This window comes from Anomaloglossus baeobatrachus, unplaced genomic scaffold (genome assembly GCF_048569485.1).
Source record: "Anomaloglossus baeobatrachus isolate aAnoBae1 unplaced genomic scaffold, aAnoBae1.hap1 Scaffold_458, whole genome shotgun sequence".
Classification (NCBI taxonomy): Eukaryota; Metazoa; Chordata; class Amphibia; order Anura; family Aromobatidae; genus Anomaloglossus; species Anomaloglossus baeobatrachus.
In genome coordinates this window covers 77,626-149,714 of record NW_027443919.1, presented here as the reverse complement: position 1 = coordinate 149,714, position 72,089 = coordinate 77,626, and the positions used below count along the sequence as shown (strand labels likewise).

Below are 72,089 nucleotides of genomic sequence, written 5' to 3'. Positions count from 1 at the left end.
ACGGCCCTTAAACTGGCAACATAGTTTGCTAGTATAATGACTTAGTAACAATGAGTTTGAGTGTGCAATGCAGAGGTGGTGCACATAGGTTTGCACCAGTGGGACACTAATGGAAGTCCAACAGCCACTTTTAGGATGCCACTAAGTTTCCTCAGTGTTTGGTATTATAATGGCTTTGTAACAAGGAGCTTGAGTGTGCAATGCAGAGGTGCTGCAAATATCTTTGCACTAGTGGGACACTCATGGAAGTCCAACAGCCACTTTTAGGATGCCACTAAGTTTACTCAGTGTTTGCTAGTATAATGGCTTAGTAACAATGAGTTTGAGTGTGCAATGCAGAGGTGCTGCACATAGATTTGCACCAGTGGGACACTAATGAAGTCCAACAGCCACTTTTAGGATGCCACTAAGTTTACTCAGTGTTTGCTAGTATAATGGCTTTGTAACAATGAGCTTGAGTGTGCAATGCAGAGGTGCTTCAAATATCTTTGCACCAGTGGGACACTAATGGAAGTGCAACAGCCACTTTTAGGATGCCACTAAGTTTACTCAGTGTTTGCTAGTATAATGGCTTAGTAACAATGAGCTTGAGTGTGCAAAGGGCAGGAGGGTACAGTGGCAGGGTTGTGGGTCTGGGTAGAGGAAAGGAAGCCTCCCTTTCTATCCCTCCTAATGGGGAAATGCAGCGAGGAAATCCCTGACCTTAGCTACACAGACGCTGTCATCTTGTGTAGCTGTTAAAATCTGTTTTCACGTAACCTGACTGTCACCTATGGCTCTGACCCTGCCGGTATTAGCCCTTAAAAGGACTAATAGAAATTTCTATCCCTATTCTGTATAGCGCTGTGTATAGAGCGTACACAGCAGTATCGAAGACAGGAGCTACGCCAGCGGTGACTGACACCAAGACGCAGAAGGCAGATAATGGCGTGCTGGAGGAAAATGTCCGTTTTTATAATGCATGGACATGTGACATGGACATCCTATCACACATGCCGTTGCTTCTCTGGCTAAAAGTCCACTTAGCTGTGTGTGTCTGGGATTGGCTGACATTCTGGCCCGCCCCACTACACGCGCGCGCTTAGGGAAGGAAGACAAGGAAAAAAAAACCATTATCCAAACAGCAGTGATCTGAATGCGCTGTTCCCGCACACTATACGCTGAAATTTCATAATAGTGTGAGTCACAAAGTGACTTACACTATTACAGCGGAAAGCCAGCTAGTAATTAGCTTGTCTTTTTGCTGCTAAAACCGTTCTCGAACGTATCTAGAACTATCGAGCTTTAGCAAAAAGCTCGAGTTCTAGTTCGATCTAGAACAGCCCCCAAAATCACTCGAGCCGCGAACTGGAGAACCTCGAACCGCGAACCGCGCTCAACTCTAGTCACTAGGCTAAATCGGCGTCCTAGTAAATAATAGCGCAGGGTTTCCAGGGCCCACTTCACAGCTAAGGCTTGTCGCTCAACCACACTGTATTTTTTTTCTGCCTCCTTAAGTTTTCTGCTTAGTTGGCCCACCAGAGGCATGTGTTTGAACAATAAACTCCCGTTTAAAGTTTGGGGTAACCAACACTGGTTGGTCACATAAAGCCTTTTTCAACCCTTGAAAGACGTTCTCTGCTTCTGCGTTCCACTTTATTGAGACAGAGGTTGACCCCTTGGTAAGATCTGTGAGTGTGGCTGCGATAGTAGCAAAATTTTTGATGAACTGCTGGTAATAGCCAATGATGCTCAAAAAGGCTCTGACCTGTCTTTTGGTGACCGGTTGTGGCCAATTCTGAATGGCGTCCACTTTTTTAGCCTTAGGTTTTATAACTCCCCTACCAATGATGTATCCCAGATAGCGAGCTTCTTCCAACCCCAATGTACACTTCTTGGGATTGGCAGTCAACCTGGCAGCCCTTAGAGAGTCCAAGACAGCTTGTACCTTTTGGCAAATGAGTTTCCCAGTTATCACTAAAGATAATGATATCGTCCAAATATGCGGATGCATACTGGACAGGGGGCTTTAGGATGATATCCATTAGTCGTTGGAAGGTGGCTGGGGCTCCATGCAACCCAAATGGCATATCCCGGTACTGGAACAGTCCCTGTGGCGTAACAAAGGCAGTTTTCTCTTTGGCCGAGTTAGTGAGGGGAATCTGCCAATAACCTTTTGTTAAGTCAATAGTGGATATGTATCTGGCTGAACCTAGTCTCTCTATAAGTTCATCAACTCTTGGCATGGGGTAGGCATCGAATTTCGATACCTCATTTAACTTGCGAAAATCATTACAAAACCAGATAGACCCATCGGGCTTGGGCACCAGTACGATAGGACTAGCCCACTCACTCCGGGACTCCGCAATAACCCCGAGCGCCAGCATTTTCTTTACTTCCTGGGCAATGGAATTCGATATGGTTTTAACCGTACTCGTGTCTGAGGGTCGGTGACAATCTCATGTTTAATTAGGTGAGTACGGCCGGGTAGTTCTGTAAAAATATCTGCGTTTTATCTGTATGAACGCCTTGGTTTCTTGTATTTGGGTCTTGGATAGCGTGTCTGCAATAGCCACCTCTGGTGGTACTATCTGGGGGTCACTTACCTCAGATGTTGATGCCACTCGAGGCCCACTATCAAGGGTAGTCTCTGCTACCAGACTCTCTCTGTCCCACCAGGAACTTAAGCAAGTTTATGTGGTAGATTTGTTGGGGTTTTCTCTTGTCTGGTTGGTGTACCTTATAATTCACTTCACTTATTTTTTACAGCACCTCGTATGCCCCCTGCCATTTTGCAAGAAATTATTTTCTACAGTAGGTACCAACACTAACACCCTCTCCCCAGGTTGAAAAACTCGTGTTTTAGCCGCCCGGTTGTACACCCTGCTTTGGGCGCGTTGGGCGCGCTCCAAACATTCTTTGACTATTGGCATAACTGCCGCAATTCTGTCCTGCATGATTGTTATATGTTCAACTACACTGCGGTAAGGAGTCACCTCTTGCTCTCAAGTCTCCTTGGCAATATCCAACAGTCCTCTGGGACACCGCCCATAGACCAATTCAAAAGGTGAAAAGCCTGTGGAGGATTGGGGTACCTCTCGTATGGCGAACAAGAGATATAGCAGGAGAGCATCCCAATCCCTTACGTCCTTATCCACCACCCTTTTCAACATCCTCTTTAGGGTTTTATTAAAGCGCTCGACCAGACCGTCAGTTTGAGGGTGATACACTGAGGTACGCAGGTGGGAGATTTTTAGTAATTTACATAGTTCTTTGAGTATAGGAGACATAAAGGGGGTCCCCTGATCCATAAGTATCTCTTTTGGAATGCCTGTGCGAGAAAACATGTTAAAAGCTCCTTTGAAATTGCTTTTGCATTGGCATTCCGTAAGGGTACAGCCTCCGGATAACGGGTGGCGTAATCCAGTACCACCAAAATGTATTGATGACCCCTGGCAGATTTAACTATTGGACTGACTAAATCCATTGCTATCCTCTCAAAGAAAAAAAAAGGGGAACCAGCACAATCTGAAATTGGCATGCATCATATAAAAAGTGAAAATTCACAAATTTATTCCAACTGTACTATAATAAAAAAATGAGATTTTTAGCAAATAATTGATCAATTTTTTGAGCCACCCCTGCCAACGTCACGGCAAATCTCAATAGGGGGGTCCTACTCTACATTCTGTATTTCATGTGCCATGCGGCCTCCTAGATAAAGTTAAAAGCAGAACCATAATGGAGCACACATACCTGCAACCTGTATATAGCCGCTTCCATGTTGCAAAAAAGGCACTTGTGGATAGAGACCAGCCCAGGTCCCAGCATGTGGAGCAAGCTCTACACATACCAGGACTATATCACAACTGATCCTCCCAGTGCCAAACAGCAACCATTGATAAAGGCGGACCAGATCCAAGAATGGTGCTTAATTAGCATTGCCTGTGGAAAGGGGTGAGGTAACTGAGTCTGAACAGCTACCAACAGGAGGAATATATTGCAAACCAAAATCAGGCGTGCATGGTATGGTGTTGGTCAGACACCAGATTTGTAGCATAACTACGGTCAAAACAGAGAAAAAAAAGGGGAACCAGCACGATCTGAAATTGGCATGCATCATATAAAAAGTGAAAATTCACAAATTTATTCCAACTGTACTATAATAAAAAAATGAGATTTTTAGCAAATAATTGATCAATTTTTTGAGCCACCCCTGCCAACGTCACGGCAAATCTCAATAGGGGGGTCCTACTCTACATTCTGTATTTCATGTGCCATGCGGCCTCCTAGATAAAGTTAAAAGCAGAACCATAATGGAGCACACATACCTGCAACCTGTATATAGCCGCTTCCATGTTGCAAAAAAGGCACTTGTGGATAGAGACCAGCCCAGGTCCCAGCATGTGGAGCAAGCTCTACACATACCAGGACTATATCACAACTGATCCTCCCAGTGCCAAACAGCAACCATTGATAAAGGCGGACCAGATCCAAGAATGGTGCTTAATTAGCATTGCCTGTGGAAAGGGGTGAGGTAACTGAGTCTGAACAGCTACCAACAGGAGGAATATATTGCAAACCAAAATCAGGCGTGCATGGTATGGTGTTGGTCAGACACCAGATTTGTAGCATAACTACGGTCAAAACAGAGAAAAAAAAGGGGAACCAGCACGATCTGAAATTGGCATGCATCATATAAAAAGTGAAAATTCACAAATTTATTCCAACTGTACTATAATAAAAAAAATGAGATTTTTAGCAAATAATTGATCAATTTTTTGAGCCACCCCTGCCAACGTCACGGCAAATCTCAATAGGGGGGTCCTACTCTACATTCTGTATTTCATGTGCCATGCGGCCTCCTAGATAAAGTTAAAAGCAGAACCATAATGGAGCACACATACCTGCAACCTGTATATAGCCGCTTCCATGTTGCAAAAAAGGCACTTGTGGATAGAGACCAGCCCAGGTCCCAGCATGTGGAGCAAGCTCTACACATACCAGGACTATATCACAACTGATCCTCCCAGTGCCAAACAGCAACCATTGATAAAGGCGGACCAGATCCAAGAATGGTGCTTAATTAGCATTGCCTGTGGAAAGGGGTGAGGTAACTGAGTCTGAACAGCTACAAACAGGAGGAATATATTGCAAACCAAAATCAGGCGTGCATGGTATGGTGTTGGTCAGACACCAGATTTGTAGCATAACTACGGTCAAAACAGAGAAAAAAAAGAGAAAAAAAAGAGAAAAAAAAGGGGAACCAGCACGATCTGAAATTGGCATGCATCATATAAAAAGTGAAAATTCACAAATTTATTCCAACTGTACTATAATAAAAAAATGAGATTTTTAGCAAATAATTGATCAATTTTTTGAGCCACCCCTGCCAACGTCACGGCAAATCTCAATAGGGGGGTCCTACTCTACATTCTGTATTTCATGTGCCATGCGGCCTCCTAGATAAAGTTAAAAGCAGAACCATAATGGAGCACACATACCTGCAACCTGTATATAGCCGCTTCCATGTTGCAAAAAAGGCACTTGTGGATAGAGACCAGCCCAGGTCCCAGCATGTGGAGCAAGCTCTACACATACCAGGACTATATCACAACTGATCCTCCCAGTGCCAAACAGCAACCATTGATAAAGGCGGACCAGATCCAAGAATGGTGCTTAATTAGCATTGCCTGTGGAAAGGGGTGAGGTAACTGAGTCTGAACAGCTACCAACAGGAGGAATATATTGCAAACCAAAATCAGGCGTGCATGGTATGGTGTTGGTCAGACACCAGATTTGTAGCATAACTACGGTCAAAACAGAGAAAATTTTGCAACATAGAAGCGGTTATATACAGGTTACAGGTATGTGTGCTCTATTATGGTTCTGCTTTTAACTTTATCTAGGAGGCCGCATGGCACATGAAATACAGAATGTAGAGTAGGACCCCCCTATTGAGATTTGCCGTGACGTTGGCAGGGGTGGCTCAAAAAATTGATCAATTATTTGCTAAAAATCTCATTTTTTTTATTGTAGTACAGTTGGAATAAATCTGTGAATTTTCACTTTTTATATGATGCATGCCAATTTCAGATCGTGCTGGCTCCCCTCTCTCTCTGTTTGGTCGTAGTTATGCTACAAATTCTGGTGGCCGGTCACCACCATGCCATGCACGCCTGATTTTGGTTTGCTATGTATTCCTCCTGTTGGTAGCTGTTCAGATTCAGTTACCTCACCCCTTTCCACAGGCAATGCTAATTAAGCACCATCTTGGATCTGGTCCGCCTTTATCAATGGTTGCTGTTTGGCACTGGGAGGATCAGTTCTGATATAGTCCTGGTATGGTGTAGAGCTTGCTCCACATGCTGGGACCTGGGCTGGTCTCTATCCACAAGTGCCTTTTTTGCAACATAGAAGCGGTTATATACAGGTTACAGGTATGTGTGCTCTATTATGGTTCTGCTTTTAACTTTATCTAGGAGGCCGCATGGCACATGAAATACAGAATGTAGAGTAGGACCCCCCTATTGAGATTTGCCGTGACGTTGGCAGGGGTGGCTCAAAAAATTGATCAATTATTTGCTAAAAATCTCATTTTTTTATTGTAGTACAGTTGGAATAAATCTGTGAATTTTCACTTTTTATATGATGCATGCCAATTTCAGATCGTGCTGGCTCCCCTCTCTCTCTGTTTGGTCGTAGTTATGCTACAAATTCTGGTGGCCGGTCACCACCATGCCATGCACGCCTGATTTTGGTTTGCTATGTATTCCTCCTGTTGGTAGCTGTTCAGATTCAGTTACCTCACCCCTTTCCACAGGCAATGCTAATTAAGCACCATCTTGGATCTGGTCCGCCTTTATCAATGGTTGCTGTTTGGCACTGGGAGGATCAGTTCTGATATAGTCCTGGTATGGTGTAGAGCTTGCTCCACATGCTGGGACCTGGGCTGGTCTCTATCCACAAGTGCCTTTTTTGCAACATAGAAGCGGTTATATACAGGTTACAGGTATGTGTGCTCTATTATGGTTCTGCTTTTAACTTTATCTAGGAGGCCGCATGGCACATGAAATACAGAATGTAGAGTAGGACCCCCCTATTGAGATTTGCCGTGACGTTGGCAGGGGTGGCTCAAAAAATTGATCAATTATTTGCTAAAAATCTCATTTTTTTATTGTAGTACAGTTGGAATAAATCTGTGAATTTTCACTTTTTATATGATGCATGCCAATTTCAGATCGTGCTGGCTCCCCTCTATCCTCTCAAAGGGCACCTCTATTATTGGCAAGGGTACAAAGGGGCTTCTAAAATGTGTCATAGGTGCAGTCAACTGGCATGTAGGACAGGACTGACAGTACTGAGTTACATCTCCCACCTGACCCAGCCAAAAGAAACGTTGCAGAATACGGTATTTTGTCTTTTCTCCAGCCAGGTGGCCCCCCCAAGGATGTTTATGTGCCAGGTCTAAAACCACCTGACGAAAAGATTTTGGTACCACTAGCTGTTCCACCACCACTCCTCGCATCTTTTCAATGTGGTACAGCATGCCCTGTTGCACTGCCACATGTGGAAACTCATTTTGAGCCCCTGGGTTTCCCTGGGTTTCCCTCAGAGACCTTCACATTTTCCCATGCCCTTGTTAAAGTAGGATCTTGGTGTTGAGCGGTCCCGAAATTATCACGGGCCACCTCAAGACCTGGCATCTCTATACCATCCTCTAGCGTGTCCGCCTCGCCTGCAAACACAGCCAGAGGAGAGTGTACAGATTCTGGAGCTACCCCTGTGCTGGGTCCCCCATCATCTTGCTCCAGTGGCTCAGGGGCAAGCCCCAGGGTATCGTTCACCAGTTTTTCTTCAACCGGGGTGTTCACGCAATTTTTAATGTTGCACAAGTCCCAGAATAAGGGAAAGTCTCTCCCCAGGATTACACTATGCAACATAGTCTTTACGATCACCGCCTGATGTCTTTTGGCCCCCAAGAGTGTGGCAAGAGTTACCCAGGCTGTGGGGTAGTTTTTTAGCCTCGCCATGTATGGAACTAATGCCCACAGTTGAATCTGTTATTGCTCCAGGGTCCACCAAGCTAGCATGTACCAAGGTTACTTGACTGTCAGAGTCTAAGATGGCATTCACACTATAGCCGTTGACCTCAATGCAACACACATGTTTTTCATTTCCCGTGAGGATCTCCACAGCACAGACTAAACATATAATGACAGACACCTTGTAGTGTTACAGTCCATCGGCTCTGTAGTTAATGGGCAGTTAGCAGCTACGTGGCTGAGCCCACGACATCACCAACACTGAATAGGCCCTTGTTTCCCAGTTGGGGACCTCAGTCTGGGCCTGTTGAGTTGCTGAGAAATTACACCGCTAACATAGTCCTTTGTGGACCTGCTACCCCTAGTTGCAACATTCTCTTCTTTTGAAAAGGAGTAGTTTTAGCAGGACTTTCAGGCGATTTCCTAGAACCCCAGCAAAGCGAAAGCATCCCCTGGAGTAGGCTTTCAGAAGTGCTGTAACGCTCGACCATTTTCACCAACTGGTCAGCGCTAGTTGGGTCACCCTGTCCGACCCACCTTTGGATCTTAGCCGGTAAGGATCGCAGGTACTTGTCTAGGACAACACGTTCCACCATCTGTGTGGGCGCCAAAGTTTCTGGTTGCAGCCATTTATTCACCAGATGGATGAGGTCATGCATTTGTGAACGAGCTGGGTGATGTGCCACAAAAGTCCATAGATGTACCCTCTGTGCCCGTACATATGTGTTTACTCCCAGCCTTGCCAGGATTTCACCTTTTAGTTTAATATAGTCCATAGCATCAGCTCCACTTAGATCATAATATGCTTTTTGCGGATCTCCGATCAGGAATGGAGCGACCACTTCAGCCCATTTGTCCACCGGTAGGCGCTCACGTTCTGCAATACGTTCAAACACTGCCAGACATGCTTCCACATCATCATCAGTAGTCATTTTAAGTAAAGTCTTTTGTACGGCTTTCTGCGCACTGGCAGAGCCTTGTGCACAGTCCTCCGCGTCTCGCGGCTGCCGAACCAAGGACTTTTTTATTGCATTTAACTGCTCTTGTTGCATTTGGTGCTGCTACTCCAGCGCCTTCTGGAGGTAAGTATTGGTCTGTTGTTGGTTAATTTTGGCCTGCACCAACTGATTCAGCAGCTCCTCCATATTGCTGGTCTCTTGGCTCTTCAGCAGCACAGGAGCTTTCAGCCACAGCCATGACATTAACAAGAGCCAATGCCCATAGAATGGTTTATCTGTAGTTACAGTCCAATAGCCACTAATGCCCGCATTCTCCACCATTTGTGAGACAGGGGATATAGCTCAGCTGGGATCTTTGCTTTGGTCCAAGAAAGTGGCTATGGATTCATAGATGACAGCGGCAGACTGGCAGGTTCCATACAGATACGGCCACTGCAATGTTTTATTGTGTACACTTATCTCTCAGTGTTACACATGCAAAAACAGGAAAATAAATGTTTAAGGCCGTCTGGCCACTAACTAACAACAGAATGGTAACTACAAAATAAACCTATGTAACAAACAAAACAGTATTCTCTTACTGTGTCGGTTCCTCAGCACAGCAAGCGGAGGTATGGAGTCTCAGCACCAGCAGCCATGAGCCTGTACTGCTCTCCTCAGCAGTCTCCTTGTTCTGAATGCCTCCTGATTATTTCAGCTGATCCAGTGAGGAATCAAAACCTGGATTGAATGTGGAGAAGGGAGCAACCAGTCCCACTGCCATTCCTACTGATTAGTCCAGGAAAAACCGAAACCAAAATTACACTGAAATAAACAGGCTTCAGTGACTAACTTATTGCTGAGCCAGATATAACTTTCCGAGCTTTTCCCAGCCCATTTGCATGGGCTGACTGCTCCACAGTCAGTACATGGAGACATATGAAATGAACCGATGGGAAACATACCTGTTCTCTAGTACTTCTCCCCTCGGTATCTCACAATCTATATATATATCTATATATATATATATATATATATATATAGTTCCGGAATTGCGTCAGTGCAGACCTTCATTGGACCTGTGGGCTGACTAATAAAGTGTGCTTGTGCATTCAAAATTCATCGGTATGGACCTGCATGTTCACAAATGCTGGTATCCGCATCATTAATTATTATTATTATTATTTATTATTATAGCGACATTTATTCCATGGTGCTTTACAAGTGAGAGAGGGTATTTGTACAACAATCATTAACAGTACAAGACAGACTGGTATAGGAGGAGAGAGGACCCTGCCCGCGAGGGCTCACAGTCTACAGGGAATGGGTGATGGTACAATAGGTGAGGACAGAGCTGGTTGCGCAGTGGTGTACTGGACTGAGGGCTATTGTAGGTTGTAGGCTTGTTGGAAGAGGTACGTCTTGAGGTTCCTCTTGAAGCTTTCCACGGTAGTGGAGAGTCTGATGTGCTGAGGTAGAGCGTTCCAGAGTATGGGGGATGCACAGGAGAAATCTTGTACGCGATTGTGGGAAGAGGAGATAAGAGAGGAGCAGAGAAGGAGATCTTGTAAGGATCTGAGGTTGCGTGCAGGTAGGTACCGGGAGACTAGGTCACAGAAGTAGGGAGGAGACCGGTTGTGCATGGCTTTGTATGTCATGGTTAATGTTTTGAACTGAAGTCGTTGGGCGATGGGAAGCCAGTGAAGGGATTGGCAGAGTGGCGAGGCTGGGGAGTAGCGAGGGGAGAGGTGGATTAAGCGGGCCGCAGAGTTTAGGATAAATTGGAGGGGTGCAAGAGTGTTGGAAGGGAGGCCAATAAATTAATGGGACCATACCCAAGGACTCAACACTTGAATCTCACATATAATAGTGAGAAAATGATAGTAAAATTTTGTAGTAAATATTATATCTCATCACTATAGAAACAGGACTAAATGCAGATCTATGTACTAACAGCCATTATAAGACCACTCAGGTAACTCAGGTTCAAAACATCAAACGTAAATGCCAAATCCTCTCAATCGTTATATATCTATATATGTAATTGCCTTATTCTGTCTGTCTGTCTGTCTGTCTGTCTGTCTGTCTGTCTATCTGTCTGTCTGTCATGCTCCGAAATTGTGTCCTTACGGTGACACAAAGCTGATTGGCCGCTGGGCTCGCCATGGCCCCGCCCCCCCACACGGATTGGCCGCTTGCCCAGGCTGCGCCCCCACACGGATTGGCCAGCCGCTCGCCCAGGCTCCGCCCCCCCCCACAGATTGGCCTCTCGCCCCGGCACCCTGCAGGCATTGGCAATTCGGCCACGCCACGCCCCGCCCCCCTCACGCAATGCACGCTAGCTCTGGCTCCGCCCCCTCCCTCCCCCGCGCATTTCCCGAACTGACACGGCTGTCACGGAGGTGAGTACTGTACTCCCTCCCTCCCCCCCCCGGCCCCCGCTCGCACGGGAGTGGTGTGGATACGTTGCTTACCATGCTCGCATGGTTACAAGCGCTGTCACGGAGGTGAGTACTGTACTCCCTCCCCCCCCCCTTCCCCCGGCCCCCGCTCGCACGGGAGTGGTGTGGATACGTTGGTAACCATGCTCGCATGGTTACAAGCGCTGTCACGGAGGTGAGTACTGTACTCCCTCCCCCCCCCTTCCCCCGGCCCCCGCTCGCACGGGAGTGGTGTGGATACGTTGGTAACCATGCTCGCATGGTTACAAGCGCATCAAGGTCCTGCTGCCTGCTGCGGCGGAAGATCCACACGCACACACACAAACATACACACACATCAGATCACACTCACTCTCACACACACCTCACACACACCTCACATCACATTCACATCGCATTCACATCGCATTCACATACTCACAACATCCTGGGATATCGCTTGCTTCTCAGCCTGTTGTGACCTTCCAGGACCTGACGGAGGATCACATGGCCAGAGGCATGTGATATCTCCGGGTGTTGTGAGTATGAGCGCGTAAGTGCGACATCGTCAGTGTCTGTGTGTGTGAGTGGATGCGATCGGGTGTGTGTGAGTGGATGCGATCGGGTGTGTGTGAGTGGATGCGATCGGGTGTGTGTGAGTGGATGCGATCGGGTGTGTGTGAGTGGATGCGATCGTGTGTGTGAGTGGATGCGATCGGGTGTGTGTGAGTGGATGCGATCGGGTGTGTGAGTGTCGGCAGAGGAGCACAGCGTGCTGGAGGAGGCTGGGAGCAGAGAGGCTGATCATGGGGAAGAGGGGAAGGCTGATGCTGAAGGAGGCTGGGATGGGGAGGCTGGGAGGAAGGAGGCTGGGAGGAGAGAGGCTGAGCCTGGGGAAGGCTGGGAAGGGGAGGCTGATGCTGAGGGAGGCTGGAAGGAGAGAGTCTGATGCTGGGGGAGGCTGGAAAGAGAGAGGCTGATGCTGGTGGAGGCTGATGCTTGGGGAGGCTGATGCTGGGGGAGACTGGGAGCGGAAGGCTGATGCTGAGGGAGGCTGGGAGGGGGAGGCTGGGAGGAAGGAGGCTGGGAGGAGAGAGGCTGATCCTGGGGAAGGCTGGGAAGGGGAGGCTGATGCTGAGGGAGGCTGGAAGGAGAGAGGCTGATGCTGGGGGAGGCTGGAAGGAAAGAGGCTGATGCTGGCGGAGGCTGATGCTGGGGGAGGCTGGAAGGAGAGAGGCTGATGCTGGTGGAGGCTGATGCTTGGGGAGGCAGGGAGAGGGAGGCTGATGCTGAGGGAGGCTGGGAGGAGGGAGGCTGGGAGGAGAGAGGCTGATCCTGGGGAAGGCTGGGAAGGGGAGGCTGATGCTGAGGGAGGCTGGAAGGAGAGAGGCTGATGCTGGGGGAGGCTGGAAGGAGAGAGGCTGATGCTGGCAGAGGCTGATGCTGGGGGAGGCTGGAAGGAGAGAGGCTGATGCTGGTGGAGGCTGATGCTTGGGGAGGCTGGGAGAGGGAGGCTGATGCTGAGGGAGGCTGGGAGGAGAGAGGCTGGGAGGAGAGAGGCTGATCCTGGGGAAGGCTGGGAAGGGGAGGCTGATGCTGAGGGAGGCTGGAAGGAGAGAGGCTGATGCTGGGGGAGGCTGGAAGGAGAGAGGCTGATGCTGGCGGAGGCTGATGCTGGGGGAGGCTGGAAGGAGAGAGGCTGATGCTGGTGGAGGCTGATGCTTGGGGAGGCTGGGAGAGGGAGGCTGATGCTGAGGGAGGCTGGGAGGAGAGAGGCTGGGAGGAGAGAGGCTGATCCTGGGGAAGGCTGGGAAGGGGAGGCTGATGCTGAGGGAGGCTGGAAGGAGAGAGGCTGATGCTGGGGGAGGCTGGAAGGAGAGAGGCTGAGGCTGGGAGGAGAGAGGCTGATGCTAGGGAAGGCTGATGCTGAGGGAGGCTGGGAGGGGAAAGCTGATGCTGGGGAAGGCTGGGAGGACGGCGGCTGGGAGGAGAGAGGCTGATCCTGGGGAAGGCTGGGAGAGGGAGGCTGATGCTGGGGGAGGCTGGAAGGAGAGAGGCTGATGCTGGCGGAAGCTGATGCTGGGGGAGGCTGGAAGGAGAGAGGCTGATGCTGGTGGAGGCTGATGCTTGGGGAGGCTGGGAGGAAGGAGGCTGGGAGGAGAGAGGCTGAACCTGGGGAAGGCTGGGAAAGGGAGGCTGATGCTGAGGGAGGCTGGAAGGAGAGAGTCTGATGCTGGGGGAGGCTGGAAAGAGAGAGGCTGATGCTGGTGGAGGCTGATGCTTGGGGAGGCTGATGCTTGGGGAGACTGGGAGCGGAAGGCTGATGCTGAGGGAGGCTGGGAGGGGGAGGCTGGGAGGAAGGAGGCTGGGAGGAGAGAGGCTGATCCTGGGGAAGGCTGGGAAGGGGAGGCTGATGCTGAGGGAGGCTGGAAGGAGAGAGGCTGATGCTGGGGGAGGCTGGAAGGAGAGAGGCTGATGCTGGCGGAGGCTGATGCTGGGGGAGGCTGGAAGGAGAGAGGCTGATGCTGGTGGAGGCTGATGCTTGGGGAGGCTGGGAGAGGGAGGCTGATGCTGAGGGAGGCTGGGAGGAGGGAGGCTGGGAGGAGAGAGGCTGATCCTGGGGAAGGCTGGGAAGGGGAGAGGCTGAGGCTGGGAGGAGAGAGGCTGATGCTAGGGAAGGCTGATGCTGAGGGAGGCTGGGAGGGGAAAGCTGATGCTGGGGAAGGCTGGGAGGACGGAGGCTGGGAGGAGAGAGGCTGATCCTGGGGAAGGCTGGGAGAGGGAGGCTGATGCTGGGGGAGGCTGGAAGGAGAGAGGCTGATGCTGGCGGAGGCTGATGCTGGGGGAGGCTGGAAGGAGAGAGGCTGATGCTGGTGGAGGCTGGGAGGAAAGAGGCTGGGAGGAGAGAGGCTGAACCTGGGGAAGGCTGGGAAAGGGAGGCTGATGCTGAGGGAGGCTGGAAGGAGAGAGTCTGATGCTGGGGGAGGCTGGAAAGAGAGAGGCTGATGCTGGTGGAGGCTGATGCTTGGGGAGGCTGATGCTGGGGGAGACTGGGAGCGGAAGGCTGATGCTGAGGGAGGCTGGGAGGGGGAGGCTGGGAGGAAGGAGGCTGGGAGGAGAGAGGCTGATCCTGGGGAAGGCTGGGAAGGGGAGGCTGATGCTGAGGGAGGCTGGAAGGAGAGAGGCTGATGCTGGGGGAGGCTGGAAGGAGAGAGGCTGATGCTGGCGGAGGCTGATGCTGGGGGAGGCTGGAAGGAGAGAGGCTGATGCTGGTGGAGGCTGATGCTTGGGGAGGCTGGGAGAGGGAGGCTGATGCTGAGGGAGGCTGGGAGGAGGGAGGCTGGGAGGAGAGAGGCTGATCCTGGGGAAGGCTGGGAAGGGGAGGCTGATGCTGAGGGAGGCTGGAAGGAGAGAGGCTGATGCTGGGGGAGGCTGGAAGGAGAGAGGCTGATGCTGGCGGAGGCTGATGCTGGGGGAGGCTGGAAGGAGAGAGGCTGATGCTGGTGGAGGCTGATGCTTGGGGAGGCTGGGAGAGGGAGGCTGATGCTGAGGGAGGCTGGGAGGAGGGAGGCTGGGAGGAGAGAGGCTGATCCTGGGGAAGGCTGGGAAGGGGAGGCTGATGCTGAGGGAGGCTGGAAGGAGAGAGGCTGATGCTGGGGGAGGCTGGAAGGAGAGAGGCTGAGGCTGGGAGGAGAGAGGCTGATGCTAGGGAAGGCTGATGCTGAGGGAGGCTGGGAGGGAAAGCTGATGCTGGGGAAGGCTGGGAAGGGGAGGCTGATGCTGAGGGAGGCTGGAAGTAGAGAGGCTGATGCTGGGGGAGGCTGGAAGGAGAGAGGCTGATGCTGGCGGAGGCTGATGCTGGGGGAGGCTGGAAGGAGAGAGGCTGATGCTGGTGGAGGCTGATGCTTGGGGAGGCTGGGAGAGGGAGGCTGATGCTGAGGGAGGCTGGGAGGAGGAAGGCTGGGAGGGGTAGGTTGAGAGAAGAGAGGCTGATGCTGGGGGAGGCTGATGCTGGGTGAGGCTGGGAGGGGGAGGCTGATGCTGGGGGAGGGTGGGAGGAAGGAGGCTGGGAGGAGAGAGGCTGATGCTGGGGAAGGCTGGGAGGAGAGAGGCTGATGCTGGGGACAGAGAGGAGAGGCTGATGCTGGGAGGAGAGAGGCTGATGCTAGGATGAGAGGCTGATGCTGGGAGGAGAGAGGCTGATGCTGGGAGGAGAGAGGCTGATGCTGGGGGCAGAGAAGCTGACGCTGGGGGCAGAGAGGCTGATGCTGGTGCAGCATGGGGGATGGAGCACGATGGGGGGGTGTGCAGCATCGGGGATGGAGCATGATGGGGGGTGCGCAGCATCGGGGATGGAGCACGATGGGGAGTTTGCAGCATGGGGGATGGAGCACGTTTGGGAGTGCGCAGCATAGGGGATGGAGAACGATGGGGAATGCGCAGCATGGGGGTGCACACAGCTACACAGCAAGAGATCAACAAGCAAAAAATAAACCACCACGGTCGATTTGCATAGTTAGCCAATTTGCACTCTGGTTAGCAGCTTAACGACTTACACAGGTAACAATGGTATACAATCCTGTAACTATGGAAAGCATTTTCAAAAACGAACTAACTTCAGCTCTCCCCTCTTCACTCCCAAATTTTACCTCTGGTGCACGGAAACACCCTGGACCTGGGTGAGAACACATGAAGAAAAGGAGAAATTCCAGCAACTCCAGGAGAAAGTAGAATTTTCTTTAAAAATGGATTATTTATTGATAATAAAAATATTTCATCAAAGCAAAACAAAATGATTTTTAGTGAGGCAAGACAAAGGAGCCGTTTCCTACGCGTTTCAACCTAGATAGGTCTTAATCATGGAATGCCATGATTCCAACCTATCTACGTTGAAACGCGTAGGAAACGACTCCTCTGTCTTGCCTCACTATTTTTTGTCTTGCTTGGATGGAATATTTTTATTATCAATAAAGAATCCATTTTTAAATAAAATTCTACTTTCTCCTGGAGTTGCTGGAATCTCTCCTTTTCTTCATATCGAAAGCATTTTGGTTTGTTAGCCAATGTGTACTATGGTTACCAGCTTACCCCGGCTCACGGTACACGTGTGCGGGAGTCGGCGTACGCTGGTAACTATGGTACACATTGGGTAAATAAGCAAAGCAATTTGCATAGTTATTCCATTGTGTACCATGGTTACCAGTCTACGACAGTTTCCTGCACATTTAGATTGATGGTCTCCCGCTGTCAAACACGCTGATGCGTGCTGCACAGCCGAAGACCATCGAGCAAAAAATGAAACATCATTATTCAAAACTTTAACTCACACACACTGCTAAATACCTTGAACAAAAATCATACTTCTTGCCTGTAGTCTACCATATCATTTACCATGTCTTGCAATTTTCGTGTTTTTTTCAGATTACGTCTAGCACGATTTACACTGATTGCCTTATAATGGGGCCGAAGCGCAAGTACACCACCGACCAGGAACGAAAAGCAGCTGCAGCAAAAAGAAGGCAACTACAACGTCAAAAACAAAGGCAAATAGAACAAGAGGTCAACAGACAACGATGTGATGCCAACGCTAGCACACAGCCTCCAGAACAAGACACACGTAAACAAACTGCCTGCACAATAACCCACGAGGGTACGGCTCACACACAACAGCTACACCAAGATAATCTTCAAAAAAAGGACAACAGACAAGCCTTGGAAGTATCACCTCCCGCACTTCCACCACAACAGGAGACACCACAAGAAATTAGAAATGAAGAGGTAAGTCAGAAGAAGAAGAGAATGGACACACACAAAATACACATAGTAACTACCAAAATCATCCCCCCTCACTAACATGTCTTGCCTCCATTGGCTCCAGTTTGCATCTGCCTGCGCAGATAAATTAATGCCCCAATGCATTCTCTATAAGCCAACGCCCTCTTAGCAATGGGACAAGTACTGTCACATCAACTGCCTTATATTACAAATGGAAGCAATTAACACCTCTAAAAAGTAACGAGATTTCAACCCATCTCATGCCTTGCTGTATCGTAGCCCCCAAAGGAAGCTCACTACACAATGATAAACACTCCCACACTTCTAGAGTTTTGCGCTTTGCATACTTACCTGATCGTTTACCATAGTTACCAGTATATGCCGGTTCCATGCCCATTCAGATCGATGATCTTCCGCTGTCAAACACGCTGATGCGTGCTGCACAGCGGAACACCAACAAGCAATAAATGAACCATCATTATTCAAGACTTTACCTCATAACCACTGCTACATACCTTTCTCAAAATCCTATAAAAAAAAAAAAACTAACATGCTGCTGAATACATACTTCTTGCCTGTAGTCTACCATATCATTTGCCATGTCTTGCAATTTTCGTGTCTTTTTCAGATTACGTCTAGCACGATTTACACTGATTGCCTTATAATGGGGCCGAAGCGCAAGTACACCACCGACCAGGAACGAAAAGCAGCTGCAGCAAAAAGAAGGCAACTACAACGTCAAAAACAAAGGCAAATAGAACAAGAGGTCAACAGACAACGATGTGATGCCAACGCTAGCACACAGCCTCCAGAACAAGACACACGTAAACAAACTGCCTGCACAATAACCCACGAGGGTACGGCTCACACACAACAGCTACACCAAGATAATCTTCAAAAAAAGGACAACAGACAAGCCTTGGAAGTATCACCTCCCGCACTTCCAACACAACAGGAGACACCACAAGAAATTAGAAATGAAGAGGTAAGTCAGAAGAAGAAGAGAATGGACACACACAAAATACACATAGTAACTACCAAAATCATCCCACCTCACTAACATGTCTTGCCTCCATTGGTTCCAGTTTGCATCTGCCTGCGCAGATAAATTAATGCCCCAATGCATTCTCTATAAGCCAACGCCCCCTTAGCAACGGGACAAGTACTGTCACATCAACTGCCTTACATTACAAATGGAGGCAACTAACAACGCAAAAAACTATCCAGATTTCTACCCATCACATACCTTGCTGTATCGTAGCCCACAAAGAAGGTCACAACACAACGATAAACACTCCCACACTCCTACAGTTTTTCCACGTGGAACACACACATAATGTAAACCATGTAGTAACATACTTTCAGCAACATTTGTAAAGACCTGCTCAGTAACACAGTGCAACATAGCTCTCACAAGTCAACTCAACACCTTCTCTCATGCACAGTACTCTAACAAAAAAATCCTTTACTTCACTCAACAGTCTAACTGTATTATTTCGTCTATCTGTCTGCCTTTTACAGCTTCACTCAAGAATACTTGACGAGCTCTGTCTTACAAGGGGGCGTAAGCGAAAATACACCAGCGAACATGATAGAAAAATAGCAGCAGCATCAATGCGACAACAACGTCGCAACATCGAGACACTTCAACAAACTACTGAAAGACAAGCCAGAGAAGCTAATTCTCAAAGACTATGTCGACACAAAGCCTCACCTAAACAAATTTCCGATAGACAAGCCCACGATGCTCAAGCTCACACACAACGTCGAAAAAAAGAGACTCTTCAACAAACTGTGGACAGAAAAGCACAAGATGCCACAGCTCACACACAACTTAGAAAACAAGAGACTCTTCAACAAACTATGGACAGACAAGCACAAGATGCCACAGCTCACACACAACGTAGAAAACAAGAGACTCTTCAACAAACTGTGGACAGACAAGCAAAAGATGCCACAGCTCACACACAACGTAGAAAACATGAGACTCTTCAACAAACTGTGGACAGACAAGCACAAGATGCTACAGCTCACACACAACGTAGAAAAAAAAGAGACTCTTCAACAAACTGTGGACAGACAAGCTCAGGATGCTACAGCTCACACACAACGTAGAAAACAAGAGACTCTTCAACAAACTGTGGACAGACAAGCACAAGATGCCACAGCTCACACACAACGTAGAAAACAAGAGACTCTTCAACAAACTGTGGACAGACAAGCACAAGATGCTACAGCTCACACACAACGTAGAAAACAAGAGACTCTTCAACAAACTGTGGACAGACAAGCACAAGATGCTACAGCTCACACACAACGTAGAAAACAAGAGACACTTCAACAAACTGTGGACAGACAAGCACAAGATGCCACAGCTCACACACAACGTAGAAAACAAGAGACACCACAACAAACTGCTGCAAGACAAGCTCAGGATGCAGAAGCCCACAGCCAACAACGGAGACAGGAATCCCCATCTTCCAAACTAAAAAGACAACAACATGATCGCCTAATTCATCACAAAAGAATGATCTACCATCTCAGCCAAACTCAACACAATATTCAACTTTTTACAGCCAGCAGAACACATAATGAAAATACAATTATTCAGCATTACTGTGGAAAGATGAATTCACTCTGCTCCAAATGCAACTCGCACAATTTTACCGATGAAAAACCAGCAGACAATCTGTTCACTCAATGCTGCCAAAAAGGGAAAATTCAGTTGCCCATACCTCAATACTCAGATCTGTTAGAGCAATTGATGAAAGGAAGTCATCCACACAGTAAAAATTTTATGGACAATATCCGAAGCATCAACAGTTCACATGCATTTGCTTCATTTGGAGCCAATATTGCACCGCCGCCAGGATTTGGCCCGTATTGTTTTAAAATTCATGGTCAAATTTACCACCGCACAGGGACACTTCATCCAGAAATGGGCCAAACTCCAAAATATGCTCAATTATACATTTTGGATCCAAATGAAGCAACAGAACAACGGCTGACTGTTCACGAAAACAAAAAGTGTAATACTGAAATGATGCATCAAATTGCACAACTTTTACAACAAATCAATCCATTTGCAGCTGCATATCGCATGCTAAAAGACGTAGAAGCCGAAGAAGAACAGAAGGCTATCACATATGGAACTTCAATGCCTTCTATTGTCATGGCCATTAAACAAGAACGTGGACAAGATCCACGGCGATACAACAAACCACGCATTAGTGAGGTCGCAGTAGTTTTCCAAAATGATGATGGAGAGCCTCCTTTTAACAGGGATATATTAGTTCATCTTCACCCAGACAAAAACAACCCTTTACTTCCTAAAACACAGCGGATTAGCATTTTGCACAGCAACCTTGATGCTCTTCTATATCCGCTTTTCTTTCCAAGAGGTGATCAAGGCTGGCATGAAAACCTACAACAACAAGGTACTACTAGAAGAATAACACAACTGCAATACTACAGTTTTCAACTCTCTGTCCGCAATCACTTTAATCCAATTTTAAACGGTGGAAAACTAACACAACAGTACTTAGTAGATGCATATGTTAAAATAGAAGCTAATCGCCTGAATTACATAAGACAAAATCAAAAAATCCTCAAAGTAGAAGACTACTGTGTTCTTCAAGAACATTTGCAACAAAAATCAATTGAAAAGGGAATACCTATTGGCAAAACAGTTATTCTACCTTCGTCATTTGAAGGAAGCCCCCGCAACATGCAACAACGTTATCAAGATGCAATGGCAATAGTCACTAAGTATGGAAAACCAGACATTTTTGTTACCATGACCTGTAATCCCAAATGGGTTGAAATCACCGAGCATCTGGAACCATGGCAACACGTAGAACATAGGCCTGACTTAGTTGCACGCATATTTCGGCTAAAACTAAAAAGCCTTTTACAAGACATCAAAAATGGCCTGTTTGGAACAGTCATAGCAATGGTTCATGTCATCGAGTTTCAAAAAAGAGGTCTACCACATGCACATATTCTCCTTATCTTAGACACCAATTCTAAGATTCACACTGAGGAAGACATCGACAACATAGTATGGGCTGAGATTCCTAACCAACAACAATATCCAGAGCTCTATGACATTGTAGTGTCTCATATGGTTCATGGTCCATGTGGAGTTCTTAATCCAGCAAGTCCATGCATGCAAAATGGAAAATGTACTAAAAAATTTCCAAAGGACTTAAAACAGCACACTGTTAAAGATTTAGATGGCTACCCATCATACCGACGACAAGATATTGAGAACATTGTTCACAAAAATAAACATATCAATAACTCATGGATAGTTCCATACAATCCATACCTACTAAAACGCTACAACTGTCACATCAACGTGGAAATCTGTGGTTCAATCAAAAGTGTTAAATATCTTTTTAAGTATATCTACAAAGGCCATGACAAAGCTAATGTCGAAATCCAACAGAAAACTCTGAACCATGATGAATCTTCAACTTTTGTAGACTCAAGATATGTCAGTGCTCCCGAAGCTGCGTGGCGAATATTTGCCTTTCCAATGCATTCACAGTCCCATGCCATTATACGATTAGCTATTCATTTACCACATCAACAACAACTTTATTTTTTTGAAGATGCTCAAGTCGAAGATGTGTCCAAAACTTTAACCACAACCTCAACATTACTAGAATGGTTTTTGCTAAACCAACGAGATAAAAATGCAAGGCAATATTTGTATCGAGAGATTCCAGAGCATTATGTTTGGAAAAAAACTTGGAATCCAAGACTACGTGGAGTAAGCACAATAATTGGACGCATGTATACTGTTAGTCTCAAAGATCAAGAAAGATATTGCCTTCGCCTCTTACTACTGCATGTCAGAGGAGCTACAAGTTATAACCATTTAAAAACCGTTCATGGAGTATTACATGATACATTTAAAGCTGCAGCTTTGGCTTTGGGACTTCTATTTGATGATACAGTTTGGAAACTTACTTTACAAGACGCAGTAACCCTACATATGCCTAAGCAACTTCGTGAATTGTTTGCCTACATTTGCGTGTTTGGCCCCCCTACAAACCCTGATCAACTTTGGACACTTTTCAAAGAAAATCTAATTGAAGATTACTGCTTACATCTTCACAACCAAACTGGTCATTGTTGCAAATGTGAAGCTTACGCCATGCAAGATGTCCAAAATATTTTATTACTACATGGAAAAACGTATGCTGACTTTAATTTGCCACACCCTGAAATACAACTTCCACAAGCTCCGCAGTATAATGAATCTTCAGAATTATTGTTAGCAACAGAGCTGAGAATCTCCTTAAATGAACAACAACAAATTGCATATGGCACCATTTTAAGTGCCATTCTTAACCAAGGAAATGCGAACCCTAAATGTTTCTTTATTGACGGTCCTGGAGGAAGCGGCAAAACATACCTTTATGATGTTTTAATACATCACGTTAGAGGGTTGGGAAAAAAAGTGTTGACATCTGCTACAACAGGTATTGCAGCAAATCTATTAAACGAAGGTCGCACTATGCATTCACTATTTGGCATCCCAGTTCCAGTCAATGAAATATCCGTTTCACGAATCAAACAAGATACAGTAGCAGGAAAACTTTTACAAAATGCAAGTCTTTTAATAATTGACGAATGCACTATGGCCTCCAAATATGCTTTGACCTTAATTGACAGACTTCTACGTGAAGTAATGACCACAAAGGTAGCAGAAAAAAATGTAATTCCATTTGGTGGAAAAGTGTTTGTTATTGGGGGAGATTTTCGACAATGCCTTCCAGTTATACCAAGTGGAACAAGAACAGATATTATTGAGTCCAGCTTAAAAATGTCAGAACTTTGGAAAAACTTTACCAAACTCCAACTAATTAACAACATGCGATCTACTGATCCAGATTACAGCAAATGGCTTCTGAAACTTGGTAACGGTGAACTTACCAATCAATATAACCTTGGAGAAGACATTATAGAAATACCTGAAGACATGTTATGTAAAGACTGCATTGTAACTGAGGTTTTTGGACAACGTTTGAACATTGATATTAACGACAAAAACAATGTTAACAAAGCCTCTTCCTATGCAATTCTCTGTGCCAAAAATGAAGACGTTACTCTACTAAATTCCCGTGTAATGGATCGCATGCCAGGTGAATATAAGTTGTACAAAAGTGATGATTCAATCGATGTAGATAATGAAGATGAACGTGAACATTATCCCGTTGAATTTTTAAACAGTGTAACACCATCAGGAATGCCATCCCACATACTTCAACTTAAAATTGGAACCATTGTTATGTTGCTCCGGAATCTAAATACCAAACAAGGACTATGTAATGGAACGCGCCTTATTGTGACTGGAATGTATTCACACCTTATTCAAGCAAGAGTCATCACTGGATCAGCTAAAGAAAAGGAAGTGTTAATTCCACGTATTGATATATGTCCTTCAGACACTCGCCTTCCATTTAAACTTCGCCGTCGTCAGTTTCCCCTAAAACCTGCATTTGCCATGACAATAAACAAGTCACAAGGCCAAACTCTACACCGTGTTGGCATATATCTACCTGAACCAGTTTTTGGCCATGGACAACTGTACGTTGCGTTTTCAAGAGTGACAATGAGATGCAACGTCAAAGTACAAGTTCTTGACACACCTTTACAAGGAAAGTTACTTAAAGAGAGTGAAAAGATCTTTACACAAAATGTGGTGTATAAAAATATTTTTAATTAACTTTACACTGTTCATAACCTTCTTTCATTACAAGCCATGGACATCATTAAACATTAGACTCATCTATTAAAACTGTTCATATTAATCACCGATCATAAAAATATTTAACATGAACTAAATAACCAGGAATGTTTCCACAACCTCTTTCCATAGTACCCACTTACCTCATTGTTCCCCTGCTTTCTTCCCTAATAAAATATTCTTACCCCTCCCATCCTTTCATTTTCCTCTCATACAAAAAAAATTGTAACCATTTATAGTATATGAAATATATGTATTGATAGTTTGAAACCAATTCATTATCTAATAAATTATTGAAAATAAAATTGTTTGTTCTATTTGTCATTCTTAAACCAATAAACTATTTTAAGAATACTAAATTAAAACTAACCCATCCAAACAATTTATTACATTATTATTCAATCTGCTAACAAACATACACATTCTAGACTACCCGATGCGTTAGAATCGGGCCACCTTCTAGTATATATATATATATATATATATCCAAAGGAGAAAGAAAGTCGCACTCCAGATGCTCACCATATCACTCAGTCTTTATTGCAGGGGAAACATGAGGGTACAAGCGGTGGGGAGGGTGAGACAAGCCATACAACGCCGGACGACGGCGTGCCGTTTCGCTAGAACTTAGCTTCCATGGGTCCAGTGCAAACTGCCATGCAGCACCGCCCTTTTAACACAAATTGTGTGGGTACTGCATTAGCAGAGTGATTTAAAATGCAAATGCAAGTATACAATTAGTAGCTGCAAAAAACAGGTGAAGACTTCAAGGGTATTAACATATCACAGTCTAATACACATATCTCTCAAAATACAATAATATACAAAAGGCGGACAGAATCACAATCCCTACAAGAACAGAACAAAATTCTGATGTACAGTACAGCGAGCACAAAAACAGTAGAAATTATTTTAAATTAGTGAAAAAAAAAAAAAAAATTTCAGAGACAATGTATGCAATAATGTTAAAATGCAAAACAGTAGCTATTAATCAATGCCATGATCAGATAGTGCTAGCAAAACAAGGGTGTCACAGTCAGGATGTCATATAGTCGACATGCCAAAAAAAAAAAAAAAAGGTCTTTAAAGAAAAACTGACAAGTCGTTTCTGTCATTCAAACCTAGCGGTCCCATTGCGTTTAGATCCAGAATCAATCTGGATTCTTTTTGTAACAGCGTGCGGTGCGTGTCGCCGCCTCTGCTGCTAGGATTGACTTTAAACAGACCAGCAAAAGAAAGTAGATTGGAATTACTATTATGGCATTCCTGCATGTGTTTAATAAGTCTTGCTGAACCTATCCCTGATATTAAGGATTTGCAATGTTCCCTAAAACGGACGTAAAGGGGCCGGATAGTTTTTCCAATGTAATAAAAATTGCAGGGGCAGAATAATGCATACACTATATAAGTGGACTTGCACGATATGAAATCATTAACCCTGAGGTACTCACACCCCACTTATTACATCCCCCGTTTTATGGGCCGAACCGAAAGGACAATTCCCACATCTAAAATTACCCTTAATTTTTTTCTTGTCTAACCATGTCTTTTCCTTTGTGGGCACGAATCTATTTTTTACCAAAAGGTCGACTAAATTATGGCCTCTTCTGTAAGATACCAAGGGACCCTCTTTAACCAGGGCTCTAAGGTCTTTATCGTTTTTCAACAAATGCCAGTGTCTCTTTATGCTGGATCTCACAATGTCAAACAGAATTGTATTTGAAATTGAAGGTGCATCTATCCCCGGCGGCATTATGCGGCATTTTTCCTGGTATTTTTTTTAAAAAAAAATTTGCGAGGTCTATCACGATCATTCGTCGCCATCGCAGTCCTGTCCTGTTCTTTTGCTGGTCTCTTTAAAGTCAATCCTAGCAGCAGAGGCGGCGACACGCACCGCACGCTGTTACAAAAAGAATCCAGATTGATTCTGGATCTAAACGCAATGGGACCGCTAGGTTTGAATGACAGAAACAACTTGTCAGTTTTTCTTGAAAGACCTTTTTTTTTTTTTGGCATGTCGACTATATGACATCCTGACTGTGACACCCTTGTTTTGCTAGCACTATCTGATCATGGCGTTGATTAATAGCTACTGTTTTGCATTTTAACATTATTGCATACACTGTCTCTGAAATTTTTTTTTTTTTTTTCACAAATTTAAAATAATTTCTACTGTTTTTGTGCTCGCTGTACTGTACATCAGAATTTTGTTCTGTTCTTGTAGGGATTGTGATTCTGTCCGCCTTTTGTATATTATTGTATTTTGAGAGATATGTGTATTAGACTGTGATATGTTAATACCCTTGAAGTCTTCACCTGTTTTTTGCAGCTACTAATTGTATACTTGCATTTGCATTTTAAATCACTCTGCTAATGCAGTACCCGCACCATTTGTGTTAAAAGGGCGGTGCTGCATGGCAGTTTGCACTGGACCCATGGAAGCTAAGTTCTAGCGAAACGGCACGCCGTCGTCCGGCGTTGTATGGCTTGTCTCACCCTCCCCACCGCTTGTACCCTCATGTTTCCCCTGCAATAAAGACGGAGTTATATGGTGATCATCTGAAGTGCGACTTTCTTTCTCCTTTGGATTTATCTTGGTCTTCACCGCAAGTCTGCACCATGATCCCCTCCATGGCTCAGTAGGGCTCAAGTAGCTGAACGTGTAGTAACACACGGAGTAGGTGGTGCACCGGGACTCTTACCTCTTTCATATATATATATATATATATATATATATATTTATAAATATATATATTTATAAGGAATATGATATCTGTCATTGCTAACAGGCTTTGCTAAAATAGTAAATACCCAGTATCAGATATAAACATCATATTTCTTTGTTACCCATGTTAGAGTTGGTGGGTCAGCAGTGCATCCACTTCCGCCCCTATGTACATTTCGCATAAAACGCTTCCTCAGGGGGCTATTGCAGATCAATTTTCCCTCTCCTTGTATGATGTGTTCGCCTAATGGCCACCGCTTGCAGTCTGTCCACCGACCGCAACGGGGAAGCACCGCTCTTCAGAGTTGCCAGCGCATGCACAGTGGCTATAGAAGCCAGGGCTTATACACAGCCCTAATGACAGCGGCGTGACCCAGCGGGCAGGTGGAGGACAGTGGGCACGCGCACCAGACTGCATTAAGCAACTTACGTCACATTCCCATATGCTGCACTATGATATGCGCTTGCTTACTTGCTAATCACTGTGCATGATATGCAAAGTTGAAGCGACCAAATGGTCTTGGACACCTATAAATTTATAAATTCCAAGTATGTGTGATGCCCTGGGCAAGCCAGGGGTCACAGGTCATGACACCACCACACCCTACACCCCGGATAGGTACACCGAAGCTAAACCAAAAATCCTTGTTGCCTTCCTCCAGGGGCTGATGTCCACACCAGGGGGTGGGCCAGGTGGTTGGCTCCGCCCACCGAGGAGTTCACAACCCTGGAGGCGGGAGAACCAGTCAGATCAGTTTAGTCAGAGTTTGAAGTGAGAGTGAAGTGGTAGAGGAGCAAGAGAGAGGAGTAAAACTGGAAGAGAAAGTGACAGTTGAGGAAGCCTGAAGTTGGTCCGGGTGCGTGCCCCGGACTGAGACAGCAAGGTCAGCAGACGGCGGTGACCGTCTGCAGGAGAGGCTGATCGGAGGTTGTCGAAAGGACCGTGGACGGGTGGTGGCCCGGCGGTACCAGAATGGTATACGAAGAGAAGCCAGCAACATTGGCAGGGGCCTTTCGGATCCCGGCAAGGCTAGGAGTCGCCGTGAATTTGCCAAATCCGTCAGTGAAGGGGACCTCCGGGTCTCCCAACAACTAAGTCCCGATTGAAGGCAACAGTCCAACCGTAGGAGAGAGACACCGCCACCGCCAAGGCACCAGTTTCTCAGGGCCAGCGCCTGCGGGTAAAGTGGGGCTCCTCCGGCCCATATCCAAGCCAGGGAGTGGGTTTTCCGGTGGGAACCCATCGCTACCAATATAGACTTACGTGCAGGAAAAGGGACCGTCATCGTCAACTACCGGGGAAAAGCAACAGCAGCCGTCCGTGGGAACCGTCTTTCCAGCCGTGTGTTTTACCGAGAACTGTGTCCCCGTCTCAGGCTGAGTGAGTACCACAGTGCCGTGAGGCACAGCGCTGCCCCGCATCCCTGCACCCCACCAAGCCCTGCACCGGCCCCGCCATCCCTCATCCCCCATCTCATCACTGGGCCCCGGGACAACCACCCCCTACCCACGGAGGGGAGAACCAACAACTTTGCTGCTCCCTGTCACCGCTCCCGGGATCCCCATACAGAGCAGCGGTGGTGTCCACACAATCACCACAACTGTGGGTGGCGTCACGGACAATAAACAATCCCAAAAACCAATCCCCATTCACTCACGGGCGAGGAGCGCCGCTCGAGTCCCCGGGATCCGGCCCATCGCTCGAGCCACCGAGCAGCAGCAGGCCGCAGCAGCAGCGGCAGCCGGACCCGAGCAGTGGGAGAGCGCGGCGTCCCCACCTCCGCCCGCGACATATGCCATACATAACGATTGAGACATATGGTAATTCATAACATGCATCAAGTCGTGCAATATGCAGAGAATATCCACGTCAGGAATATGAATCCATTAGAGTGGGTTCTTCACATACAAGGTGATCCTTAGGGTTGGTAGAAGTATACTGTAAACAAATACACAAATTAAAACCGATTAAAAACAATACAGGAAAACGGTGGAAGAGATCAAAGATAATGTACTAAATTGCATAAATGATCATTGCTGCGCATGATAACACAAGGCCTATATAAAATAAATAGACGTGACACTCTGAATAATTTTGATGGCATTAAATGGCCGTGACATTTATTAAGGGTTAAATAGCATATTAAAATTACCAATAAATAACCAAATCTTTATTAACCATTTCATCACCACAGTCCATAAACTAGTCCGCCAGCAAAGCTGACGACTTTTCCCTCTAACAAATGCCACGACGAGTGCGATCCTCCACGAGAAGTTCTTTCTCCAGGGATGGCGGGTGGGTGTTCTTCTTTGATCTTCAGAAATTCTGACAGCCAGCTGATGGAGAGCCCCTGCTTTTATTTACAAATTTCCCGCACTTTTCTAACAGCTGACCAATCAGCTGTTAGAAAAAACGGAAAATGGAAAATACCCTACCTATTGGAAAAATCTGCAAACTAAAATTCAAAAGCCCAAGCAATGATTACAGATTCTTCAAAGTAGTCTTTTTTTCTGACAATCAAGCTCAAAAGCTCCGCTTCCAACCTAGCAACTTTATCCTGAGGCAACCTACACTCCATCCTATCAGAATCAATAGTGATGCCTAAAAACTCCAAACACCGACAGGGCAAAGTCGTCTTCTCTTCCGCTATAGGAACACCAAACAAACACATCAACTCACGAAACTTAACTAACAACTTTAAACAATCCTCAGACTCCGCCTTACCAAGAAATAAAAAATCATCTAAATAATGCAGAATTTTCCCTTACCTCCCTCAACCTCAACAACCCAATGTAAAAATGATGAAAAAGATTCAAAATAAAAACAAGACAAAGAAAAACCCATCGGGAGGCATTTGTCAAAAAAATAGTGCCCCCTAAACTGAAAACCCAGAGAATTGAAACCCGAAGGATTCACTGGTAAAAGCCTGAATGCTGACTGTATATCTGATTTTGCCATTAAAGCCCCTCTACCTGCTTCCCTTAACAAATCCACAGCTTGATCAAATGAGGAATATTTAACCGAGACTATATCCGGCTCAATCTCAACATTTAAGAACCATATCTTGGAAACGATAAATGATGGAATAGACGGAAACTACCCTTCTCCTTCTTAGGGACTATCCCGAGTGACGAAAGCCGAAAATTCTTGAACGGGGGACTAACAAAAGGACCAGCTACCCTACCTAATTGAATCTCTTTTAGCACTTTGGAAGCTACCACTGACTCAAATTCATTTACTGAAAGAAGATTCTCCACCCAAATGCACCCTGACCCTTTAAACTCAGGAACAAAAAACCCGTTCACAAATCCATCCAAAATTAACTAAGCATTCTGTCTGACTGGATAGCGATCTAACCAACCCAGCATGTTTTGTACTATCACTGGTGTCACCGCCTTTAAATATGGACTCCTTAGTGTTGTGTTGTTGCTGTGTACTCTGGTTCTGTTTTTTGAAACATTTGAAGATGGCATGATTGCCGCCACAAAAGGAGCACTCATGTCGAAATCTGCAATTGGATGTAAATTTACATGACGACTCATTAAATGCAAAGCAGAAACCTTTTTTAACCATAGGATTATTTTGAGAAAATCTGTTAAAATTAGTCCTCTGAGGAAGCATAAGGTTTAGCCATAGACCGACGTCTTTTTGGCCCCATTGCATATTCCGGAGGATGGCTAATTTTTGACGAAAACTCTCATCATAATTCAGCCATGCAATGCCACCAAAACTGCGATATGCCTCTAATATGTTCTCCAGGTGCTGAAAAAGACCCGAACAAACTGCCGGATTCTTTTCACCCAAGACAGAAGAAAAAATGCAAAATGCCTGCAGCCAGTTATTGAATGATTTAAAGGCGGCCTTTTTCTTATCATCTAAATCCGTCTTCTCATCCTTTTTAACATTCTCTCTACTAGACGGAAGCAGAGAAAACAAATCAACATAATCCCCCTCGTAAATCTTATCCCTAACTGGCTGCGGCAAATGAAATCCCAGGGGGGACATGTCACATGTCAAAGCCTCCTTAAATAAAAAACCATGCAGAGACATGGACTCCTGACAACCACTAAGACCTGCACTACTCTCCCTAGCCACCGCCCCCCTGCTAACATTTCACATAACACTTTCTTCACTACAGCTTCTATACTAAAAGGAAGAGGGCTGGCACACGAGACAGACAGAGGGACATTGAAACTCTCACCCTGTCCTCTGCTCTGCAGTTCTCGGCCCTCCTGTGGACGTCCCTGGTCTCCAGCAGCTTCGCGCCTCAGGCTCCTGCCTCTGGCCTCGGCAAAGCACCTCCTCCTCTTCAGACGGGGACTCGGACCAGGGGGCCCCCGTCGCTCTTCTGGCCTCAGGAACGATCTTCCCCTATGATCTCCCGCTGCCACCAGGAATTTCAAATCCCTGGGCCGGTGCCGCGCTTTTACGGCGACGCCGACTAGATGACGTACTCTTCCTCTTCGTGGCTGCTCTGTCCGGCGCTGAACAATGACGCGCCTCCGCAGCCAGGATGGGCGGGGATGCTCCGGCTTCCGCTTCTTGCTCATTCTCACCGACTGCCGCTGGAAGGACGCTGCGCCGCAGGGACCGCCTTCTTTCCGGGATATCCGCTGTCAGCGCTGCCATCTCTTCTGGGTTGGTATGCTGGATAACCGCGGCGTCACGATCCTCAGCTTCTCCAACGTCTGCTGGCTGCCTAGACGCCTCCAGGCATTGTCTCAGCCAGGCTTCTCCACTGTCCTCGCTCGCCCTCTTCATCCGGTCTTGCAGCAGGCTCCCATCAGCTGTTCTTCTTTGATCTTCAGAAATTCTGACAGCCAGCTGATGGAGAGCCCCTGCTTTTATTTACAAATTTCCCGCACTTTTCTAACAGCTGACCAATCAGCTGTTAGAAAAAACGGGTGCGCAGAACCAGCCTAAACTGGTTTAACCAGTCTCCTCATGACAGAACACAGCTGTTCTTAACCCTTCACTCACCACACATATAGTGAACATAAAAACCTTTATTCAATAATAATGGCCATTCCATTGTATATATAACCAGGCCTGTGCCATCATGCATTCGCACGGCATACTAGCTACCGTGCTCTAAACAGAGAGCCAGATGGATTAATTGGGGACTATAGAGCTAGTACACAGGCATTTTTTAGGGGAAAGAGAGTCCAACTTATAAGAAACAAGCAAATTAATTGGTTTCATTTAATCCTGTAGGTGATTTAGTTTCTAATAGTGTAATCCATTTGCATTCTTGCTGTAATAGTTTCTTATTTATATTGCCGCCTCGAATCCCTCTGGACACATGTTCAATCCCCCTTACATTAAAGGTACAGGGATCACTATCATGTTTTAATTTGAAATGTCGAGGGATTGTTTTCAATTCCTCCAAATTGGAGATGGTTGTTGCAGCTACAATGTCGCGTACGTGTTTCCTTGTCCTGACTCTTAGTTGGCGTGATGTCAGCCCAATATAACTTAGGCCACAAGCACACATCGCATAGTATATCACCTGTGTGGTGGAGCAGGTGATATACTGGCGAATTTCAAATTCTTTGTCTCCCCTGATGACCTAAAGGTCACACACATATTGGCGCATGCCCTACATCCACCACAGGGGTAACACCCCTTAACCGGTGACCCTGTGTCAAAGGGCGTATTGGTAGTCGCCACGTAGTGGCTTCTAACCAATATATCTTTGAGATTTTTGCTTCTCCTATAGGTCATCTGGAGGTAATCTAGTATATACTTTTTCAGGATTGGTTCGGTCTGGAGAACTGGCCAATGGCGCTGCAAACTTCTTTTCACCTCTTCACATTGTGAATTATATGTTGTGATGAATCTGACATTATTGTTGTCCTTGGATACTCCATTGGAGGACTGGAGTAAAGTTTCTCATGTGAACTTCTTCACCCTATTATACCCTTCCTTTATGGATCTGTTGCTGTACTCTCATGACTGAAATCTCTTTCTCAATATATCAGCTTGAAATTTCTGTGGGGTTGAGCAAATCCGCTTCGTTCTCATAAACTGCCCAACTGGGATAGATTTGATAGTGACGTAATGGTGGCTAGACTCTGCATGCAACAGGGAATTGATTGCGGTGGGCTTCCTGAATAAGTCTGACTGTAGCTGTCGGTTGCTGTCAATATCGATCTTGATGTCCAGGAAGTCCACCACCTCCCTGCTATACACATAGGTCCGCCTGATGTTAAAATCATTCACATTGAGTTGGCCCATGAACTGCCTAAGCCCATCCTCACTGCCTTGCCAAATAAATAAAATATCGTCAATGTATCATGGCCAGAGGGGTATATGGTCTACAGCCCACGCGTCCTCGCCCCCCCGCAAACCACTTTCCCAAAACCCAAGAAAGAGGTTTGCAAATGAAGGCGCACAGGCCGCCCCCTTTGCAGTACCCCTCCGCTGTAGATAAAATTGCTCTTTAAAAGGAAAAAAAAATATGCGTTAGGATGAACTCAAGCAGCCCAAGGACCAACTCACATGTGCGACCATCCAAGTTGCTGTTCACGAGAAAAAAGCGGGCCGCCTCCAACCCCTGCTGATGATCAATGCAAGTATAGAGTGACTCTATATCTGCAGTCACGAGGTACATATCATCCTCCAAATGTATCCCGTTAATTCTGGTTAATACGTACGTGGTGTCACGGACGTATGATGGGAGAGCTTCTGCCAGTGGTTGCAAACAAAAATCCACAAATTTGCACACCGGGTCATAAAGGCCTTCCAACCCAGACACGATAGGTCTGCCCGGGGGTTCGGTGGCATTTTTGTGGATTTTAGGGATGAAGTAAGTGGTTGGTGTCTTAGGGTATTTAAATATTAGACCGTCATAGATTATTTTTTTTTTAGGGATAATGCCCTGCCATATAGTATCAGACCTAATTCAGCAGAATATGATGACATAGGATTTTTGGATAATTTTATATATGTGATTCTATCCCTCAACTGTTTCTGTGCCTCCTTCTCATACATCTTTTTGGGCCATAGGACAATGTTTCCCCCTTTGTCGGCTGGTTTGATGACAAGGTCATCGAGCGACTGTAATTCACAAAGTGCCGTTCGATCTCCCTGAGTAAGGTTGTCACTCAGTCATGCAGTAGAGATCCTCTTGAGATCATGGATAACCAGATCAGTGAAGATCTCCACCGCAGGAGATGCCGACATCGGGGGAAATGTTACCGATCTGGGATATAAATGCCTGGGGTATTTACCTTGGGTCGTTCCATCCTGCTCGTCCAACAAAAAATTCAAATTTCTCCAGGCTTCTTCTATTATAGAGTCTGACATGGTCGTATGGTCATCGCTGTTTTTATAATGCAGCTTTTTAAGAATAAATTTCCTTGATAAAAGATTAACATCTTTTATAACTGTGAAAAGATTAAAGCCATTAGTGGGTGCAAAGGTTAGCCCCCTCTCAAACAACTTTTTTTTTTATTATAAGTCAATACATGTTCTGATAAGTTAATCACCTGTAATTTGTTCGTATCATTTTTCTTGTGACTCTTCCTATATGATCCCGAGGGCATGCTTTTACTAGAGTTGTTCTGTCTCTTGTCCGTGGATCGCAAGGTCATGCCACTCCCAGACCCTGATTCTTGGTTCGTTGAACTTCATTGGACGTGCAGGAAGCAAACGACCCTGATCTTGATCCAGCGTTCTTCCATTTACCCCGCTGTCTCCTATGCCATCTATAGATGTTATTTTGGTTGTGATCCATAGTATCTCTCTGAAACTTTTTGATTTTAACATCGCTTACCTCTTTTTCCCACTTAATGGATTCATCTTCAATCTCAGAATTTAGTCTTACCAGCGCATCACTGGATAGGCCATCCTGTAGCTTTTTCTGTATTTGTTCAATTTCTGTATCCATGTCACTGACTGTTTATTTAGTTGTACTAGCAGCTCCATGAACTCTCTAGAGCAGGTGGTAGCCGCCTGTTCCCACCTATTCCTAAATTAATCATCCGGCTCCTTGAAGGCTGGAAAGACCTGCACTATAAAGGGTGCTTTACATGCTGCGATATCACTAACGATTTATCGTCGGGGTCATGGTGTTTGTGAAGCACATCCGGCATCGTTAGCGACATCGCAGCGTGTAACATGTACGAGCGACCTTCAACAATTGCAAAAGTGGTAAAAATTGTTGGTTTTGGAGAGGTCGTCCAAACACCAAATATTGTTGTCAGGTGAGTAACGAGGTTGTTTGTCATTCCTGCGGCAGCACACATCGCTATGTGTGACACCGCAGGAACGAGGAAACTCACCGTATCAGCGTCCCACCGGCAATAAGGAAGGAAGGAGGTGGGCGGGATGTTCGGCCCGCTCAACTCCACCCCTCCTCTACTATTGGGCGCTATGACGCCAAATGAACCGCCCCCTTAGAAAGGAGGCGGTTCGCTGGTCACAGCGACGTCGCTAGGCAGGTAAGTGCGTGTGACGGATGTAAGCAATGTTGTGCGACATGGGCAGCGATTTGCCCGTGTTGCATAACCGACGGAGGTGGGTACAATCGCTAGCGATATCGATACCGATATCGCAGAGTGTAAAGTGCCCTTAAGTCTCCGTGGTATGAGGTTTTTCTCCAGATATTTTTCTAAAAATGCCCTATTCCACCAGATTCTGGTTCTCTTGCACAGCAACTCCTTATATCGATCTATACTATTTTGCATCTCTCCACTGCTTTCCGTAGACACCAATATGGGCTCATCACTGAACACTGCGTTCATTTTTGAAAGCAATTAACTTTTCTCTGACTTCATAATCCATTTTATTCTTATTACTGGATGCTGTGAAAAACACAGAAATAATTAGCGACAAATTGGCGCCATTGGCCAGTGGCCAGTTCTCCAGACCAAACCAATCCTAAAAAAGTATATACTAGATACCCCTGTGGTGGATGTAGGGCATGCACCAATATGTGCAGGACTAAGACCTTTAGGTCATCATGGGGAGACAAAGAATTTGAAAGTCGCCAGTATCCACCTGATCCACCACGCAGGTGATATACTATGCGATGTGTGGTTGTGGCCACATTTTTATATGGGGCTGATATCACGCCAACTAAGAGTCAGGACAAGGGAACACGTATGCGACATTGTCGCTTCAAAAACCATCTCCAATTTGGAGGAATTGAAAACGATCCCTCGACATTTCAAATTAAAACATGATAGTGATCCCTGTACCTTTAAGGTAAGGGGGATTGAACATGTGTCCGTAGGGATTCGAGGCGGCAATATAAATAAGAAACTATTACAGCAAGAATACAAATGGATTACACTATTGGAAACTATGGGATTGAATGAAACCAATTAATTTGCTTGTTTCTTATAAGTTGGACTCTCTTTCCCCTAAAAAAATGCCTGTGTACTAGCTCTATAGTCCCCAATTAATCCATCTGGCTCTCTGCGCAGCAACGATCATTTATGCAATTTAGTACATTATATTTGATTGATCTCTTCCACTGTTTTCCTGTATTGTTTTTAATCGGTTTTAATTAGTGTATTTGTTTACAGTATACTTCTACCAACTCTAAGGATCACCTTGTATGTGAAGAACCCACTCTAATGGATTCATATTCCTGACGTGGATATTCTCTCAATATTGCACGACCTGATGCATGTTATGAATTACCATATGTCTCAATCGTTATGTATGGCATACTTGGAATTTATAAATTTATAGGTTTCCATGACCATTTGGTCGCTTCAACTTTGCATATCATGCATAGTGATTAGCAAGTAAGCAAGCGCATATTATAGTGCAGCATATGGGAATGTGACGTAAGTTGCTTACTGCAGTCTGGTGCGCGTGCCCGCTGTCCTCCACCTGCCCGCTGTCATTAGGGCTGCGTATGTGCACTGGCTTCTATAGCCACTGCGCATGTGCTGGCACCGTTGACGCGCGGCGCTTCCCCGTTGGGGTCGGTGGACAGTAGCGCGCATGCGCCGGCGTCAGACTGCAAGCGGCCGCCATTAAGCAAACACATCATATAAGGATTAAACACATAAATTTGGCCATGATTAATACACCGAGGAGATAACACAATAGCATCCCTCGGGGGTAATGCCAACTCCGAAAGGCATATCAAAAGAGGAGGAAAGGAGATAAGGCACAATTATGATTGAAAATATTAAGTTTTTATTGGTAAAGGTTAAAAGAACAAATACAAAACAGTACAAAAAGACATACAGAACATGGAATCGGTCACCAAGGGTGTGGAAAGGAGAAATGTTCCTTTATAAAAATAGTCTTTAAGGAGGTTTACTCTTGCCTTCAGAACCAGCCCCATATACCACCAGGTAATGCAACAAGCTCTTTTGAATTTAATGCAAGGTGCCTTCTACTCTCCTGCACACTCTTTCTGCCTTTGGTATTTTCCACTACTCAGTGCGTTTATTAGTATTTCAGCCATTAGGCAGAGTTGTGGCTGCTGAGATTACCATTTAGTCCTGTTTCTATAGTGATGAGATATAATATTTACTACAGAATTTTACTATCATTCTCTCACTATTATATGTGAAATTCACGTGTTGAGTCCCTGGGTATGGACCCATCAATGATGGGGATACCAGCATTTGGGAACATACAGGTCTATACCGATGAATTTTGAGTGCACATGTACACTTTATTAGTCAGCCCACAGGTCCAATGAAGGTCTGCACTGTCGCAATTCCGGAACTATATATATATATATATATATATATATATATTTACAGCCAGCCGTTGCACTTTACTTACACCGCGACCATCATCTTGTAAATTTCGACAGCCCTATTACTGTTACCTCTGTTATTATCTACATCCAAATCCAAAGGAATAGCCAATTAGGCTTTATCTGTTCACTATACTCCTAGGGTTTGTATAATTTAACCCAACTTACAGCGTGTTAACCCTCTGCATCCTTGTGTGTTTTGTACACTGTATAACGTTGCTTACCGAAACTTGGGGGTTTCACTCGCTTGCAGCGGTATTAGGTAGCTTAGGCAACACAGGTATCACTGTCTCTTATAAAACCCAGCAGTTTATTTAATAGACTCAACATAAACTGCTAAACAAAATGTAACAAAGCCTCTCCTGGCTTAAAGGAAAATATAACATACCGTGGGCTTCCAGTCCAATTAAATGTCCATAGTGGAGTCTCCACACTCTGGCTCCTGCCAGCGAACACCACTCACTGTGGTTCCTTCCTGCAGCCTCCAGCCAGGCTGCAGTTTTATCCCCAGTCCTCACTTGGACTGATTTCCAGAAGTCTCTCTTCAGTCTTCACACAGACTGAGACCTCCAGCACACAATCTCCATGTGCAGCACACAATCTCCATGTGCAGCACACAATCTCCATGTGCAGCACACAATCTCCATGTGCAGCACACAATCTCCATGTGCAGCACACTCAGACTTTTTTCTGTCTCTAAAACTAACAGTCTCTTAAACCCAACCGGACACACCCACAGGTGGAGGTATGTGATTCTCCAGCCCTGTCCATCACGCCGCCCATAGTTTAAAGGGAAGCTAACCCTTAATTACAACCCAAGTCCTGTGAAACTACAGGTCCCACAGTCACATCTTCAGTTCAATAGGGCAGGGAATCCTTCTCCACTGCAACACATAGCGACCATCCACAACATTGGTGGTCGCTACCTCACAACTGTAACACTATATTTTTAATGTGTTTTTGTATGTCTATCACTTACTGCAGGGGTGGGGAACCTTTTTACTGGCAGGGGCCATTTGGAATTTCGTACTAACCTTTGGGGGCCGCACAACATTATCAACCTGAAAAATAACCCTGCTATATTTGGTCAAACAATTAATTAACTCACCCCTACTGTGGGGGCAGGAGCTGCTTCTCTTTGGTGCAATTGTGATGTTTGGTGATATTGATCATCTTGTTTCTCACAGCTGCTTTTCCAGGTTTGTCTCTGTCTGGAGATGCTGGGGGCATAAACATCACAGGAGGGGCAGGGGTGCATAAATTACAGGAGACACTGGGAGTTTATATCACAGGAGGGGCTGGGGCATATACATCAGTAGGGGGCATGGACAGCCCTGGCAGTGGCACAGACATGACTGGGGACAGGGACAGCACTGGGTGGCAGCACGGACTGCACTGGGTGGCAGCACGGACTGCACTGGGTGGCAGCACGGACTGCACTGGGTGGCAGCATGGACAGCACTAGGTGGCATCACTAGGGAGACAGACAGGTCTGGTGGAACATAGACATCAACAAGAGGGCACAGACTGGGGGGCATAGAAAGCAGTGGGAGGGTACAGACAGCAGTAGCGAGTTAAGAGCACTGGGAGGTACACAGTACTGAGGGGTGACACACAGCACTGGGGAGCATGGATAGCATAAGGGGGGCACAGACAGCACTCACCGTGGCATGGACAGCACTGGGTGCAGCATGGACAGCATTAGGTGGTGCGGACAGCACTGGGGGGGGCGTAGACATCACCCAGGGGGTACAGACAGCACTAGGGGGGCACGGACAGCAGTGAGGGGTTACACCGTGCTTAGGGGGTACACACTGTACTAGGGAGTACACAGCACTGGGGTGTACACAGCATTAGGGGGTACACTGCATTAGGGGGAACACACAGCATTAGGGGATACACACAGCACAAGGGAATACACACAGCATTAGGGGGTACACACTGTACTAGGAGGTACACAGCACTGGGGGGTACACACTGTACTAGGAGGTACACAGCACTGGGGGGTACACACAGCATGAGGGGGTACACAGCACTGGCGGTACACACTGTACTAGGAGGTACACAGCACTGGGGGGTACACACAGCACAAGGGGGTACACAGCATTAGGAGGTACACACAGCATTAAGGGGTACACACAGCATTAGGGGGTACTTACTGTACTAGGGGGTACACACAGCATTAGGGGGTACACACAGCACTAGGGGGTACACACAGCACTAGGGGATACACACAGCATTAGGGAGTACACACAGCATTGGGGGGTACACAGCACGAGGGGGTACACACAGCACGAGGGGGTGCACACAGCACTAGGGGGTACACAGCACTGAGCGGGGGGGGGCAGCAATTGGTTGAGTACTCACAGTGAGGGGGGGGGAGTCACACACACAGCACAGTTTCGGGAGGCTGGTAAACCTGCTGCAGCTTTTCTGTGCCTTTATCGCAGCGTGCTGCTTGCTCCGTCCACCAGAGCACACTAGCACAGGCTGGGGATAAGCCTAGAATGGGTAAAGGAAAAGGGATTCTTCAGCTCACCTGTTGCCCGGACTGCTAGACCTTGCGGGTGCCTCGGATCCGCCGGTAAGTCCCGACCGGTTTGTGGAAGAAGGCAGAGAAGAAAAGGATGATCCGGCACTGATTCTTCTTTAAGATAAAATCTCCGTAATCTTTATTGGAAATATTAAAAGCATCGTGAAGGCCGAGGTATAAATCAATACATGGAAACTTTGCGCGTTTCGGACTACACCATAAAAACAGAAAGAGTCCTTAATCATAAGTGTTCCATGTATACCACAACATTACTAAAATAGACTGACCCGCTGGATGGGCGGAAGGGAGGGGCGGGATGTCATGATTGCATGAAAAAACAGGTGAACATCGCCGTGCATATGGACAAAAGGAACATCATACTGGGTCAATATAATCCTTAGTAAATAGTGCGTGATAAACCATAAAACATTCATTCATATGTTAATAATCATTTCAATAGAGGAGCTGACCTGAAATTGCAATAGGGCTGCAAATACAAGCCCCTATATATTCATAAGAATAGAAACGAAAAATTTCATGATACAGATAGAGCTAAAAATGAAATTAGATTATGTGGGTTAGTTACCAAAGGACCCAACCCTAGGTTGATAAGTAAATTATATGGAGATCACAAGTTAAATAAAATATAAATTTATAAGGTTCTCAACAATATTTGCAAAGTATATCAAAAAGCAGCTCCTCCAGTGAAAAACAGGGGGGGGGGAGAGGACTTGTTCAATATAAATAAGCAAGCTCCAATATGTGCATATCGTCTGACGATAAAAAGACCATAAAAAAAAAATATATATACATCAGGATGAAACATGTGTGGAGCTTGACTGAAGGAATGCTCATTACAATATGTCCGAATTATGGCATCCGTGCAGGAATGGATGAATTTCATCAAAGAATGACTAGAACAAACACATAAGCATAAAAGCACCTCATTGAATGTCAGAAAACGGATCAGAAATTATTCTATATCTATCGATCTAAAAAATAAATCGCAAATCGGAGCGATAGTTAAAGCCACCTGGGTATCTTGTATTTAGCTTCAAAATCCATTTTGCCTCTGCCAAAAGCAGGGCTTGGAACCAGTCCCCCCCACGAGGTGGTCTGGGAACAGACTCTATACCCGTGATCACTAAGGAAGAAAAATCCGCTGAATGACATTCAATGTAGTGCCTGGTCAGACCAGATAAGGAGCGTTTCTTCACCAATGCAACATAGCTTAAGGAGGTCCTGTCATGAGCTGCTGAAGGTATGCGGACGTGCTCAGAGATCCTGGTTCTAAGTGCTCTAGAGGTGCAGCCGACATAGCCCTTGCGGCATAGTGTGCACGTTGCCACATAGACCACATGTGCAGAAGCACAATTAATAAACGATCGAATTACAAAGCTTTCTCCATTATTCCCTAATAGGGATTTGGTATTGTGCATGAACCTGCAAAGGCCCCATCGGCCGGACCCACATTTATAAGACCCAGAGACACTGAGCCAGGTTCTGTTACATTTCTTAGATGTGAACATGCTGGGTGCCACAAGGTTCCCAATGGTACGAGCTCTCTTGGCTACTATATTGACCCCCGGCTGAAGAACTGAATTTAGTATGGGGTCCTGACGTAAAAGGGGGATAAAACGCTGGATGGTCTGTTTAATTTGAAAAAAATCAGTGCTAAATGGTGTTGAAAAAGTCACACGATTTCTAGATACTGAGGAAACAGGGTGATCTTCCAACCGATTGGTTCTTTTTTTTTTTTTAAATTCTTTATTTTAATGACCGACTCGAGAACATACAAAGTAACACCTGCTCCACAAAGAACAGAATAACAGATTTCAAATATTTAACATTGACATGTAGCCCACCCTTCCGCACCCCTGTACATATCTAGTCGCTGCAACTGCTCGAGTCAGGCCCAATTTAATCCTTTTATGAACCAACCCAACAAGGGTGGAATACAGAACATAGAAAGAGAGCAAAGCCCGAAAAGAGTTTAGAACAGGTTAAGAGAAAGAGCTAAAGGGGAATAGGGGGGGAGGGGAGAATAGGGGAAGATAGGGGACAAAGAAGTGAGAAGAAGGGAGAGCGAGAGAAGAAAAAAGAGGAAAGGGGGAGATGAGAGAAAAAAAAAAAAAAAAAGGGGGGGGAGAGTGTTTCCCCAGAGCCTCACAGCAGCCGTGGAACAGAGAGTAATCTGGCGTATTCCACCGAGTGAGTGAACTCCAACCATGGGAACCAAGTCCTATGAAAATCTTCCTGTCTGTCATTGAGAGAGGATGTCAAGTCCTCCATGTGCCTTAGGTCGTTAACCCTTGAAACCCACTGTGCCAGTGTGGGGGTGGTAGAAGACTTCCAGCCAAGCGGGATGCAAGACCTGGCAGCCATTACCAGAAATCTAAGCAAAGAGCGCTTGTATCTAGGAGCCGGGAGTTCCAAAAGCTGTAAGATAAACAGTTCCGAACCCAATGTCTCAACCGTGCCGGTCACCAGTCTAATTACCTCCCTCACTTCTGACCAAAACCGTTGCAAGGAAGGGCAGGACCAAAAGATGTGCACGTAATCACCCTCCCCCGAGCCACACCTCCAGCAAACGGGGTCAACTGAGGGGAATATCCTATGAAGTCTGGTCAGGACTCTATACCACCTAGTCAGCAGTTTGAAGTTGGCCTCCAACAGTCTGGAACTGATCGAGGTTTTATGTGCCATCATTAGGACGTTGTTTCGTTGCGTGTCAGATAGAGCCGTCCCAAGGTCCCTTTCCCACTGCCGCAAATAGACCGGGGTGGGCAAATCTCCCGGGTCTGATAGCAAATTGTATGCCAGGGAAAGTGAGTGCCGCAGGGCCCCCTCTCCCAAGCACAATTTCTCGAATCTTGTGGGAGGCCCAGCATACCGGGCGAAGCAGGGAAGGGAGCTCATGAAATGCCTCAACTGCATGGCCCTCCATCTCCCCAGGGGGTCCGGAGGCAGGAGACCACAAATATCCGAAAGAGATAGCCAGTCACCCTCCCCTCCCAGCTGGTAAGCTCTGAATCTGCCCCCCTGTACCCAGCTCCGAAAAACTGGGTCCAAGAGGCCAGGACGGAAATCCGGATCTCCTATAATTGGTGACATGGGGGAAGGCAACGGCAGGAGGAGGCGCCGAACCTCGCCCCTCGAACAGCATTCCAGAGTAGCGCCAATAGTGGGGTGAGATCTCAAAGTAGACGGGAAAAAGCTTGCGACCCAAGGCATGGCCGGTAAATGTACCTCCGAGAAGCTCTGTTCCAGGGCGACCCATGGTTTCATCCTAGAGTGGTGGCACCAATCCAGAACCCTAACCATATGTGTGGCCCAGTAATATTTTTTCATATCAGGTATTCCCAGCCCTCCCCTACACTTAGGTCTGCACAGTAGGGAACGGGAAAGTCTCGCCGGCTTATTCGCCCAGATAAATTTAGTATATAGTGAGGCCAATTCCTTGAAGAAAGAGCTCGGGATCTTAATTGGCAGGGCCTGGAAGAGGTATAGAAGTCGTGGTAATATATTCATCTTCAATATTGCACATCTCCCAAACCATGTGAAAAGGCCCCTCGCCCAATTTGCGCAGTCTGTTCTAATGGACTGCAGGAGAGGGAGATAATTCAGCTTATATAGTTGGCTAGTGTCCGCTGCCAGCTGGACCCCCAGGTACCTCAGAGAGTGATTAGCCCACTTAAACCCGAACGCAGATTGTAGCGAAATAACATGATCTTGGGGGAGAGATACATTCATAGCCTCCGATTTTGACATGTTAATTCTAAAATTAGAAAGAGAGGAGTATGTTTCCAGCTCTCTCAGTAGATTGGGCAGGGAGACCCGAGGGTTGGTAATAAAGAAAAGTAAGTCGTCCGCGTACGCCGCAATTTTGTAGGTGGAACCAGCAACTATAGGGCCGGAAATGTCAATGTTATGAATATAGCACCAATTCAGAACCAGTAGGTATTAGAAAAGAATTCCAACATGTACAACTTATATAGATCTAGCAACATGTGATAATAAAACTTAACCTTTAATTGGGTTATTTAAAATAAATATACAAACTGTGATCCAAACACCATTTAAAACCTGGAAATGATGGGACCAATGTGTGCTGCGTGTATCTATGGCACCATCATTTACAGAAAAAGGGGAACGGGTAACGTTCACCTAGATGAACAACACCGGAGATGTAATGAGTTTTTCAACACACAAAAAGCTGATGTGGTATCGCTGATTAGACAGATGCTGTGTAAGTGCAGCCTTCAAAGATAAATGTATACACAAGAAGTAGCATGCCACTCAACAGACAGAATGTTGTCACTCAGCGTCATCAACACCAGACCAAAAATAGTGTGAATGTCCCACTATAGAGCTAAGCTAGTGTGATACGCTCTATCAGGGGACAACCAAACATATGCACCATGACATGCGGTGCCCAGGAAATAATGACCTCATAATACCTGTACCATGCTCTATACAAACAACGGCAGGGGTCAGGGACAATAGGATGTCATATACAGTGCAATATTAGGACCACTTAAAGTGGAACCATCTCACCCAGTCTTTTTGTCGGTGAGGTGTCGTCCTTCTCCAGTGCTGCTTAGTCCAACTACCGGCACTTGGGGAGCAGTGGCTTGGTCACTGGCCCTGTCTGGGATACAACTGACCCTAAGATAATCCACAAAAACTCCCGCCCTTACAAGGGCAGTCCACAGCTGGCCCTGTTGTGGCTGACCCTAATATCCATCAAGCAGGTGACTTCCGACGCGTTTCACAACGACTGCTCATCAGGGGAGGCTTGAAACACCTGAAAATCGTGGTTATGGCTCAGGCTTAGAGCTCAAACCTATGTGGCCTGGTATCATTCCTGTCAATGTTACCTCTAATTCGGCTAAGCAGGGGTTCCAGGGTCAGGATAAAGATCAGGGGTGAGAGGGGGCATCCCTGCCTTGTGCCGTTAAGAATGGGAAATCTATCTGAAAGGAGACCGTTCACCCAGACCGTTCACCCTGACCGCGGCAGAGGGGTTACTATACAGAGAGCATATCCACCTGAGCATCATCCTCCCCAACCCCACCTCCCGCAGAACCTCCTCCATGAATATCCAATTGACTCTGTCGAACGCTTTTTCTGCGTCGGTCGACAGGAGCATCAGGGGCAACCCTTCCGAATTAGCCCTGTGGATTAAGTTCAGCGCCTTAGTGGTGTTGTCCCTCGCTTCCCTTCCCATCATGAACCCAGCCTGGTCCGGGTTGACAATCCCCCCCAGCAATGGAGAGAGTCTCTCTGATAATATTCTGGTGAAGAGCTTCAAGTCTGTGTTGAGGAGGGAGATGGGTCGGTAACTAGAACAAGAGGTAGGGTCTTTACTCTCTTTAGGGATGACTACTATATTAGCGGCCAAAGAGTCTCTCGGCAAGTGGACCTTTTCGGAGAGTGAGATATTGTTAAAGGCAGAGAGAAATGGGGGAGCAGCATGGAGCCCATCTTTTTGTAGTAAAGCAGGGGGAAGCCATCTGGGCCAGGGGCCTTACCAGTGGGGGAATTTTTAATTGCAGCCCAGTACTCCTCCTCTGAGATGGGTCTTTCCAGGGCATCCGCAACCGATTGGTTCTGGTCCTATTCTCAACAATAGAAGAGGCCCTGTTCAAAGTCCGATCAGGATACCCCCTCCCACTGAGTCTCTCTCTAATGCGGACAGCTTCACAACGATAGGAAGCTTCAGATGAGCATAAACGCTTCGCTCGTAAGAGCTCACCCACAGGTAAATTCTGTAAGGTGTGGGGCATGTGACAGCTACTCGCATGGAGAGAGGTATTGCCACAAATAGGCTTCCTATACAGAACAGAATGAATGGAACCAGTCAAGGGGTCGCCAGATAGCAGGATGTCCAGGAAGGGAGCTGAGTCCATATATAGGTTCATGGTAAATCTCAAATTGAGAGGGTTGTTGTTAAAATGTGCATTGACGGCTTCCATGGCCTCCTGGGGGATATCAAAATCTCCTGTATTACATATCAAAACTTGATCATCAATATATCTTGCATACCAAATAATGGTATGCAACAATGGATTATCACTTGTATAGATATATTTCTCTTCCCAGTAGGCCATGTAAATATTAGCCAATGCACATGAAAAACATGCCCCCATAGGACAACCGGCTATCTGGAGATAAAATGTTAAGTTAAACTGGAAAAAATTGTGGGTCAACAGAAAACCTGTTGTCATGAGAATGAATTCTTTGAGGACATCGTCAAATGAGCTGTATTTATTTAGATGAAAATACAGAGCCTGTAAGGCTTCCCTATACGGTATGCTAGGATATAATGAGACCACGTCGCTTATTATCCAAAAAGAACCACTCGTCCAGGACATCTCCAAATCCTGTAAGAGACTCTTTGTGTCTCTAATATGACCAATAGTACGTTTCATGAGCGGCTGGATATAATGATCTAGCCAGTCACTCAGATTGCTGGTTAGAGACCCAGTGCTGGCTACTATGGGTCTCAATGGGGGAGGGAAAGTGCCCTTATGGACCTTGGGAAGGCCTTGAAAAATGAGACACACCAGAGAGTCGACAAAAAGATATTCGTGGACCTTTTCATTAAGAACTCCCCATTGAAAACCTTGTGAGAAGAGGACCCGTAACTTTGAGGAAAAATCAGATGTGGGATCGCAAGGCAATTGCCTGTAAGTGGATTTATCACTCAATATGGTATTAATCTCTCTTTCATACAGTTTGCTGTCCAGCACTACTACTGAGCCCCCCTTGTCCGCCCCCCGGACCACAATGTGACTATTGTCCTTCAGATCTTTAAGTGCTCTTTTTTCAGAGGATGACAAATTGTCCTGAATCTGGGGTTTCATCAAGAGTATATTTCTGACCTCCGATTCTATAAGGTCCTGGAACGTGTCCATAACAGGAACCCTGGAGGCAATAGGATAAAAACTCGGGTTCTTATTGACAAAAGGAGAAGGTTCAGATATACCCGTACAGGTGTCACTTAGTTCTTGTAAGTGCGTAACCGCAATCTGTTCCCTCAAATTCCAAAATAGGGGGACATGAGTAGAATTGTTGGTCGGAGGATCAGGTGAGTTGGGCCTATCAGTATTGTCCGCATCAGTATTGGAAAAATGTCTTTTTATTGTGAGATTCCTGACAAACCTATTAACATCTCTAAAGCTGGTGTCACACATAACGACGACGACAACGACGTCGCTGCAACGTCACCATATTCTGTGACGTTGCAGCGACCATAGATAATCGTTAGTAAGCTGTCAAACATGCTAAATAAAGCAGCGACGGAGCAGAGATCATAGCGACGTCGACGGTCGTTGTGTGGTTTCAGACATGTCATTGCACGACGAGTCAGAGGTGTGGTTTTAACCCCTAGATACGGTTTGCGTTATCTCTTTTCACGCCCCTCTGTTCCTATTGGTGATCGCTACAGCGCTTTGCGTTGTCTTTCTTCACGCCCCTCTGTTCCGATTGGTCATCACTACAGCGTCGCCTGATTGGGTGACCGTATCAAACAAAAGACGACGCAGTAGCGCTTCCATTCACTCTACCTGAGCTTTTTCAGAACGCAGTTTGCTGCAGTGATTCTTTCAATTTGTTGATTTCGTCTTGGATTTTTAATATTCTCCTGACTTAAAGGTAAGTAATTTTGGGCAGTATTATACCAATATTCTAGTACATCGTGACATTAATATAGCAACTGTATTCTTGTATATTGGGGCAGTATTATAGTTATATTTATCTATGTACATAGGGGGAAGTATTATAGCTTTTCTATTCCTGTACATAGGAATATATATATATATATATATATATATATATATATATATATATATATATATATATATATATATAAAAATAAATATATATATGGGGCCAGTATTATAGCAATTATATTCTTGAACATATAGCTATTTTCTACATATATATATATATATATATATATATATATATATATATAGGTATATATGTATATATATTTATATATTCAATACCGCTGTACATATAGTTATGTTCTTGTACATAGGGGCAGTATTATAGTAGTTATATTTTTGTACATAGGGGCAGTATTATAGTAGTTATATTCTTGTGCATAGGGGCAGTATTATAGTAGTTAAATTCTTGTATATAGGGGGCAGTATGATAGTAGTTATATTCTTGTACATAGGGGGCCGTATTATAGTAGTTATATTATTGGACATAGGAGCAGTATTAAAGTAGTTGTACGTAGGTGGCAGTATTATAGCAGCTATATTCTTGTGCTTAGTTTATAACAATGTAGTAATACATTAATTTCCTTTTTTTTCAGATGTCTTCCAACAAACAAGAATTTATAAGGGAGATGATTGATATGTATCGATCCCTGCCTTGTTTGTGGAAGATTAAGTCTGTCGATTATAGCAATCGATACAAGAAAAAGCAGGCCTATGAGCAGCTTGTTGAATTGTTCCAGAGGCATAACCCTACTTAGACCATTACGACTGAGATTGTGCGAAAGAAAATCCAGGGTCTTCGCACCGTTTATAAAAAGGAACTAAATAAGGTGGAGAAGGCCAGCAAATCTGGTGCCGGAACGGAGGAACTTTACGTTCCAAAGCTTTGGTACTACGATTTGCTGGCCTTCATAAGAGACCAAGAGGTACCACGTACAATAACATCGCTGTCCTTTGGTCCCGGAACACAGCCTGAGGTCCGGTCTGACACCACAGTTGGAGATGTAAGTACCTTTGTGAAACTTTTGATGTACATGGCATTATTTAATTGAAAATAGTTACTACGGTTTTCTATGATTACTGTTGCAGATTTCAAAATGTATCCCTTCCAGTTCAGATAAGTATACTCCTTTACTAGTTTCTCCACACTCTATTTTCATACCATGTAATGACATTTCATATCTTGTAGTACTAGTCTGCCCCTCCCATTAGTTTCCAGTGCATGTGTATCCCTGTGCCTGTTGCTCATGATATCTGAGTTTAACATCATTTTTATTGTTCCGCAGGATCGTTGTGAAGCTGGGCCAATAGCGACAGGTGGTGATGATGAAATTGCCGGGACTTCCGAGGAGACCGCAGAAGCTCCATTACCGCGGCGGATCTCCTCAACCCGTAAGAGGCAGCCGAACAACACATCATCAACAGACCTTATGGATATGGCGAAGAAAATCCTGGAGCAGCACAGCAGACCATCCATTTGCGGATTTGCCCAGCTTACGGATGAAAGACTCCGTAAGCTGGATGACAAACAAAGAGGTCATGTCGAAAGGGTCATGCTGGAGGCCCTCAACAAGGTGGCATTGGGGAAACTGACAGACTCCTCAAAAGTGTGCGAAGTAGATCATCAACAACACTCTTCATGGAACCAAGTGCCATGGATGAGGATGGAGCCTCGACCGCACCTCCAGCATGACCCCCCCGCACAGTATCCCATGTTCCCCCCAATGAACCAATTTTTCAGCCCACAGAGGCAACATTTAAATGACTCTAGTAACCAATATCAAAATTTATAGTTTTTGTTTTTTGTTATAATATTTATGCTGTTTTTGTTGTTGTTTAAGCAATGTTAGGGAATTGTAATAAAAAATGTCTTTGATTTCAAACTTTTGTACAGCTTTCATGAATTCTGCATAACATTATTCACGGGGTAAAGGGCTGGGTGGAGGTCAGGGTCGCCATCATGGCACAACTCTACAGATGCACATATATAATGTGTGTGTGTGGGTGTTTTTTTTTTAATTAAGAATGTTTTTGTGGGTTCTTTGTTTTAAAGCTGTGGTGGGGAACATAGTGCTCTCCCTGCTGCCTTATAGTGCTGTCACCTAATGCTCTCCGAGCTGCCTTCTAGTGCTGTCACTGTCAGTGCTGTTTGTGTTATGCCACCTACAGCTCTTTGTGCTGCCACCTATTGCTGTGTTGCCCAGGGATTGGGGGGGAAATGAGATCCTGGCCAAGGGGTTACTTCTGCAGGTATCCCGGTGTCGTGACCCGGTCTGTAATGTCAAGCTCCCAAAAAAGAGGGGGATTAGGTAGGGGGAATTGTCTGTCACGCCACCCGTGGGTTGCGTTGATAAGGTGGTGGCACCGCCACTGCCTCTGGGGACCGTGCCCGGGACTGATGGTGTGGGGCAGCTAGGTGGGATACCCTCCACGGGTAGGGGGATTTATAGTCCCAGGGCCCAATTGGGAGAGGTAGTTTGTAGAGTGACGGGTACAGTCCTCGCCTTGTACCGGGTGGTGCAGGAGTACTCACAGTATAAACCAATAACTAACCCCAGTCCAGTAATTAACCAAGTTGCTGGTAACAGGTGCCAACGGCCCGCTGCTGTGAAGACGGGTCCCACACCCGTGTGTGTAATTCAGGTGATCTTTTCCTGCCCGAGGTATGTGTCTTCTTTTCACACTGGTCCGTACTGGGTCCCGACAGCTGGCACCCCTCTCCTGGTCCACTTCGGGTCCCACAAGAGGCTGGCCCATTCCTGAGGCCGTGAGTACCACTCACCCCAGCCCCACACAGGGGCTGCTTATGTGACGCCCTGGACTAGCCAGGTGGTCTCAGAGGTAACATCACACACACACACACACCCTCCCCTGGACAGTCAAGATCATTGAAAAAAAAAAAACCTTGTTGCCACTGTACAGTCTTGATGTCCTCCTGTTTTCGTGGGGAGGGGGTGAGTGGGGTCTGATTGGCTGGTGTGTGTTTGTGTGTGGGAACCTCCCCAAGGGAGAGTTAAATCAGCATCAATAACATGTATGCAGACCTCTGTAACACCCAGGTTTTGCCAGGGCGGCACAGTGCTCTTTGTGCTGCCAACTACTGCTCAGGGTGATGTATATGCCCCATACTCTTAAGGGATGTATATGACGCAGCCTCTCCTGGGATGTATATGCCTCAGTGTTTCCTGTGATGTATATGCCCTAGCTTCTCCTGTGTTGTGTATGCCCCCAGCCTCTCCAGACCAAGACAAACATGGAAATGTAGTGGTGAGAATCAAAATGATCCATCTCACCGAACATCACAGTCTCTCCAGCCACCACTCTGGGGCTGATTTTATTAATTATTTTAACAAATATAGCCTGGTCGTGTTCAAGTTGATAATTTGGTGTGGCCCCCGTTGGTTGGTAGAAAATTCCAAATGGTCCCCGGCAGTAAATAGGTTCCCAAACCCTGTTTGAAAGTTTTGTCCAAAAATGTAAGCAACAGCGAAAATAAACTAGAAAGATTTATGTGACATACAAAACAAAAAAAAACATTTAAATCACAAACATTCACATTTAGTGGCCCTGCTGTTGGGCTGCCAAAAACTGTTCCAGCATCTCCCCATGACGCCGGACGGCTTCTGACAAACGCCGTTGTGATTCCACCAGGTCCTGTAGTGTGGGGATTTCTGTGGAGGGAATGGGAAAAGTTAACCATCCTTGTTCCAACATCGAACTGTCAGGTATATGTTTTTGGTTGACCACTTACGGTTCTGGGGTTCATCACCTTCTTCCTCTGAGGCGCTGATGGCCCAACCAGATCCTGTGGCTAGGGAACACAAATCAAATATTAGTACACGACAGCCCACCATCATTTAAACATCCCTGTATCCTTTACAACTTGTAGGGACACCATGTTATGTGCATAAATTACAGGAAGGGTAGCCTGCACAAAACTCACCAACTGATGCGGGGGAGAAGGCATCGTTAGAAGGAGAAGTATGGGGAGACAGGGTAGAAGGTGGTGATGGGGTTGAAGGAAGAGATGGGGTTGCAGCAGGTGATGGGGTTGGAGAAGGAGAGGGTGTCCCAGCAGGCGCAGCAGGCGGAGGTGGTGGATCTGCAGCAGGAGATGGTGGAGCCGGCGGGGATGGTGGATCCGCAGCAGGAGATGGTGGAGCTGGCGGAGATGGTGGATCCACAGCCGGAGAGGGTGGAGATGGTGGAGCTGCCTGTGCAGCTGGAGGTGGTCCTAGGTATAGGAGAAAACTTTTATTGAGCGCATAACTCCAGGCCACTATGGCTTACGCCTACTTTACACCATACAATTCTGCATACGATATCGTATGTGATGTGACACGCCCCCATCTTATGTGCGACAACTGAAATTTGTTGACCGTGTCGCACCTATGCTTTGTTCCTGTCACAAGTACTTACCCTTCTATACGACCATCCATACGTAAGAAGCGGGACGCAGGTAAGTTGCAGTTCATCATTCCCGGGGTGTCACACACTGCGATGTGTGCTGCCTCGGGAACATTGAGCAACCAGACGTTCAATTTTTAGTAATTGAACGACGTGTATGCGATGAACGGTTATTCGTTTAATCGTAATCGCATGTAGGTTTTACAGACTACAATATCTCTAACGATGCCGGATGTGCATCACTTACAACGTGACCCCGCCGACACATCGGTAGATATATTGTAGCATGTAAAGCCCGTGTATAGCCTGCTTTTTTACGTATGTTTGACAAACCTTTTTCTAGGGGCACCAGACACATGGGGACCACTTGCCTCAAAGCAGCAAACATGCTGCATTCATTGGAAAAACAAGGCACAAAAATCAATCACTTAAATTATTCTATTTTATTCTGTTCTGTAAATAGTATAACATATGGCTTGTACTCAAGGCTTCTAATGTCACTCTGATATGCACCGAGATAACAATGATAATCAGAGATGCAAATGCAAAGAGAAAATAAACCCATTATACCCCAGGAGCATTGAAGTTTTGAGGTATCCGAAATTTACCTATGATCAAGTTAGATAATTAGCTCCTTTTCGCCACCTTGACCCTCTGATATGCACACTAGATATCTTGGTATAATGTAATTATTTTCTTTAGATATGCACTGAGATAACAATGATAATCAGGTCAATGGACAATACTCCAAACGCGATTACACAGCATGGTTTATGGCGAAATGGTTTTTGTAAAGACTGGCACAGTGTTGATCAAATCCTAATATATGCAAAGAGTAAATAATCCCATTACCCCAGGAGCATTGAAGTTTTTAGGTATCTGAAATTTACCTATGATCAAGTTTGCATACCATACCTTTTACAAAGGATAATTAGCTCTTTTTCGCCACCTTGTCCCTCTGATATGCACACTAGATATCTCGGTATAATGTGATTATTTTCTTTGCAATATATTGCATTTGAACTACACTGTGCTTTCCAAACAACCTTGTTCTAATCGCGTTTGGAGCATTGTCCAGTCATCTGACTATCCTTCTTATCTCGTTGCATATCTGAGTGAGCAAGTTTAGAAGCCATATGTGTGTGTATATTTCTAGTTCATATGTTTCAGAAATAAATCCCCTCCTTTGGGTCCTCGCCAAACTACCTCATATTTTACACAATTGTATTATTATTCTTTGTAAATTTTATATAAATTAAGATTTTTTTTTTTTATTTTAATGATTGGTCATTGGCATTTTGTGCCATGTTTTTCCAATTGTAATCACTGGGTCACCAGTGTCGGGGAAGAATATCACAGTTAATGTCCATGTTATGAAAGTATGTATGCTGCATTCATTGCTGCACTTATGCATGCGTGGGGAGTGGGTGACAGGTCCTCGATAACTTGTTCAGCACCCATGTGTTCTATTATTTTTGTTTTACTGATTTTTTTCAATACCTTTCATTTTTCCACCAGACAGAACTTTTCAGATTTTTCAGTCAATGTTCCCATATGTTTTCTGCGGGAACCTCACACCACTTTTTATTGCTGTAAGCTGCGTCCAACACCATTAAAGGGGGCTTGACACACTACGACATCGCAAATATAAGTCGATGGCATCACGGAATTCTTGACGCACAACCGGCCGCATTAGCGATGCCGTCTGTTGCGTGTGACTCCGATGAGCGATTTTGCATCGTTGAAAAAACGTGCAAAAACGCTAATCGGCGACATGGGTGTCCATTCTCAAAAATCGTGAATGCAGCAGTAACGAAGTTGTTCCTCATTCCTGCGGCAGCACACATCGCTGCGTGTGACGCCACAGGAACGAGGAAGCTCCCCTTCCATGCCTCCCGGCCACATTGCGGAAGGAAGGAGGTGAGCGGGATATTACGTCCCGCTCATCTCCGCCCCTCCACTGCTATTGGGCGGCGGTTCATTGACGTGGCTGTGACGCCGCACGGACCGCCACCCTTAGAAAGACACCGTCGCCGGACAGGTAAGTATAGGTGACGGCTCTGGGCGATGTTGTGCCCGTGCCGGGCAGCGATTTGCCCGTGCCGCACAACAGATGGGGTCGGGTACCCACAGTAGCGATATCGGGACCGATATCGCAGTGTGTAAAGTAGCCTGTAGGCCAGGGGTGGGCAATTAATGTTCCCATGGGGCCGCATGAGAAATTGGGATGGTTTTAGAGGGCCGGACTAATATAATTAACTCAGTTTTAACCAATACTGTATATAGCATATATACTATCCTTCATACACAAACAGTAAGTTACGGACTGTGTGACCCCTCGTGGCCCTGCATGCACACCTATCCTTTTTTTCTCTGGCAGCACAGGTGTCACACGGATCGCACACTGATGTGATCTGTGTGACATCAGTGTGACAAATACCAGAGAAAACACGGGTCTTTTTAATAAAAAGATTTTCTATATTTACCTCTCTCCAGCGCTGCTGTCTCTGGCTCTGCTGCCTCCCGCTCCTTATCGATGGTAATTATACTCACTGAATATTCACTGCAGTGAGCAGCTGGAAGCAGGGACAGTGCTGGGGACCGCATCGCTGGGTGAGTATACAGGTGTGTGTGTATGTTGAGAACCTGGAAGCCGGAGCATCTCGGGGACTCGTCACAGTTCCCAATGAACTCTGATGAACCCATGAAGCTGTAGCGTGGGTGTCGCAGGATGGTCATCAAAGTTCATTGGAAACTCTGATGACCTCCTGGAGGCCACTGTGCTTGCAGAATACTCACCTGTCCCTGCGTTGATGCCCTCAACGGTGCTGTGCCCGGTGCTGTCATCGCGCCGCTCCGGCTTCCAGGTCCTGAGTGCGGTGAATAATCAATGAATGAGCAGTGGTCAGGAGCGGGAGGCAGCAGAGCTGAAGAAAGCAGGTAAATATGGAAAATCTTTTTATTTCACAGACTCGTGTTTTCGCCGGTACCTGACACATGTATGCAAACAGGTACCGGAGAAATGCAATCAGGCCCTGTAATGGCGGAATGGCGCTGCAGGGGGCGGGGAGAGAGCACATGGTACCACTCGCAGTTACGGGCTTTACTCTCTGCACGCACGCACACATACATACACACACGCTATAGACATATATACACAAACAATCCCCATATACTACATCACTACACCCCCATATACACCTGTAATATACATCACTACACCCCTATATCCACCTGTAATATACATCACTACACCCGGGCTCCCGCTGACATCCTTCTTCTCTTGTACGGCTCCCCGCTGAGCTGCCTCCTCTCTCCGTACGGGGTCCGGCTGCTGCATCTTCTTCTCCTGCCGGGGCGGGAACTTTTCAAATGACACACACGCGCGCCGTACTGACGACATCAGGGCGCGTGCGTGTGTGTCACAGGGAAAGTGTCGGCAGGAAACAGAGAACAGATTCCTGTCTTCCGCTGCTGCACTGTGCGGTGCTGCAGTATCAGTCCTCTGTTCCCTGCCGGCACGCAGCGTGTGATGAGGGCAATCTGACCACAGGCCGCCCGGAGCCTGGAGCTCTGGACAACACGTCAGATTGCCCTCATCAGTGACCGGCCAGCAAGGATGCCCGGAGCCAGGCGGGCCGGTCACAGAGAGTAGGCGGGCCGGATGTGGCCCGCGGGCCGCCCCTTGCCCAGGTATGCTCTAGGCCATAAAAGGTGATCCTACAATATATTTTTGGGGATATTAGATTTAACATGTTTACTAAATGGTAACACCGATGTTTAGATCCATGATCCATGAACCATAAAGCCATGGGTTGTTCATGGGTAAACAAAACCGAACCGGACCAAAGCCGCTAAACAGCACTCACCATGACGCCTCTCGATGTCTGCTCGGATGCTGGCGAGAAGATCACTGGATTTATAGCGCAGGTCTGCCAGTTTCTTCCTAATTTGGGTTGTGGATCGCTCCACCCCAAATCGACGGGCCAGGCCTCTACTAATTAGCCTCAGCACAGCCTGCTTATGAAGCATGGGATGGTCATGCTGTGCCTCGCAGAAATAGTCTTTTTTGACCATCATTTTTACTAAATAACGGACCTCCACAGGCCCCCATGGAGAACTGCGACTCCTAGCCGCCATGTTCCCGCCTCTGAGCATTAACAGAACATGTACGCCGCCCAACAGACTTCAAAGGCGACGTGAGCAACGTCATCACGTCACGTTCTGAACAACGTCGCAATAGCGATCCCGCTAGCGGTCTCGTTATCAACGAGCCGCTCGAACCGCGTCACAGTAGCGTTCCCGTTCGTGAAACTAGCGGTCTGAATAAAGCTATCACAGAGTCACAGTAGCGTTCCCGTTCGTGAAACTAGCGGTCTGAATAAAGCTAGCACAGAGTCACAGTAGCGTTCCCGTCTGCGATCCCGGCTGTAACCGAGTCAGATAGCAAAAGGCATAGATAGCACTTAAATCTTTGATTTATGTTTGTGTATTGGATTTTTGTGTTATGGAATTATGGAATGTAAAGTTATGGAATATTCTTGTACATAGGGGCAGTATTATAGTAGTTATATTCTTGTACATAGGAGGCAGTATTATAATAGTTATATTCTTGTACATAGGGGCAATATTATAGTACTTATATTCTTGTACATAGGGGGCAGTATTAAAGTATTTATATTCTTGTGCATAGGTGGCAGTATTATAGTAGTTATATTCTTGTACATAGGGGGCAGTATTAAAGTATTTATATTCTTGTGCATAGGTGGCAGTATTATAGTAGTTATATTCTTGTGCATAGGGGCAGTATTAAAGTATTTATATTCTTGTGCATAGGTTGCAGTATTATAGTAGTTATATTCTTGTACATCGGGGCAGGTGGGACACCACCGCTGTTGTTGTTGGGCACCCAGGGGAGAGGTAGTGGCAGCTGGATGTTAACCCCTCCGCGGGTAGGGAGGGTTGTCCCGGGGCCCAATGACTTTTTGCTGGGTATAGCAATGGCATAAAGTGTTAGTGGTATCATTTTGATTTACAAATCTATTATGGGAAGGAGAATAGAGCGGACATGCAATTATACTCGATGGGGTATCGGTACAGAGGACCTAAATGGTTGTTGGTACAAATGGCAGTCAATGTAATAAAAGTCATCAACCATAATAGTATATATAACATTTTATTGAACAAATGCAAACATTATAAAATTCAGAAAGATTAAAATAAAACGGACAACAAAAATATATTATTAAAAAAACAGTATAGACAGCAAAATGCTCAGTAGGCCTCTATAACATCTGTTGCTGCCAACTTACAGCACCAGGACCGTTAAAATATTGGCAGTAGTTTTCTCGGCAGGCCTTCGCATCATCCTTGTTTCTGCCATGTATGACCGGTTGAAGGCCTGCGATTGCGGGAGCGTTAGCACGCCACTCACCAAGAACCACTTCCCCATTTGTTGGTTCCACAGAGTCCATGAAACCAGGCGGACTGTACGCATTTACATCTTGACGACGAAGGAAGTTGTGCAGCGTGCAACAGGCCAAAACAACAGAGTCTATTGATTGTAGCTTTAGGTAAATCGGAGTGTGGAAAAGTCTGAAGCGGTTGGCCATGATCCCGAAGGCATTTTCTACTACCCGACGTGCCCTTGACAAGCGGTAATTGAAAATGCGTCTTTCCTGCGTAAGAGCGTTTTGTGGAAACGGTTTTAGAAGATTGGCATGAAGTGGGAAGGCTTCATCGCCGACAAAAACAAAATTAAGGTTTCCTGTGGTCTCAGAGTTGGGTGGCAAGTGCAGGGCACCGTTCTGCAAATGCTCACCAAATGCTGTGTGCTCCAAAACACCACCATCAGAAACCCTGCCGTTCATGCCAACATCGACATTTATGAATTCATAGTTTGCATTAACAAGGGCCATCATTATGAGGCTGAAATAGCCCTTGTAATTGTAAAAATAGGATCCGCTGTTCCGTGGTTGCGTGATGCGCACATGTTTTCCATCCAAAGCCCCACCACAGTTTGGGAACTGCCAGAGCTGCTCAAAATCCTTGGCAATTTTATTCCATGCCTCCACTGTTTTAGGAAATTGATTATTGCTGCGTAGACTGCGAACAATTGCATTACATGTCTCAGGAATTATTACGCTAAGCAGGGACCTTGAAACAGCAGCAGAAAAATGCAAGTCTTGGAGGGAGCGTCCTGTGGCCAGGAATCGCAGTGTGACTGCCAATCTTTCATCTGGGGGGACGGCAGCACGCATCTTTGTATCCTTTCGTTGAATGAGTGGCGTAACTCTTTCCAGTAACATTTTGAAGGATTCCTCTGACATCCGCAGATAGTTGCGGAAATCATGAGGATCCTTCTCCTGCAGCTCTCTGATAAGTTGCATGTGTGAGAATTCGGACCTCCTCTGCAGCCACTCTCTGGTCCACATGCGACGCTTTCGCTTTGAACGCCTCTCTAGCATCCGTGCCTCATCTTGTCGCTGAGCTTCCTCCACCAGCATTGCAGCAACTACAACAGCACACTGCATATCATCCATGATGTTCAAACTGTAAAAATAATACGAAATAAGAGAATTTTCAACAATATGTATGTATATTCCTATATACTGGAATATAAAAGCTAAAATACTTCCAGCTATGTAAATAAATTAATATAACAACTATAATACTGCACCCTATATACAAGAATATAAGTACTATAATACTGCCCCCTATATGCAACAATATAACAACTATAAAACTGCCCACTATATACAAGAATCTAAGTACTATAATACTGCCCCCTATATACAAGAATAAAAGTACTATAATACTGCCCCCTATATGCAACAATATAACAACTATAAAACTGCCCACTATATACAAGAATGTAAGTACTATAATAATGCCCCCTATATACAAGAATAAAAGTACTATAATACTGCCCCCTATATGCAACAATATAACAACTATAATACTGCCCCTTATATCCAAGAATATAACTACTATAATACTGACCCAGAATACAACTATAATATTGCCCACTATATCCAAGAATATAACTACTGCTCCCTGTGTATAAGAATATAAATATTACTAGAAGGTGGCCCGATTCTATGCATCGGGTATTCTAGAATTTACGTATTGTGTAGTTAATGTATGATTTTTGTTATATATATATATATATATATATATATATAGATGTTGTTGTGTGTAGTTACCAAGTGTTTGTGTAGGGGCTGTACATGTTCTGGGTGTTGTCTGGGTGTAGCGGGGGGTGAGAGCGGTGTTGTTTGTGTGTTGCGTTGTGTGTCGTTATTTGTGGAGCGCTGTGTGTCTGTATCGTTGTGTATGTGTGTTGCGCGGTTTGTGTGGGTGTGTGTGTTTTGGGGGGAGGTATGTTTTGTGCAATGTGTGTGTTGTGCGGTATGTGCGTATATTTGTGTGTGCCGCGGTGTTTGTGTGTTGGGTGTTGTGTGTCTGCTGCGTTGAGTGTGCGTGTGAGTCTGAGTGTGCGAGTGAGTCTGAGTCTGAGTGTGCGTGTGAGTGTGCGTGTGAGTCTGAGTGTGAGTGTGCGTGTGAGTCTGAGTGTGAGTGTGAGTCTGAGTGTGAGTGTGCGTTTGAGTCTGAGTGTGAGTGTTTGTGTGAGTCTGAGTGTAAGTCTGAGTCTGAGTGTCAGTGTGCGTCTGAGTGTGAGTGTGCGTGTGAGTCTGAGTGTGAGTGTGCGTGTGAGTCTGAGTGTGAGTGAGTGTGAGTGTGCGTGTAAGTCTGAGTGTGAGTGTGCGTTTGAGTCTGAGTGTGAGTGTGCTTTTGAGTCTGAGTGTGAGTGTGCGTTTGAGTCTGAGTGTGAGTGTTTGTGTGAGTCTGAGTGTAAGTCTGAGTCTGAGTGTGAGTGTGCATGTGAGTCTGAGTGTGAGTGTGCGTGTGAGTCTGAGTGTGAGTGTGTGTGTGAGTCTGAGTGTGCATGTGAGTCTGAGTGTGCGTGTGCATGTGAGTCTGAGTGTGCGTGCGAGTGTGAGTGTGCGTGTGAGTGTGCGTGTGAGTGTAAGTGTGAGTGTGAGTCTGAGTCTGAGTGTGCTTGTGAGTTTGAGTGTGAGTCTGAGTGTGAGTCTGAGTGAGTCTGAGTGTGAGTGTGATTGTGAGTGTGAGTCTGCGTCTGAGTCTGCGTCTGAGTGTGCGTCTGAGTGTGAGTCTGAGTGTGAGTCTGAGTCTGAGTCTGAGTCTGAGTGTGAGTGAGTCTGTGTCTGAGTGTGAGTCTGTGTGCGTGTGCGTCTGAGTGTGCGTCTGAGTGTGCGTCTGAGTCTGAGTCTGCGTCTGAGTGTGAGTGTGAGTGAGTCTGAGTGTGAGTGTGAGTCTGAGTGAGTCTGAGTCTGAGTGTGAGTGTGAGTGTGAGTCTGCGTCTGAGTCTGCGTCTGAGTGTGAGTCTGAGTGTGAGTCTGAGTGTGAGTCTGAGTGTGAGTGAGTGTGAGTCTGAGTGAGTGTGAGTGTGAGTCTGAGTGTGAGTCTGAGTGTGAGTCTGAGTCTGAGTGTGAGTGAGTCTGTGTCTGAGTGTGAGTCTGTGTGCGTGTGAGTCTGAGTCTGTGTCTGAGTGTGCGTCTGAGTCTGTGTCTGAGTCTGCGTCTGAGTGTGCGTCTGAGTGTGCGTCTGAGTGTGCGTCTGCGTGTGCGTCTGAGTGTGCGTGTGAGTCTGAGTGTGAGTGTGAGTCTGAGTGTGAGTGTGAGTGTGAGTCTGAGTCTGCGTCTGAGTGTGAGTGTGAGTCTGAGTGTGAGTCTGCGTCTGAGTCTGCGTCTGAGTGTGAGTGTGAGTGTGAGTGTGAGTCTGAGTGTGAGTGAGTGTGAGTCTGAGTGTGAGTCTGAGTCTGAGTGTGAGTCTGAGTGTGAGTCTGAGTGTGAGTCTGAGTGTGAGTGTGAGTGTGCGTCTGAGTGTGCGTCTGAGTGTGCGTCTGCGTGTGCGTCTGCGTGTGCATCTGAGTGTGCGTGTGAGTATGAGTCTGAGTGTGAGTGTGAGTGTGAGTCTGCGTCTGAGTCTGCGTCTGAGTGTGAGTGTGAGTCTGAGTGTAAGTCTGAGTCTGAGTGTGCGTGTGAGTGTAAGTGTGAGTGTGAGTCTGAGTCTGAGTGTGCTTGTGAGTGTGAGTGTGAGTCTGAGTGTGAGTCTGAGTGTAAGTCTGAGTCTGAGTGTGAGTGTGCGTCTGAGTGTGAGTGTGAGTGTAAGTCTGAGTCTGAGTGTGAGTGTGCGTGTGAGTGTAAGTGTGAGTCTGAGTGTGCTTGTGAGTGTGAGTGTGAGTCTGAGTGTGAGTCTGAGTGTGAGTGTGAGTCTGAGTGTGAGTCTGAGTGTGAGTGTGAGTGTGAGTCTGAGTGTGAGTCTGAGTGTGCTTGTGAGTCTGAGTGTGCTTGTGAGTGTGAGTGTGAGTCTGAGTGTGAGTGTGAGTCTGAGTGTGAGTCTGAGTGTGAGTGAGTGTGAGTGAATGTGAGTGTGAGTGTGAGTGTGAGTCTGAGTGTGAGTCTGAGTGTGAGTCTGAGTCTGAGTGTGAGTCTGAGTCTGAGTCTGAGTGTGAGTCTGAGTGTGAGTCTGAGTCTGAGTGTGAGTGTGAGTCTGAGTGTGAGTCTGAGTGTGAGTGAGTCTGAGTGTGAGTGTGAGTCTGAGTGAGTGTGAGTGTGCGTCTGCGTGTGCGTCTGAGTGTGCGTGTGAGTCTGAGTGTGAGTGTGAGTCTGAGTGTGAGTGTGAGTGTGAGTCTGCGTCTGAGTCTGCGTCTGAGTGTGAGTGTGAGTCTGAGTGTGAGTCTGCGTCTGAGTCTGCGTCTGAGTCTGCATCTGAGTGTGAGTGTGAGTGTGAGTCTGAGTGTGAGTGTGAGTGAGTGTGAGTCTGAGTGTGAGTCTGAGTGTGAGTCTGAGTGAGTCTGAGTGTGAGTGTGAGTCTGCGTCTGAGTCTGCGTCTGAGTCTGCGTCTGAGTGTGAGTGTGAGTCTGAGTGTGAGTGTGAGTCTGAGTGTGAGTCTGAGTCTGAGTGAGTGTGAGTGTGAGTCTGCGTCTGAGTCTGCGTCTGAGTGTGAGTCTGAGTGTGAGTGTGAGTCTGAGTGTGAGTCTGAGTCTGAGTGTGAGTCTGAGTGTGAGTCTGAGTGTGAGTCTGAGTGTGAGTGTGAGTCTGAGTGTGAGTCTGAGTGAGTGTGAGTGTGAGTCTGAGTCTGAGTGTGAGTGTGAGTCTGAGTGTGAGTGTGAGTCTGAGTCTGAGTGTGAGTGTGAGTCTGAGTGTGTGTGAGTGTGCGTGTAAGTCTGAGTGTGAGTGTGCGTTTGAGTCTGAGTGTGAGTGTGCGTTTGAGTCTGAGTGTGAGTGTGCGTCTGAGTGTGAGTGTGAGTCTGAGTGTAAGTCTGAGTCTGAGTGTGCGTGTGAGTGTAAGTGTGAGTGTGAGTCTGAGTCTGAGTGTGCTTGTGAGTGTGAGTCTGAGTGTGAGTCTGAGTGTAAGTCTGAGTCTGAGTGTGAGTGTGCGTCTGAGTGTGAGTCTGAGTGTAAGTCTGAGTCTGAGTGTGAGTGTGCGTGTGAGTGTAAGTGTGAGTCTGAGTCTGAGTGTGCTTGTGAGTGTGAGTGTGTGAGTCTGAGTGTGAGTGTGAGTGTGAGTCTGAGTGTGAGTGTGAGTCTGAGTGTGAGTCTGAGTGTGAGTGTGAGTGAGTGTGAGTCTGAGTGTGAGTCTGAGTGTGAGTCTGAGTCTGAGAGTGAGTCTGAGAGTGAGTCTGAGTGTGAGTCTGAGTCTGAGTGTGAGTGTGAGTCTGAGTGTGAGTGTGAGTCTGAATGTGAGTCTGAGTCTGAGTGTGAGTGTGAGTCTGAGTGAGTGTGAGTGTGAGTCTGAGTGTGAGTGTGAGTCTGAGTCTGAGTGTGAGTGTGAGTCTGAGTGTGAGTCTGAGTCTGAGTGTGAGTCTGAGTGTGAGTGTGAGTCTGAGTGTGAGTCTGAGTGTGAGTCTGAGTCTGAGTCTGAGTGTGAGTGTGAGTCTGAGTCTGAGTCTGAGTGTGAGTGTGAGTCTGAGTGTGAGTCTGAGTGTGAGTCTGAGTCTGAGTCTGAGTCTGAGTGTGAGTCTGAGTGTGAGTCCGAGTGTGAGTGTGAGTGTGCGTCTGAGTGTGCGTCTGAGTGTGCGTCTGCGTGTGCGTCTGCGTGTGCATCTGAGTGTGCGTGTGAGTATGAGTCTGAGTGTGAGTGTGAGTGTGAGTCTGCGTCTGAGTCTGCGTCTGAGTGTGAGTGTGAGTCTGAGTGTAAGTCTGAGTCTGAGTGTGCGTGTGAGTGTAAGTGTGAGTGTGAGTCTGAGTCTGAGTGTGCTTGTGAGTGTGAGTGTGAGTCTGAGTGTGAGTCTGAGTGTAAGTCTGAGTCTGAGTGTGAGTGTGCGTCTGAGTGTGAGTGTGAGTGTAAGTCTGAGTCTGAGTGTGAGTGTGCGTGTGAGTGTAAGTGTGAGTCTGAGTGTGCTTGTGAGCGTGAGTCTGAGTGTGAGTCTGAGTGTGAGTGTGAGTCTGAGTGTGAGTCTGAGTGTGAGTGTGAGTGTGAGTCTGAGTGTGAGTCTGAGTGTGCTTGTGAGTCTGAGTGTGCTTGTGAGTGTGAGTGTGAGTCTGAGTGTGAGTGTGAGTCTGAGTGTGAGTCTGAGTGTGAGTGAGTGTGAGTGAGTGTGAGTGTGAGTGTGAGTCTGAGTGTGAGTCTGAGTGTGAGTCTGAGTCTGAGTGTGAGTCTGAGTCTGAGTCTGAATGTGAGTCTGAGTGTGAGTCTGAGTCTGAGTGTGAGTGTGAGTCTGAGTGTGAGTCTGAGTGTGAGTGAGTCTGAGTGTGAGTGTGAGTCTGAGTGAGTGTGAGTGTGAGTCTGAGTGTGAGTCTGAGTGTGAGTGTGAGTCTGAGTCTGAGTGTGAGTCTGAGTGTGAGTCTGAGTGTGAGTCTGAGTCTGAGTGTGAGTGTGAGTGTGAGTCTGAGTGTGAGTCTGAGTGTGAGTGTGAGTCTGAGTGTGAGTGTGAGTGTGAGTGTGAGTGTGAGTGTGAGTCTGAGTGTGAGTGTGAGTCTGAGTGTGAGTCTGAGTCTGAGTGTGAGTCTGAGTGTGAGTCTGAGTGTGAGTCTGAGTGTGAGTGTGAGTGTGAGTGTGCGTCTGAGTGTGCGTCTGAGTGTGCGTCTGCGTGTGCGTCTGCGTGTGCGTGTGAGTGTGAGTCTGAGTGTGAGTGTGAGTGTGAGTCTGCATCTGAGTGTGAGTGTGAGTCTGAGTCTGCGTCTGAGTCTGCGTCTGAGTGTGAGTGTGAGTCTGAGTGTGAGTCTGAGTGTGAGTGTGAGTGAGTCTGAGTCTGAGTGTGAGTCTGAGTGTGAGTCTGAGTGAGTCTGAGTCTGAGTGTGAGTGTGAGTCTGCGTCTGAGTCTGCGTCTGAGTCTGCGTCTGAGTGTGAGTCTGAGTGTGAGTCTGAGTGTGAGTGTGAGTCTGAGTGTGAGTCTGAGTCTGAGTGAGTGTGAGTCTGCGTCTGAGTCTGCGTCTGAGTCTGAGTGTGAGTGTGAGTCTGAGTGTGAGTCTGAGTGTGAGTGTGAGTGTGAGTCTGAGTGTGAGTCTGAGTGTGAGTCTGAGTGTGAGTGTGAGTCTGAGTGTGAGTCTGAGTGAGTGTGAGTGTGAGTCTGAGTGTGAGTCTGAGTGTGAGTCTGAGGGTGAGTCTGAGTGTGAGTGTGAGTCTGAGTGTGAGTCTGAGTGTGAGTGAGTCTGAGTGTGAGTGTGAGTCTGAGTGAGTGTGAGTGTGAGTCTGAGTGTGAGTCTGAGTGTGAGTCTGAGTGTGAGTGTGAGTGTGAGTGTGAGTCTGTGTGTGAGTCTGAGTCTGAGTGTGAGTGTGAGTCTGAGTGTGAGTCTGAGTGTGAGTCTGAGTCTGTGTCTGAGTGTGAGTCTGAGTGTGAGTGTGAGTCTGAGTGTGAGTCTGAGTCTGAGTGTGAGTGTGAGTCTGAGTGTGAGTCTGAGTGTGAGTCTGAGTGTGAGTCTGAGTGTGAGTCTGAGTCTGAGTCTGAGTCTGAGTGTGAGTGAGTCTGAGTGTGAGTGTGAGTCTGAGTGAGTGTGAGTGTGAGTGTGAGTCTGAGTGTGAGTCTGAGTGTGAGTCTGAGTGTGAGTCTGAGGGTGAGTCTGAGTGTGAGTGTGAGTCTGAGTGTGAGTGAGTCTGAGTGTGAGTGTGAGTCTGAGTGAGTGTGAGTGTGAGTCTGAGTGTGAGTCTGAGTGTGAGTCTGAGTGTGAGTCTGAGTGTGAGTCTGAGTCTGTGTCTGAGTGTGAGTCTGAGTGTGAGTGTGAGTCTGAGTGTGAGTCTGAGTCTGAGTGTGAGTGTGAGTGTGAGTCTGAGTGTGAGTCTGAGTGTGAGTCTGAGTCTGAGTCTGAGTGTGAGTGAGTCTGAGTGTGAGTGTGAGTCTGAGTGAGTGTGAGTCTGAGTGTGAGTCTGAGTCTGAGTCTGAGTCTGAGTGTGAGTGAGTCTGAGTGTGAGTGTGAGTCTGAGTGAGTGTGAGTGTGAGTGTGAGTCTGAGTGTGAGTCTGAGTGTGAGTCTGAGTGTGAGTCTGAGGGTGAGTCTGAGTGTGAGTGTGAGTCTGAGTGTGAGTGAGTCTGAGTGTGAGTGTGAGTCTGAGTGAGTGTGAGTGTGAGTCTGAGTGTGAGTCTGAGTGTGAGTCTGAGTGTGAGTCTGAGTGTGAGTCTGAGTCTGTGTCTGAGTGTGAGTCTGAGTGTGAGTGTGAGTCTGAGTGTGAGTCTGAGTCTGAGTGTGAGTGTGAGTGTGAGTCTGAGTGTGAGTCTGAGTGTGAGTCTGAGTCTGAGTCTGAGTCTGAGTGTGAGTGAGTCTGAGTGTGAGTGTGAGTCTGAGTGAGTGTGAGTCTGAGTGTGAGTCTGAGTCTGAGTGTGAGTCTGAGTGTGAGTGTGAGTGTGAGTCTGAGTGTGAGTGTGAGTCTGAGTGTGAGTCTGAGTCTGAGTCTGAGTGTGAGTCTGAGTGTGAGTGTGAGTCTGAGTGTGAGTCTGAGTGAGTGTGAGTGTGAGTCTGAGTCTGTGTCTGAGTGTGCGTCTGAGTCTGTGTCTGAGTCTGCGTCTGAGTGTGCATCTGAGTGTGCGTCTGAGTGTGCGTCTGCGTCTGAGTGTGCGTCTGAGTGTGCGTCTGAGTCTGCGTCTAAGTCAACATCTGAGTGTGCGTCTGAGTGTGCGTCTGAGTGTGCATCTGAGTGTGAGTCTGCGTCTGAGTGTGAGTCTGAGTGTGAGTGTGTGAGTCTGAGTGTGAGTCTGAGTGTGCGTCTGAGGTGTGTCTGAGTGTGCGTCTGAGTCTGTGTCTGCGTCTGAGTGTGCGTCTGAGTCTGCATCTGAGTGTGCGTCTGAGTGTGCGTCTGAGTCTGAGTCTGCGTCTGAGTTTGAGTCTGAGTGTGAGTGGCGGCCAATCCGTGCGGGGGGTCGGATCCGAGGCGAGGCGAGCGGCCAATCCATGCGGGGGAGGAGCCGAGGCAAGGCGAGCGGCCAATCCGTGCGGGGGGGGCGGGGCCATGGCGAGCCCAGCAGCCAATCAGCTTTGTGTCACCGTAAGGACACTTAGTGTCACCGTAAGGACACAATTTTGGAGCATGACAGACAGACAGACAGACAGACAGACAGAATAAGGCAATTATATATATAGACTAGAAGGTGGCCCGATTCTACGCATCGGGTATTCTAGAATTTACGTATTGTGTAGTTCATGTATGATTTTTGTTATATATATAGATGTTGTTGTGTGTAGTTACCAAGTGTTTGTGTAGGGCGCTGTACATGTTCTGAGTGTCGCGGGGGGTGAGAGCGGTGTTGTATGTGTGTTGCGTGTGTTGCGTTGTTTGTGGAGCGCTGTGTGTCTGTAGCGTAGGTGTGTGTGTGTGTGTTGTGCGGTTTGTGTGGGTGTGGTGTGTTTTGGGGGGAGGTATGTTTTGAGCAATGTGTGTGTTGTGCAGTATGTGCGTATATTTGTGTGTGCAGCGTTGTCTGTGTGTGTGGGTGTCTGTGTAGGGCGTTGTTTGTGATTCCTAGTGTGTGTGTGTTGTGCAGTGCGCGTGTGTGTGTGTGTTGGGGGGAGGTGTGCACCTCCCATCGTGCTCCATCCCCCATGCTGCGCACCCCCCATCGTGCTGCATCACCCATGCTGCGCACTCCCAAACGTGCTCCATCCGCCATGCTGCGCACTCCCAAACGTGGTCCATCCGCCATGCTGCGCACTCCCAAACGTGCTCCATCCGCCATACTGCGCACTCCCCATCGTGCTGCATCCCCCATGCTGCGCACTCCCAAACGTGCTCCATCCGCCATGCTGCGCACTCCCCATCGTGCTCTATCCGCCATGCTGCACACTCCCAAACGTGCTCCATCCGCCATGCTGCGCACTCCCAAACGTGCTCCATCCGCCATGCTGCGCACCCCCTATCATGCTCCATCCGCCATGCTGCGCACTCCCAAACGTGCTCCACCCGCCATGCTGCGCACTCCCAAACGTGCTCCATCCGCCATGCTGCGCACTCCCAAACGTGCTCCATCCGCCATGCTGCGCACTCCCAAACGTGGTCCATCCGCTATGCTGCGCACTCCCAAACGTGCTCCATCCGCCATGCTGCGCACTCCCAAACGTGCTCCATCCGCCATACTGCGCACTCCCCATCGTGCACCATCCGGCATGCTGCGCACTCCCAAACGTGCTCCATCCGCCATGCTGCGCACTCCCAAACGTGCTCCATCCGCCATGCTGCGCACTCCCAAACGTGCTCCATCCGCCATGCTGCGCACTCCCAAACGTGCTCCATCCGCCATGCTGCGCGCTCCCAAACGTGGTCCATCCACCATGCTGCGCACTCCCAAACGTGCTCCATCCGCCATGCTGCGCACTCCGAAACGTGCTCCATCCGCCATACTGCGCACTCCCAAACGTGCTCCATCCGCCATACTGCGCACTCCCCATCGCGCACCATCCGGCATGCTGCGCACTCCCAAACATGCTCCATCCGTCATGCTGCGCACTCCCAAACGTGCTCCATCCGTCATGCTGCGCACTCCCAAACGTGCTCCATCCGCCATGCTGCGCACTCCCAAACGTGCTCCATCCGCCATGCTGCGCACCCCCCATCATGCTCCATCCGCTTAGGAGTGCGCAGCATGCCGGATGGTGCACGATGGGGAGTGCGCAGTATGGCGGATGGAGCACGTTTGGGAGTGCGCAGCATGGCGGATGGAGCACGTTTGGGAGTGCGCAGCATGGCGGATGGACCACGTTTGGGAGTGCGCAGCATGGCGGATGGACCACGTTTGGGAGTGCGCAGCATGGCGGATGGACCACGTTTGGGAGTGCGCAGCATGGGGGATGCAGCACGATGGGGAGTGCGCAGTATGGCGGATGGAGCACGTTTGCTCAGCCTCTCTCCTTCCAGCCTCCCTCAGCATCAGCCCCCCTCTCCCAGCCTTCCCCAAGATCAGCCTCTCTGCTCCCAGCCTCCTCCAGCACGCCGTGCTCCTCTGCCGACACTCACCCACACCCGATCGCATCCACTCACCCACACAACCGATCGCATCCACTCACCCACACAACCGATCGCATCCACTCACACACACAACCGATCGCATCCACTCACACACACAACCGATCGCATCCACTCACACACACACCCGATCGCATCCACTCACACACACACCCGATCGCATACACTCACACACACCCGATCGCATACACTCACACACACAGACACTGACGATATTGCACATACGCGCTGATACTCACAACATCCGGGGATATCACATGCTTCTGGCCATGTGATCCTCCGTCAGGTCCTGGAAGCTCACAGCACAATATCGCCGCCGAGAAGCAAGCGATATCTCAGGATGTTGTGAGTATGTGGATGCGATGTGATGTGTGTATGTGAGTGAGTGTGATCTGATTTGTGTGTGTGTGTGTGTGTGTGTGTGTGCTGTTATGTTATGTATGTTCTGCAGCTGCAGGACCTTGATGTGTGGATGCGATGTGATGTGTGTGTGAGTGTGAGCCGGTGTACACTGGTAACTATGATACACATCGGGTAACTAAGGGACCTTAGTTACCCGATGTGTATAATGGTTACCAGCTTTCACGGCCTCCGTTAAGATCCCAGCATCGCAAGGTTATGTCTGGCGCTGCCGGGATCCTGACGGAGCCGGTGTAGAAGCAAGCGATATCCCAGCATGTTGTGAGTGTGTGGATGTGATGTGTGAGAGTGAGTGTGAGAGTGAGTGTGATCTGATGTGTGTGTACTCACCTGGGAATCGGAGCCCCGTGTCAGTTGGGCCACAGCGAGCGTGCATTGCGTGAGGGGGCGGGGCCTGCAGAGAGCCGGGGCGAGAGGCCAATCCGTGTGGGGGGGCGGGGCCATGGCGAGCCCAGCGGCCAATCAGCTTTGTGTCACCGTAAGGACACAATTTCGGAGCATGACAGACAGACAGACAGACAGATAGACAGACAGATAGACAGACAGACAGAATAAGGCAATTATATATATAGATAATATTGGTTCCCTAAGTACAAGAATTCAAGTAGTACAATACTGTTCCCGTATACAAAAGTACTATCCTATACACAACAAATTCAAAGCATACCTACCTTTTCAATCACAAGGTCTGATAAGAGGTCTGATGAAAGATCCAGAAAACACGACACACTAGCGACGCCAAACAGAGAATGTAGTTCGTAGAACAAAAAATAGAACTTAAAGAATGAAATCACAGTGACGCCTTCGGCAAGGTACCCAATCGGAACGCTGTTGTAACCACCAATCGGAGACGTAGGGGCGTTGCAAAATAGAGCGCAAAAACACGCCCTTATCCTGCCTTCAGCCCTACGTCACTGCTTTCAGCGTCGTAGCGATGGTCGCTGCTGTGGTGTCAAACACAAGAATGCAGCGCTTATCAGCATGTGCAGCGGGATAACAGCGATCAAAAAATGACCTGGAACATTCAGGAGCGAGCAGCGATTTCGCAGCAGGGTTCTGATCGTTGTTATGTGCTGTTGAGGTCGCTGCAACGTCACAGAATATGGTGACGTTGCAGCGACGTCGTTGTCATCGTCGTTATGTGTGACACCAGCTTAAGAGTCTGGAAAAGATCAGCCCTATTATTAGGGGCAAAATTCCACGAAAAGGTCCACGAATATCTTTTTGTCGACTCTCTGGTGTGTCTCATTTTTCAAGGCCTTCCCAAGGTCCATAAGGGCACTTTCCCTCCCCCATTGAGACCGATAGTAGCCAGGACTGGGTCTCTAACCAGCAATCTGAGTGACTGGCTAGATCATTATATCCAGCCGCTCATGAAACGTACTATTGGTCATATTAGAGACACAAAGAGTCTCTTACAGGATTTGGAGAAGATGTCCTGGACGAGTGGTTCTTTTTGGATAATGAGCGACGTGGTCTCATTATATCCTAGCATACCGCATAGGGAAGCCTTACAGGCTCTGGATTTTCATCTAAATAAACACAGCTCATTTGACGATGTCCTCAAAGAATTCATTCTCATGACAACAGGTTTTCTGTTGACCCACAATTTTTTCCAGTTTAACGGTACATTTTATCTCCAGATAGCCGGTTGTCCTATGGGGGCAAGTTTTTCATGTGCATTGGCTAATATTTACATGGCCTACTGGGAAGAGCAATATATCTATACAAGTGATAATCCATTGTTGCATACCATTATTTGGTATGCAAGATATATTGATGATCAAGTTTTGATATGTAATACAGGAGATTTTGGTACCCCCCAGGAGGCCATGGAAGCCGTCAATGCACATTTTAACAACAACCCTCTCAATTTGAGATTTACCATGAACCTATATGTGGACTCAGCTCCCTTCCTGGACATCCTGCTATCTGGCGACCCCTTGACTGGTTCCATTCATTCTGTTCTGTATAGGAAGCCCATTTGTGGCAATACCTCTCTCCATGCGAGTAGCTGTCACATGCCCCACACCTTACAGAATTTACCTGTGGGTGAGCTCTTACGAGCGAAGCGTTTATGCTCATCTGAAGCTTCCTATCGTTGTGAAGCTGTCCGCATTAGAGAGAGACTCAGTAGGAAGGGGTATCCTGATCGGACTTTGAACAGGGCCTCTTCTATTGTTGCGAATAGGACCAGAACCAATCGGTTGGAAGATCGCCCTGTTTCCTCAGTATCTAGAAATCGTGTGACTTTTTCAACACCATTTAGCACTGATTTTTTCAAATTAAACAGACCATCCAGCGTTTTATCCCCCTTTTACGTCAGGACCCCATACTAAATTCAGTTCTTCAGCCGGGGGTCAATATAGTAGCCAAGAGAGCTCGTACCATTGGGAACCTTGTGGCAACCAGCATGTTCACATCTAAGAAATGTAACAGAACCTGGCTCAGTGTCTCTGGGTCTTATAAATGTGGGTCCGGCCGATGTGGCCTTTGCAGGTTCATGCACAATACCAAATCCCTATTAGGGAATAATGGGGAAAGCTTTGTAATTCGATCATTTATTAATTGTGCTTCTGCACATGTGGTCTATGTGGCAACGTGCACACTATGCCGCAAGGGCTATGTCGGCTGCACCTCTAGAGCACTTAGAACCAGGATCTCTGAGCACGTCCGCATACCTTCAGCAGCTCATGACAGGACCTCCTTAAGCTATGTTGCATTGGTGAAGAAACGCTCCTTATCTGGTCTGACCAGGCACTACATTGAATGTCATTCAGCGGATTTTTCTTCCTTAGTGAAAACCAAAATGAGAAAAACTCCTAAAATGTATACCTTTATTAATTAATTATTAAAATTTATCAATATAAAACAAAATTGCTTTTACGTAGTTTTTATATAAAAACACAAGAATTAAGTGCGTGTAGAGAGGTGATAGATCCGATTCGTGGGAGCAGTGTTTATTATTTTCTATTCTCAAGGTAGGGACAACTTAGATAGTTGCACTTCTTACTCCAAATGGTTCTTATAGGGAGATGGGGGATACACTATCTATCCCTCCCTGTCCCCTACCTACCAACGGAGGCGCACCATACGTTATTGGGTACCCCCCGCTCCACGTCGTCTCTCCCTATTTTCTCCCTGCA

The 72,089-nt window shown here is 46.8% G+C and overlaps 1 protein-coding gene and 1 long non-coding RNA gene across 2 annotated transcripts; one reads left to right on the top strand and one right to left on the bottom strand.

The window, feature by feature from the left end:
• Positions 1 to 19,684: 19,684 nt before the first annotated feature.
• On the top strand, positions 19,685 to 48,399 carry LOC142280570 (uncharacterized). The gene is made up of 2 exons (XM_075332751.1): positions 19,685 to 23,800; positions 48,238 to 48,399. The coding sequence occupies exons 1-2, from the start codon at positions 19,685 to 19,687 to the stop codon at positions 48,397 to 48,399; spliced, it is 4,278 nt and encodes a 1,425-aa protein (XP_075188866.1).
• A 2,888-nt stretch (positions 48,400 to 51,287) lies between these two features.
• On the bottom strand, positions 51,288 to 51,837 carry LOC142280569 (uncharacterized). Its single transcript, XR_012742802.1, has 3 exons — positions 51,585 to 51,837; positions 51,393 to 51,452; positions 51,288 to 51,312 (listed from the first exon to the last, which is right to left on the bottom strand). It is a non-coding gene; the product is annotated as an uncharacterized LOC142280569 (long non-coding RNA).
• Between the last annotated feature and the right edge of the window lie 20,252 nt (positions 51,838 to 72,089).

Coding starts and splice junctions, on each gene's coding strand:
- LOC142280570 (XM_075332751.1), top strand. CDS start 19,685: ATGATCTACCATCTCAGCCAAACTCAACACAATATTCAACTTTTTACA. Junction 23,801..48,237: donor CAATGAGATGCAACGTCAAA/GTACAAGTTCTT, acceptor CTTTTTTTTCAG/ATGTCTTCCAACAAACAAGA.